We start from the raw sequence: 72,089 nt of genomic DNA, 5'->3' as shown, positions 1-72,089 counted from the left end.
TATAATTAAAACTTATAATACTTATAAGTACAATATAATTTAGAAACTTATAATATTATTATTATGACTTAAACTTATATGGGTACAACTAATAATAATTTAAGTGTTGTATATACACATATAACCGTGGAAGCTATAATCATACCGATAACGTATGGCTTATACAAATCTCACCGCTACTTACGGTCGTAAGGGAATGATGTCTAGGTTGCCATTATGGGAATTTGGTTGTGGATATCAAATGTCATGACTTAGTTTCTGATCAAGAGTCCTGGCCCCTGGTTACATCTGGTCATTCCTGACTTATTTGATAGCATCGAGGTTTGCATAAGTTGTGCAATATCTAAACTTGATTGTAGTGGACACCAACTTATTAAACAAACTTAATTAACTCATAATATTATTATGAACACTTAGTTATTTGAATGACCAAATTATTGACCAAAACTTATATCTCTAGGTTGAGATCTCGTTCATCTACTTGCTTTTACTTTTGTGGAATATCTTTGTCGTGCTATTTTAAGGTGAACTTCATAGCCCCACTTTTTAACTTTCTTTATATACTTATTTTGAACTTTTGGGGTGAGACACATGCTTGCTTTCAAACTGTTTTACGCTTAGACAAAAGTACCCGAAAACTGTTTAACTGTGCTGACATGCTTTGTTTCATGCTAAATCCCTGCCATGATATCGTTAATTGCTACTTTGAAACGCAAACTTAGTTATTGTGAGTAGTCCTATTGAGAGCAACGTCTTTAACCAGTTGACCGTTGGTCTTTGATTACATAATAATGATTAAACGACACTGACAGTTCAAGGTGTCATGGGGTAACTTTGTTTACTTCGATATCATAACTTCAGCACTACTTTTGATAACTAAATCTTGTGGTCTAAAACAATTATAAACCTATGTTGTTCACTCAACCATTTTTGGTTGACACTTTAAGCATGTTTTGTCTCAGGTGAAGCTTGCTAGAGATTGTTTGCTATTTGGACTTTGCTGCTTTTGGAGTCCGCATTTTTATATTCATATTATTGCATTAAAACATTTAAGTTTACATTTACATTAAGATTTACATTTGTAATGACTATTTAATTCCCCTGCTTTAAATACATTGGTTTTTAAATAAAAACGTCTCATTAGAGTCGTTCTCGCTTTACACTTGTGTTATGATATTGGTTAGTCACATATGACCCCCGGTCCTGTTTAGGGGATGTTACATTAAAAATCTAAGTTTTAACTTGCTAAGTGTAGGAAGAATATGTGATAAAGGATATAACATGACATTTACTAAAAAATTTCTCACACATAATAAAAGATGGTAAAAGTGTCATAAATGGAATTAGGAAGAAAGGTCTTTATACATGTAAATTAGATGATTTCAAACATGTAGATATTTGTCTCACATCTATACATGATACTACTACCTTGTGGCATAGGAGACTAGGGCATGCTAACATGAAACTAATTCATAACATATTTTCAAAAGACATAGTTAGAGACTTGCCTAAATTAAAATATGAAAGTCATTTTTGTGATGCAGGCAAAGTAGGAAAACAAGTACATGCAAGTCATAAACCTAAAAATTTTATCTCTACTAAAAGATGTCTAGAACTTTTGCACATGGATTTATTTGGGCCATCGGCTGTTCAAAGTTATGGAGGAAATTTTTATACTATAGTAATAGTAGATGATTTCTCTAGATATACATGGACACTATTCATAAAGCATAAGAATGAAGTGTGTGAAAGATTCATAATTTTTTCTACTAAAATACAAAATTTGCTTGGTTGTACTATAGTAACAATAAGAACGGATCATGGTAGAGAATTTGATAATGATGCTCAATTTGGATTCTTTTGTGATTTAAATGGTATTTCCCATAATTTCTCGGCTCCTCGCACACCTCAATCTAATGGGGTTGTTGAAAGGAAAAACCGAACTCTTCAAGAAATGAGTCGAACAATGCTTAATGAACAATCAATACCTCAAAAGTTTTGGAGTGAAGCCGTTGCTACCTACACCTATATTCAAAATAGAGTCTTAATTAGACCATCAATGGATAAAATACCTTATGAAGTCTTGAATGGTAGAAAACCAACCCTAAGTCATCTTAGAGTTTTCGGGTGCAAATGTTTTATCTTAAACAAAAAGGAATATCTTACAAAGCTTGAACCTAAAGCTTACGAGGGATTATTCTTAGGATATTCGTTAGAAAGTAAGGTATATAGGGTTCTAAATAAATACACCAATGTTATAGAGGAATCCCTAGACGTCACATTCAATGAAACTCCTCCTCCACCTAAGACTAAACCTTTAGAGGATGATGATGTGATAGAACAAGATGCTATAGAAATAATGCCAACACAAATTGAGTCCAATGACATAAATGAGAATGGATCTCATTTAAAACCAAGTAAAGATAACTTAGCATCCTCGATTGATCTTAAACATGTTAAGGATCATCCCATAGATCAAGTCATAGGAGATATCAATACTAGAACCACTAGGTCACAAGCATTCAACCTAATTACCAACTACGCCTTCATCTCTCAAATAGAACCCAAAAATATTAAGGAAGCCTTATTAGACGAAAGTTGGGTGGAAGCAATGCAAGAGGAATTAAATCAATTCCAAAGGAGCGATGTATGGGATTTGGTTCGTTTACCTAGTGAGAACAACATCATAGGTACCAAATGGGTGTATAGAAACAAACTAGATGAAGATGGCAATGTAGTTAGAAACAAAGCTAGACTAGTAGTACAAGGATATAGCCAACAAGAGGGAATTGATTATGATGAAACATTTGCTCTCGTCGCTAGGCTGGAATCAATAAGAATACTTCTTGCATATGCATGTGCCAATAACTTCAAACTTTATCAAATGAATGTTAAAAGAGCATATCTAAATGGTGTCATAAATAAAGAAGTATATGTGTCACAACCTCCGGGTTTGAAGATTTTGAAAAACCATATCATGTTTTTAAACTCAAAAAGGCTCTCTATGGACTTAAACAAGCTCCCAGAGCATGGTATGAAAGACTTAGAACCTTCTTAATAAATAATGGATATGAAATGGGAAAAATAGATAATACATTCTTTATCAAAAGGCATGAAAAGGATTTAGTCATAGTTCAAATATATGTTGATGATATTGTATTTGGATCTACTAACGAATCTCTTAGCAATGAGTTTTCTAAGTTAATGCATGATGAGTTTGAAATGAGCATGATGGGTGAACTCAAGTTCTTTCTCGGACTACAAATCAAGCAACTAGAAGATGGAACATTCATCAATCAACACAAGTACACTCATGAAATGATCAAAAAATTCGGAATGGAAAACTCAAAACCAATGGCGACTCCTATGGCAACAAATGTGAAACTTACTTTGGAAGGAGAAGGAGAACCATTCGATAGTACTAAATATATGGGAATGATTGGATCCCTTCTATATTTAACGGCAAGTCGGCCCGACATCATGTTTAGCGTGTGCTTATGTCCAAGATTTCAAGAAAATCCAAAGACATCGCACGTAGAGGCCGTTAAAAGGATCTTTATATACTTAAAGGGAACAATGCATCTTGGGTTATGGTATCCAAAGTTTACCGGGGTTGATATTATGTGCTTTGCGGATTCCGATCATGGTGGATCAATGATTGATAGAAAGAGCACAAGTGGAGTATGCGCGTTCGTGGGGCTTTGCTTAACGTCATGGTTCTCAAAGAAGCAAACGTCTGTTGCATTGTCTACCACCGAAGCCGAGTATGTGGCTATGGGAAGAGCATGCGCACAAGTATTGTGGATGAAGCAAACCTTCCTCGATTACGGTATCATCTCATCCAAAATACCCATATGTTGTGATAACAAAAGTGCTATAGACTTATCGAAAAATCAAATGTTACACTCTATGACTAAACACATAGACATTAGGCACCATTTTCTTTGTGACCACGTCCAAAATGGTAATATTGTGATAGATAAGGTAGAATCTGCGAAAAACATAGCTGACATATTCACTAAGCCCCTTAAAAAGGAAACCTTTAACTTGCTTAGGAATAGGTTGGGAATGATGGAACATACTCCGTAAAATTCTATTCTGATCACGCACGGTCGAATCACGGTCGACCATGTTGAGAGCCGCCTGATGTCTGGCGAATTTTTTGTCCTTTATGCCTTCTCTTTAATATCCAAACAACTTTTCCACCAACCACATCCCTTCGTTAAACCCCAACCACTGGATTTTCACATTTACTTTTGTCCTACCTTCAAATACTTTTCAAAAAGTGGTCCATATTCTTTCAATTCTCTTTAAGGTAAGCATCCAAAATCTTACTTTCAATTTTACTAGATTGATTATATTTTAGTCTTTCCAAACTAACAGGAACACTTGTTTCTTGCATGATTTTCTTAAAATATATGAGTAAAATTATTTTAGAAGGATTTTCTTATCAAATGAGTCATAATAGTGATTTCTTGCATAAAAAACTCATATATGTTTTAAATCTTTGAACTCACTCATGCACACACACACACACATATGTTTGAACAAATCATTATGATACTTGTGAATCTTATGACTAGTATCTACTCTTGACAAACATAAAGCAAAATGATGAAACTTGTCTAAATTTTCAAAAGAAAAATAGTACAATTTAATTTCAAATTCATAGTTTCAAAATGAGTCTAGACAAGGACTAATCTACACATGTTTAGCATATAGTTTTTCAAACTTATAAACTTGATTATTTTGCTAAAATTGTGGTTTTTCTAGGAAATGACCAACACGAGAAATCAACGTAATATGAACAATAGGCAACACATGGAGACTAGAACACTTCATGAGGAGCGTGTTGTTCATCATACCGAACTTTCCGAACTAACTCAACTTTTCACCCATAACAATTGCTTCTCGTTCCTTGATCTTGATGAAACCATTTATCCAACGTTAATTAGGGAATTCTATGCTAATGTTGATGTTTCAAATCCCGACCAAGTTGCATTTCGACTTTTCGATACACCTTACACTTGGTCTTTTGAACAATTCGCAACCGTTATGGCCATTCCTTTCAATGGACGTTCCTTCTATACTCCTCCAACCGATCTAAGATCACTTAACCCTACATTTCCGTTGCAACCCATCTTAGATCTCATCACCACTCCGGGAGTACAACGAAACTTCAACCGACGGCTTCGCATCCGAGATGACGAAATCCGCCATGATCTTCAACTCATTCTAAATGTCATTCGGAACAATGTCTATTGTCGGGAACCTACCGCTACTCACATTTTCGGAACCGAAGTTGTTGTCATGTGGTCTCTTCTTACTCATGAACCCATAAATCTAGCTTATCTCACTACTCAAAGAATGGGTTATCTTCGAGAACTAGGAACTCGCCCACTTCCGTATTCAAACCATCTTAATCGACTTTTCCGATTTGTTGATGCCATTAATGCCTCTCAAATTCCTCAACCCGTATCCACTATTATGCTAACTTATTGGGAAGCTCATTCGGTGATTATTCTCTCTTTTGACAATGAAAGTTCAACAATCTCCGATGCGTTTAGCACAAACGGCATTTATCCTTAAAAACAATTAATGTTGGTTAAGAATAATTTTAAGGGCGGGTAGATACAACACTTGTCCTAAGATTAAAACTTGTTATGTCTTAATTATTGTAATGCATTTACTATGCTTATTATGTTTGTTACTCCTTATATCTACTATTGGTTCGAGGGGGAGCCATTTTATTGATAAGCAGGAACAATTAATAAGTGTGTACGATTTAAGGGGGAGCATTACTCTAGGGCGCACTTAGTTCCAAGTGGGACTAACCTTTTTGATTCGACAAAACGGGGAGAAAGTGTATGGTAAGTGATGTTAACACTTATGTCGACTTACATAGTTAAAACACTTACTCATGTTTGTCATCATCAAAAAGGGGGAGAATGTTGGTTAAGATTCCAATCATAATATTCAAAAGTTAATCACTCGATTTTGATGATGACATAGTGGTTAATCATATATAAGTCGACATGAGTCCATGAGCCTAAACTATCTCTAGTACAAGACCAATGCATAAGTAAAAATGATATGCGGTTGAACCACGATCGATCGTGAAGCTGACCGTATGTGTCATGTACCAACGAATTCAAGTTTGTTTAAAACTGTCAATCTACGGCTACCATCACGGTTGACCGCAGTCCGACCGCAGTTTTCTCTGTTACCAAATTCATCCACTTTAAAATAGACCACTTTGAGGCATCTATAATTTATAAAACCTTTTTAAACACACTTATAATAGTTGTCCTTTTTGATCTCAAAAGAGTTTTGAACCAAAAGATGTTAATTTTTACTAATCACACCTAATGACATTTTAAGCTTGATTTAGACTAAAAAACTCAAAGTGTTATATCTCTTTATCCTAATACATAGTGTCATTTAAACATATTAATAATGGTCTTTAAATTCCCAATTAAAGAGTCACTCTCCCATTAGTTCTATGTATCATTATTTGTATGTAATTAGTTCGTCTAGTCAAATTGTAACAAGAATCATTATGTTAAAACTAGACTCAAAGTAGTTCATTAGAGTTGTAACAATGTTCCAAAGGGCAATATACTTCCATTAGCAAGATGACAAGCAATTAAGAAAGGTTGATGAAGTTTTTGGAAGATAATCGTTTGTCAAGAGACAAAATTCTGCAATTACCTCTTTAAGTAATCAATGACAAATGTTCAAAGCTTGAAGACTTTCTTCTTTTATGGACATGTCAACCTCTATGCTTATGTCTAAAACAAAAGGGGTAATAGGGATGATTTCAGAGATAATTGGCCTTTAGTTGCAGCTATTCAATAAGGGAAAATGACAATTTTCAAAGGACAAAAACGGCCATATGAATCAGATGTCAGAGGTACACGGTTGAACCACGGTCGACCGTGCAGCGAGCCGTGTAGCTTCCAGGAAGATTTCTCTTTCCTATAAAAGTCAAGCCTTGAAGCATTTGAAGACCACCTCTTGCACTCATATTTTCTCATACTTACTGATATCATTCTTATAATTAAATTGTAATCTTTTGGAGTGATTCTAGCAAGAGTACTTGTAAGCTTAAAGTTGTAAGTTTACTTGTAGACTATCTTCTTAAAGAGATATAGAGGATAGTTATGTTTTCACTAGGATAGTTCATTAGGATCTTGTGGTAAGAGCTATAGGTGTTTGTGAAGTCTTCAAAGGGACGTAAGAGTTCACAAGTTGCGGCTTATCGAAGTACTAGTGTTGTATCCGGACACTCCAACGAGTTTGGAGTATCATAGTGAAGAAAAATCTCAATTCGTAGAATTGAGGAGTGGATTAAGGAAGATTAGTTAACATCTTCCCGAACCACTATAAATCGTTGTGTTTGTTCTCTCTTCTCTTATCTTTTGATTATAATTTTACATATATTTATATTGTTAGTATTATTAGAGAACAAACATTTCAAGTCACACTATATCAAATTCAAGTTCAACAAAACGCTAAGAAAATTTTGAAAAATCTACTAAGTAACTATTCACCCCCCTCTAGTTACTCATAATTGGTATCAGAGCGGTTGCTCTAAACGTTTTGTCAAAAATTACTAAGTTGGAATTAAAACTAATTTTTGCAAATCTTAGAGTTTAAGATCATGGAAAAAAATTTGAGAACTTGAACTATAGTGAAGGATGCTCCATGCAAAGGCCTCCACTTCTTGAAAGTGAAGGATTTTGTTATTGGAAGCATCGATTTGAAACATATGTCCGCTCCAAGGATATAGATTATTGGAACATTATCACTAAGGGTGATTATGTTCCATTTAAGTTTGGTGAGATAAGAAAACTAAAATATACATACCCGAGGAAGAATGGACTAAGAAACACAAAATTGATGTAGGCAAAAACTATGAGGCTAAAATGACCATTTTTAATGCTTTGCCTAGGAAATAATATGAGAGAGTTTTTATGATGGGTAGTGCTAAAGAAATTTGGGATAGTATCATGGTTACTCATCATGGAAACCCGCAAGTCATAGAAAATAAAGTAGAATTGCTTATAACTAAATGTGAACAATTTGTTATTGAGGATTATGAAAAAATAGATAGTGCATATACTAGATTTAACAATATTTGTTCAAGTTTGAAAGCTCTAGGTACAATCTACACGGATAAGCAATATGTTCGAAAATTCTTGAGAGCCCTACCATCAAGATGGAGACCAAAGGTGACGGCAATTGACGAATCAAAGAATATGAAGAAGTAACTCTAGATGAACTCATTGGAAATCTCAAAGTACATGAGGTCATATTAGATAAAGATTAGGAGGTAGAAAAAGCCAAAAGAGAGAAGAACAAGTCAATCGCTCTAAAGGCTAAGATTCATGACGAATATGACATCGATGATGACGATGATGATATTCTAAATGATGATGAACAACTTGCATTCATTGTTCGTTCATTTAAGAAATTTTATCGAAGACCGGGTAATCATGTTCGTTCCCCAATGGAACAAAAGAAAACGTCATTTGATTCCAAGAAAAAGTTTGTATGAAAATGCTTTGGGTGCGGTGATCCAAGCCACTTGATAAGTGAATGTCCTAAGAGAAAGAATGAAAAGGCGTTTCTTGGAGGTGCATGGGATGATGAAGAAAACGACACACAAGAAGAAGGAAAGGAAACGTGTCTCATGGCCATTGACATTCCAAGTGATGACGACAAGGAATCGCAAGTTGGACAAACCGACAATGAGGTTTGTCTCAATGGTGTTGTACAAAATGAAGAATGGATTATTGATAGTGGATGTACAACACACATGACGGGCAACAAAGAGTTCTTTACAAAGTATACGGAGCACAATGGAGGTGATGTAATCTTTGGTGGCGATGTGAAAGGAAAAATCGTCGGTAAAGGTAACATTACTAATCAAAATATTACACTTGATAATGTGTTACACGTTAAATATAACGACCCTCACAATCTCGCTTCTATATCTATTTGTGTACAATACATTTTATGCTTTATGTGATATATATCTATACGTATATAATATAAAATGCTATATTATTGAAACAACCCAACCCGTATTCAACCGGATAAATTTTTTTTTATAGTAACGAACATTAACGTGCCATTGGAATGATATAAATCATTCTATACAACCCATTAAAACGTACAACAAGTTTAATGTTTACAAAAGGCACTAAGGCCATTAATCAAATGTAATACAAGTTCGACCCATTTGAAATGATAGTTTTAATCCAAACTACACCCGAGCATGGTTTGGGGATAAACTACCCAAAAGCATTATGTCATCTTTCAAAAGCTTTAACTAGCACGCATCACGCATCATGGGGATCTAATGCCCAATAACCCCTTTTCCTTTCTCCGTGTTCGCACCTTAAATGTAAACAACGAGAGGGTAAGCTAAAGCTTAGTGAGTGCAATAGTTATACATATACATACATAACCTACTTACTTGCAACCACTTACACAATATCGTATACAAACTTGTAACTCAAATAGCATGTCATCATATTCGTAATACTAACAAGTTGTACAATATCACAAACCCGCATTACAATATACTCAACACAATCTATATATATAATATGCTAAACAATTAACAAACCCCCATATGGTTAACCATAAACGCTATGGTGCTACCGGCTCGATGGTTCACACCATACGCATTTGAGTCATACTCTTTTTTAGTGCTACCGGCTCGTGGTTCACACTTTGTTTTATAGTGCTACCGGCTCGATGGTTCACACTTGATGCTACCGGCTCGATGGTTCACATCATGATTTTATAGTGCTACTAGCTCTTTGGTTCACACTTCGGCGCTACCGGCTCGATGGTTCATGCCTTATTTTATAGTGCTACCGGCTCGATGGTTCACACTTTGACACTTGTCACATACATGTTATGGCACTACCGGCTCGATGGTTCATACCATAACATTCACAAATAAATACGTCATATAGACATACATATAATTACTCCACTCACCTTATAGACTAGGCGATGAATAAACAACTCCGCAAGCTTCAAAGTGAAGTACCTAATACAATAAGTACAATTTCAATACACCAAACTAGTTGGACTTGACACCAACATTTATCACTTAAGCATTTAATGACCCATTTGCATTAAATGACCCATCTAACACTTAGACTCGCAAGTTGGTCAAACACGAACCCATTAGCAAGTCTTTCATCAATTTACAAGTGCATTAGTGACTACCAACACAATTTAACACTTACAATCTCGATTTACATGACCAAACCCTAGATTATAGCTATTAGGGTTTTCTTACATCAATATTATCCAAATTCACCCATTAAATTCCCATATGGGTCTTACAAGCCTCAAATGACCCAAACCCTAGCCATAAATTAACTAAAACTTAAAACATGGAGTTAAGACTTACCAACACTATCAAGTCGTAGCTATGAACGAGGAGAACAAATTTTCTATTTGCTCTAAAGATCGAATCACAAGTCTTCACCTTCGAATCTCACTTTTAATCTAAAAGGGTTCTGTGTTTTGGAAGAGAAATTAGAAAGAAAAGGGAAATGAAAATGAATTAAATGAGATAAGTGGTTGACATTTGAGCCACAAATCTGATCCAAACGCGAAAAGATGAAAATACCCTCAAATTAACCCTTTTTAAAACTGAATTCGGAGTCAGACTGGCCGGTCTGCCGCGGCGCGGCCCCATATCGTCGCGGCGCGACAATTAAAGGAAATCGGATCCTCTTTAGCCCGCCTCCTGACTTCTGATTTACGTGAGATACCGCGGCGCGGCCCACTCCATCGCGGCGCGGCGTTGTGCTGCAACTGACCATTTCGACTATTTTAAATAAACATTGATTTATTCGACTTGTACACCTCGTTCACGCTTCCTATATTCATTTGAACTTCGTCTTTAAGTCTCACATGACTTAACACTATCAGAACCCATGCATATACTTATACATGCATCCAATCTCAAACGTAATATATATAAATATATCTCGTATACATCAAGTTAACACTTTAAATCGTTTAATCACATAAACAAGCGAAATATAAACGTTCTAACGATTAAATAAGTACCTTAAGACACGTATGACGAAAATGGGATGTTACAATTATAATTAAATTGTAATCTTTTGGAGTGATTCTAGCAAGAGTACTTGTAAGCTTAAAGTTGTAAGTTTACTTGTAGACTATCTTCTTAAAGGATCTAGAGGATAGTTGTGTTTTCACTAGGATAGTTCATTAGGATCTTGTGGCAAGAGCTATAGGTGTTTGTGAAGTCTTCAAAGGGACGTAAGAGTTCACAAGTTGCGGCTTATCGAAGTACTAGTGTTGTATCCGGACACTCCACCGAGTTTGGAGTATCATAGTGAAGAAAAATTTCAATTCGTAGAATTGAGGAGTGGATTAAGGAAGATTAGTTAACATCTTCCCGAACCACTATAAATCGTTGTGTTTGTTCTCTCTTCTCTTATCTTTTGATTATAATTTTACATATATTTATATTGTTAGTATTATTAGAGAACAAACATTTCAAGTCACAATATATCAAGTTCAAGTTCAACAAAACGCTAAGAAAATTTTGAAAAATCGACTAAGTAACTATTCACCTCTCTTCTAGTTACTTACAAATATAAATATTTATATTAATAACAAGGATATATCAGTTTCGTAATATATGTGGGCCACAAATATATATGTTTTCTCGGTTCGATCCAGACTAACGGTCTTTTCGGGTTTGGCCCGGATCGAACCGAAACCCGAAATAATGAAGATATATGGACCAAGGACCGGACCAAATATTCTCAGTTATTTCTGTTTCGGTTCAGTTCCTCCTCGGTCTCGATTATTTTCGGTCCCACCCGGACCATGCACACCTGTAGACTGAACAATACTAAATACTTAACAAAAATACCATGAACAGGTAGCGGAAAAGCTAGAACTTGAGCTCTAAAATAACAATAAAGTTTACGGAGGTTTTCAGTTCGAATATAGTAACCAACAAAAATATCTCGTGGCCATGGAAGTTCATTTGTAAGGCTGTAATGACTTCAAACGATATGTAAAGCGAGTAGTCATCTTTTGATTTGTCAGCTCGCAAAGTAAGTCGAAAATCAGATAAAATACATATAAAATTTTATCACCTTTATACGGAGTATATTACTCCGTATATATTATCTGTATAAGGAACATAGGAGTATTGGTTTCATCTAGATATTTCTAAATACATATATCCATATTCGATATGTATAAAAATTAAAAATAAGTAAATACGAGTATATAAATAAAATATATATAGAAAGGCCAAGTTGTTGAACATACATGTTCCTTTAAATACAACACATTAGAATTTCATGTAGTCTTCACATTGCATTAATTTCATTTATACCTTATTGAACACAAATTAAATCAAACGTAAAATGATCCCAACCTCAAGAAACGAGCGTTTACAATCAGGCTTCCATCACTGGATATCAATACAACGCAACAACCTCAAAGAACTTCTTCACGCCCTCACGGTGGCTAACGGCGGCGACGTCGAACTATTCCGGCATCTCGCCGACAAAAACATCCAACACTTAATCGACCACCAGCAAATTAAATCCGGGTGCGACATCTACTCTTCGGTTTGGGGAACATCTTTGGAGAACTCTTTGTTTTGGATTGGTGGATTTAAGCCGTCGATTTATATCCGACTGGCTTCTTCGATTACCGGAATGGAACCGGAGATGTTGGTCGGATTGAAAAAGTTGAAAGTTGCTGATGGGGAGACAAGTGCGTGTGGGGTGGATACAGAGAAGTATAGTAGTACGCAACTAAAATTGATGAAAGATCTTAATGCTAATACTGTTTCCCGTGAAGCACAAATTTCTTCCAGGATGACTAATTTTCAGGCATGTTTTTATTTTTCTATATAATTTAAATTATTATTATCATTAATTATTATTATTATTATTATTATTATTATTATTATTATTATTATTATTATTATTTTGTGACGATAGTTTTTACGTTAAGTACATAGAAATTCTTATCTTAAAATATTAATTTTTTTTTTTCTAAAAGACAAAATAAATGACGCCTGACGTTAACCCAGTTACGATTCCTTCAATTATGGCTAAGACTGTTTCTAACCGTGGCGGTGACGTCAAAGGCTGTTTCCAACCCAGCGTCACTTTATCCTCGTCATCCCACATGGCAAGCTGTTTGACGCCCTTGACTCCCCTAACGCGGCATCAAAATTTGACGCCCGGGGCGTCAGTCGGAAATTTCACGGGTGTGTCACTTTTTTTTCAGCCAATCAGATTTTTTAAGTTTTTTTTACATTATTAATTAATATATTTTATACCCACCTACCAATATTATTTTACCACATCACCCATTCACAAATTTAACCTACAAATTTGACACTCCCCTTTATTTAACTTCAACTTTTGACCTTGCCACATCATCAAAAAGTACATCACTTGCCTTTGACGTCACCGTCACGGTTAGAAACAGTCTAATATACTTATTAGTAATAAAGGTTCATTTTTTTGACAATTCTATTATTTTTAATGCTTTAACATATGTATAAATTGACATGAGACCTATGGGTGTTAAAAATTGAAAATGTAAAAAAATACGGTGTCAAAAATATGATATGTGAAAGAATATGGTGTTAAAAAAAATTTATTAACTTTTTACACTTCTAACTATAAATGAGTTTTCATTTTTAGTAAAATCTTAAAAGTCAAAAACTTTGTGACATTTGTACATGTCAAAAACATGTGAAATTATTCACATTTTAAGGCGTTAAAATAATGTAGTGTTCAAAAATAAAATCTTTTTTGTAGTGATATTGGTTACTTATTTAATTTAAATTTAAAGTGATAGATTATCAAATTCTATCAAATTAGAAACTAACGATGACGACTATAGTTAGAAATATTGTCCTAGCTTTTACATAACCAATTTATCTTATCTTATATAGTTACTTTGATTAAATTTATAGGGTATTGTTTATTAGTATTATATATTATATGGGTGAGGACTAGAGGGAACTAAGGGTTGGACAGAACTCAGGAAACTCACAGACCGAAGTCAATTTGTGAATTGAGTCCAATGTATGTGTAGATTGACTTAATCTGTGTGCAGATTGAGCTCAATTTGTGTGTAGATTGACTCATTTATGTGCAGATTGTGCTCAATCTGTGTGCAGATTGAGTTCAATCTATGAGTTCTATAAGTTCTCTCACCCTTAAGGTATGAAAGCACTGAATTCTGAATCATTCAGCCTCATACCTCATTCAGAGGTCAGAAACAAAAGCACTGAATGCTGAATGGTTCAATATTCAGCACTGACGCATTCCATTAAGAGTCAAACAAAGTCTAGCTTTTTAGTTCATTCTCTTTTGGCTAAGTCGAATTTATTAGATGGCCTATAAAACCATAGGTACTAAAAATATATATATGAGGTTATGTAATTATATTTATATTTATATTTATATTTATATTTATATTTACTAGTGTCTTATAAAATTTTAATAGCACTATATAATAGTTATTCCTAGAAAGATAAAAAAAAAAAAAAAAAAATTAGTGACTTGACACCACTAAGTCTAGGTTTTTAGTTCATGTTTTATACCGCACATAACACTGTTTTTTTTACTCCATGCCAAGTATAGCAATTAGCAAATATTCTATGTATAACTAAGAACTTACAGGAAGGCGGCTGTATTGAGCCACGAATTGTGATAGCCAGCAACAACTCCAATCATGAGCTGGAATTAGCGTTGGCTGCTCATGGGGTCGAACTCAGTAGCATTGTGGTCGATGCTGATGAACTCAGGGTTACTGTATTGAAGGAGTTGATGCATATTCTCACACCGATTCAAGGGATTCGTCTTTTGATTGCATCATATAGACTTCATCTTTCCATTCATGAATGTGGCAGAAAATAGATCAATCAACACTTCATTTTTTGGCATATCTTGTAAACCGAAACTTGTTTACAAGTTTGGCAAGTGTACATATTTTGTTCGTATTAGGTGTGTTTTCATTTTCATTTTTTTTAAGATTAGATTAGGCTTGTTTGTTTCTTGTTTCTTCTTTTCTTCATATTGAGGTTTAAATAGATAGATTTACCGTCTTTTTGGATTTATAATGTCTCTTATGAACAAGTCTTTATACCTAATTATTGTAATTATTGTTTGTTTAATGTTAAACGTCTAAATATATACGGAGTAGTAAGTAAAATATATAGTAAGATCATTCACTACGCAAATTGATTTTGTTGTGGTGTTGTAGAAAGCATTTTTGAAGTGGGTTTGTTGTGGGATTGAGAGGACGCTCTGGTAAATGTTGTGTTTTGAGTGTTGTGAGTGATGTGATAAAATATAATTGGTATTGGATTAAAAAGTAAATAAAAAAATAAATTGCTGACCAATCATATCTCTCCTTCTGTGCTGTATGCATAGTGGATCGCCCCACCACATTACAACGAAGTAGAGCACAACGGTGCCATAATGGGCCGTTGTAATTGTTGTAACAAAACAACTACCTTCGTTGACAACGTAAGAAATGGTCTACAGAAAACGACACTTATAAATGACATAATCGATGACCTAACAAATAAAGTATTTTTAGTCAAAAACAAACGGGCCTTGATAAGTTTTATCCCTAACCCATTAGCTAACGAACCCATTAGCTAATGTCGATTTTACTGATCCATAGTATAATGTAATGGGTATAGTTAGTATACTTGTTTGTTGGTTGTCGGGAATGATTTGTTTGTTTTGTTGCGGTGACAGTCGATATTCTCCCGATTCTTCCGATTCGCTTGTTTATTTTTGTTTTCTTTAGTGCAATTTCTTGTTAGCGTGTGTACATATCCTATCTTGCTACTGCTAGTCAATTATGTGTTCTACCATGTTGGTAGGACCGTTGGTTAAAGTCGGGCCGCTTGTTTGACTAGATTTGATATTCCTTCTGTTCAAACTTTTTTTTTGGCGGAAAGGAAGGAAAACATTAAACAAGTAAACTTCATCAAAAAGATGAAAACAACTTGAAGCTAAGCACAACAATCATAGAGTTAAACTTTCAAGAAAAGACCAAAATGCCATACATATAAATTAACCTTACTAATGAGCACCTAAGGATTACAATCACATACATAATATGATGAGTAGAGCATAGCTTGTAGAAGATAGCCCATTGAAAAACCTTCATCTTAATAATCTTGATACTTCGAACGATGTAGGACGTACACGAGAATTATTGATTTGCATACCGGCTATTTGGGACGCATGACTATGTATGCGAAAGATCGTAATAAACATTGAATTCTTATTTCCAAAAAGTCGGTCACATCACTTGAGAATGAAAACATGCTCGTGAATTCTTGATATGAGCAGTAAAACGGACAGACAACAAAACCGAGCGAGTCGCAATATAAGCTTTTATACTTGTCTGCTATCTCAAACACAGTCATGGCAAAGATTCTTGAGCCGCCACAACATTAATTTGAAACCATGAGACCATGAATCTAACCATTTTGCCCCTCAGTTTGCACCCTAAGCTTCGGGTATTTCATGAGGCAAAACTCATGATAATTACTTGCGTTTTAGCTTGTCATTACCAACCAAAGCGTTCATCACATTATCAAATTTACCCAACATAACTTCCTGAGTTTTCTTAACATAATTTGAACCTACTTGCTTCTTGTTGTGAATCTTTTTAACCCCCTCATGAAATTATGTCACTAAAACACTCCGAAGATTCATATAAGAAGGATGAATCATAAATTTCATCGTTAAAGACCGAAGCTTTTGCGTTTTTCTTCTTGCAACAAGTTTCAGGCGGACTTACATTGAACTTGTTGATTTTCACATCTGTTTAATATTGCTATATTTTTTCCCAAACAAAAAAAGTTAGTATAGTTATCGCCTTTGTGTATTAACTAGTTTTAACCCTCAATACAGTCAACCCTAATACACTTCATAAATACTTAATTAATTGTACTAATTATCGAATTATGAGGGATACTCTGAAGTCTGATAACGACCTTAATACACATAGCAACTTAAGTTAAATGTACAAACACTTTCCTAGTTCATCAGTCACACTAGCACATAACTAATAAAACATTCAGAGCATATTTAAGCAGATAAAGATACATAAAAACTTACGTCGTGTTACAATCATTACCATGGTACATCAAGCAGTTCTTGGAACTTCGCCTCGTGCATCCTACTTTTCTGTTTCAAGCCATCTACAACGCCTTTCAACTTTCTAGAAGCCTCATTCAGTTCAATGAGCTTTTCCTTCACACTTTTTATCTCATCTTCAATTTGTTCCAATTTGTTCTTAGATTCCACATATTTTTCAATATCAACCCTATCTTCTGATTCAAAGACGAGTCTCGATAGTGCAAGTATCATATCACGTAAAAATTCAACTTTCATATCTAACTGGAAGAACGATTTAAGGGAATTATCCCACGCATCGAATTCTTCCTTAGATGTGGTGAACTTGCAATTCTTAATCTTGTTAGCAATGTTTACAGTTTCACCAATCATTCCTGCTACCAATTTGTGATTCCTGTTTTTAGAAACAGAATCGTGAAGAAGCTCCTTTTTGTATACGCATAGTTTGTAGTAGTCCAGTCTGACATCATCTGTAAGCTCGGAGTCAATGCACACCCCATTGACCATGACATGGAAGTCTTTAAAGTTTTCAAGTTCTTGAAATGAAGCTTCTGGTTTATTAGGTCTAGAACCTTCTAGAACTTCTGAACCAACTTCTTCACTGTCGTTTGATTGCTCCCTAGGGTGGATGGAAATGTGTGACGGTGTAGTTGTTTTGTGCTTCTTTTGAGCGGCATTTAACGGATCCGACTTACGACGCTTGGTTTTCTTTTTTGTAGAAGATGGTGTGTTCTTTTGTTGTGGGGGCGCCTCCAAATTCAAAAGATCAAGAGCACCGTCTACTAGGTTCAAATCATTCGCTCTAATTATATAAACCTACACATTAGAAATTTAAAGAGCTTAGTTTGTTGGGGTAGATCAATAAGTTTGGAAAGATAATCCATAAAATATTGCAATTAAACCAAGAACTTGATCGAACCTGAGTGAACTAAACCACTGGTCTAGATCTTTTATAATATTATCATAATTACCAGTTACCATTACCGGTACAAAAGGGGTATCGAATTACATTATAATCAACAACAACAACAACAACAATACCTAATCCCACAAAAGTGGGGTATGGGAGAGGTGGGTGTAGGCAATCATTCCTCGTACCCTAGATTAGAAGGAAGTCACTACTCCAGCGCGGGTATAGAACCCGCGCCTAAATAAGGTCGTCCCTCCCTCTACTCTAGAGCAAAAGAGATTGCTTTCAAACGGACCTCCGGCCAGAAGTGCTCATAAAAACGAAAAGATAGGGCAAAAGATACGTACCTGTAAGAGTTATGTGCTCCTAGCAAGAAGCAACCATACACAGTAACCAAAAAAGAGAACACATAAAGCAGTAATGCACAACAGTAGGGCAAATAGCATGGATCATACAGAGCACAAAACCATTAAAAATCAAGTAAACATACAGACAAACAAAATAAATACATATGTATATATACACACGCACCACACATGAGCATGGATAAAAAAAAAACTCATGCTTAAACATATATACATATAGATACATTCGTAGATTATATACTTAGGTACAGAAACAAGACAGACAAACATACATACACCAATACATGTTACATAGATACATAGGTACATATATAGGTAACCAACATATGCAGCGGTACATATATATAGTCTAAATACATATAAATAGATACAGGTGCATATATACTATGTGGAGGGTTATATATAGTGTAGCTATAGAATAACTAGTTATAGTTATATATGTAGTTGTATAATAAATGTATAATACACATTGAAAAAAAAAAAAAAAAAAAAAAAAAAAAACCTTACCCAATTATTCCAATTCTACTCCTCCACAGGCTCCTATCAGAAGTCATGTCCTCCGTCAGTAGAAGCTCTTTCATGTCCAGCTTCAATCTATCCTCCATCCTACGTCTAGGTCTACCCCTTCTCCTTACACCGCCAACGGCGAGGGTCTCGACTCTCCTAACCGGGGCTAAAAGTGGGCGCCTCCTAACATGCCCAAACCATCTAAGTCGTCCTTCCCTAAGTTTGTTGATGATGTTCCCAACTTCCAATTTCTCCCTAAAAACTCCATTTGGTATCATATCTAGCATGGTCTTACCACACGTCCATCTAAGCATTCTCATTTCTGCCACCTCCATTCTCCTCTCTTGGGCCTTCGTCATTGGCCAACACTCCGATCCGTACAACATGGCTGGTCTGATTGCCACCTTGAAGAATTTCCCTTTTAGCTTAAAGGGGACCTTCTTGTCGCACAACACCCCTTTCGCAGCCCTCCACTTCAACCATCCTACTTGTATACGATGCGTCACGTCCTCATCTATTCTTCCCGAATTGTGAAGCATCGAGCCTAAATATCTAAAGGACCCTTGCGGGGGTAAAATCTGATCCCCAATTCGGATATCCACTATATCGTCGTGTTCCTCTTCACTCGTCTTGAAATCGCATCTAAGGTACTCAGATTTAAGTCTGCTAATCCGTAGGCCATTTGATTCTAAGGCGATCCTCCATTGCTCAAGCCTTCTGTTAAGCTCATCCTGGGAATTCGAAACTAATACAATATCGTCGGCGAAAATCAGGCACCATGGGATGTTGTCTTGTATCCTATGAGTCAACTCATCTAGGATCAAAGCGAAAAGATAAGGGCTAAGTGCAGATCCCTGATGTAAACCTACCTCTACAGGGAAAAACTCTTGTGTTTCCTACCGTCGTACGTACACGAGTCTTCGCCCCCTCGTACATATCTCTAATAGATCTTATATATCTACTTGGGACACCCCTAACATTAAGAGTCTTCCAAATCAGCTCACGTGGGACACAATCATAAGCTTTTTCCAAGTCTAAGAACGCCATGTGTAGGTTCTTTTGTTTTTCCCTATACTTCTCCATAAGGCTTCTAACTATGTGAATCGCTTCCGTCGACGAGTGACCTGGCATGAAACCGAATTGGTTCTCTGAAACCTTTGTCTCGCGTCGGAGCCTCGTCTCCATCACTCTTTCCCAAAGCTTCATAGTATGACTAAGTAACTTTATGCCTCTATAGTTACTACATATTTGCGCATCTCCCTTGTTCTTGTAAATGGGAATAACCTCACTGAGTCTCCATTCCGTAGGCATATTTGCGCTTCTAAACGTCTTGTTGAAAAGGTTTGTCAACCATCTAACCCCATCGCCTCCTAGGCACTTCCACGCCTCAATCGGAATTTGGTCTGGTCCTACTGCTTTGTTTCCCCCATCTTTCGTAGGGCCAATCTAACTTCCTCCTGGTTAATCCTCGTGCAGGGACATGTATGGTTGTAAAAGTCCACCTGACCTTCAGGATTTTGAAGTAGTCCAACTAGTCTCCGACTTGGCCGCTTTATTCAGTCAAAGTTGTCGAAAGTCAAATATAACCGGTGAAAGTTGGATAGTTAAAATTCATATTTATTTGGTCAAAGGAAGTCAAATACATTCAAAGTCAAAGTTAGTCAACGTCCAACTAGTCTCTAACTTAGCCGATTAGTCCCTACAGGATCCCGATCGACTAGTCCCTCCCGATCGACTAGACTCTGACTGACGACATTTTACAACCTTGATCTATGACCGTTTTCGACCCTTTTCCTTGGGACACGAAGATGTGATGTATAAAGGTTTGAACCTAAGACCTCACACAAGAATATCAAGACGTCAACCACTAGGACATCTTGTGATGGTTAGTATCAATAAACATACAAGACTTCTTGTGAGGATATTCTTTCTAATAAGAGAAAGCATAGATCTTTTATGAGTTGGCCTAAACCACTTCTCGTTCAGTTGCTGAAATATTACTAGAATATCTTTGTTAAACTTCTTAGAATTTATTGCTACCGGTGGGGAAAAAATTGAATCAACGACATTGAGTGCAAGCTCTGATAAAGTTCCACAAAGAAACGCTACACTTACAATAAGTTTACATGAAGGTGCATACACGATAACGTAAAGAATAAGGTGAAATAATCACATTTCAAATTTATTTCTCTCTTCATATGATTCATACACTTGCCCTAAAAATGAAAAAAACACACTTATTTTTTAATACGACTCTTTGTAACCTTTTCATATGTGTAGCATCTATCTTTCTCCTCACTATAAAGAAATTTGGATTGGTTACGGAAAGAAACTATTTTTCATGAAGATTAAACACTGTAAACTCTATCCCTAGTACGGAGATTATATGGATAGCTGGAAGTCTCGTACCACAACTTAACCAAATAACCAGTTTGTAAATTGTATGAACAAGACAAACTATGCTACCACAAAACCAATGATCAACATATTGATCAGGTCAGGCTGATAATACTATTAGTATTTGGTGATTCGAAGTTCGGGTATGCATTTTTAATTACTGTCCACTTCAATTTGATGCTACTCGATGATGTATACAATCTTTCCAATTTTCAATAACTTTTTCACAGCCAATCAAGATTATTGCTCTTTGCATTTGTACAGTATGTTTTCACTTGCTTATCGTGAAATTATTTAATGCAATCATGCTGTAAGCCATAAAGCTAAATCAAATAATGATGTTCACACAGTTTCATATGAAAAGTGACAATTCAGGACTTCACATTTAAAATTTTAAAGTCATTCAAACTTTCAGATAATATATATGAACTCACATCTAAAAATCAGTTTTCGTGGTCGCCGATAATTTGTTACAATTAGGGTATATCTTGAATCGTGTGAAAAACTTTCGCAATTAAGTATTTTCACCCTATCAAGCCTCGGGTTACAGGAAATCCTAACTGGGATAAGACAAGACTTCAATTCGTTTCCAAGCAAGAAGAGATCGTATCAATATCAGAGTGTTTTTTGTTTTTCTGTGTATTCTTGGAATGAAAGCAAAACTAACAGTATGGAAAACCTGTTAAAATCAGGTAAACATGAAAGAGTGTATTTAAAGGTTACAACCCTTTGTTTTTGGCGGGAAAACACGTCAACTTAAGAGACATGACTTTTTGCGTGAATAACTGTTGGCAGACAACTTTCCAATATAACATATAGTGCCTAAAATTTTCAGGCGCAGGGCACTACCCCTTGGACCCCACAAGGGGGCACGGCCCCTTGACCCCGCTGTTTTAGCAGCAGTGCCTAGTCAAATCTTACGGGAGCGTACTCCGCTCTCTCCAAACCCGTTATAAAGTATAACTAGAAGACTCTTGCTTCAAGAATACCCCAATTACCTAAAATGATCGTTAGATGACACTAAAATCATAATTTTGACTAAAACTATTGATTTTCATGTTCATCGTAATCAAACGAAACAGCATAAAAAGAAAGAACTTTACCTTAAATTTGTACGATTCAACTAAATGAAAAACCAGAGCATCTCCTTCAGCCAAGTTGTGCCCAGCTGCAAACTTTTTCCATCCGCCACTAAGTCCACTTTTGTCAGCATTGTATCTAAGAAGATGAATACTATCATTTTCATCTTCAAGTACCATCTCACATTCTATTTTCGGTAAAAACGACTTGCCAAACCACTGTGGAAAGCCCTGCATCCAGAAACCACCAACAACTCAATACAGTTTCTATAATTAAAACGTATCACTGAATCCACACTGTTAAAAAGATAATAACTTTATACCATCCAATAACCAGGGTCAACATGTGCTCTTAGCATCAACTTTACACAGCTAGGCTTTTCGGTTCCTAAACTAGACTGAACCTGTGTAGCTCGAATCAACGCCGGCGAGAAATTAACAGAATTCTGTTTCTTTGAGCTGCATATTAACTAACACCATCAATCTCAACACTCTTTTATAAAAATAAAAATAAAACTATAAAAAAAAAAAAAAAAAAAAATACTACCAAAACTGACCTCGAACAGTCCCTTGTAGAATCGTCAACAACCTGTTAATCCGACAATTACACTCTATAAATTCCTTGATACATGTACAAAATACAGTCCCCAAAACAAAACCCTAATTTATAAAAATTCAATCTTTTTGCAATTAACTAAAAATTGAATGACGAAACTTACAGAACTGTTAAAATTAGAAGGTGAATTTGACCTCTCAACAACAAATGTAGAACCGCCATATCTCACCGGCCTCGATTTTCTGCGTTTGCCCTAATTACAAAACCATAGTTTATCAATCGATTATTCGACAACCAAATTGACATAAAATTAGAAACAATTGAACGTATAGATACGAAAAAGAAGAAAATAATCACCACTGAAGATAATACGCCGTTAGAATTAGGGCTAGGGTTAGGGGTTTCGGGTGTAGCCAATTGAGAGATGGTGAAATTGGCTTCTGGAGAACTGGATGTATGTTCGTGATGGATGAGACGATCATCGGAGTTTTGAATCGGTGAATTGGATTCTCCGGCCATCGGAGCTGCCGCACCGTAACAAAAAGTTTTGGGGAAATTTTACAAAAACCGGCGGTAAATTGGGGGAGTGAGGAAAAAAAGGAGTGAATTAGAAATGCTGATAAACTTTTGGTCGCCACGTGTCAGTTACTTTTGAGCTTCCCGTGTCAGTCACTTGTATTGGAGGACCAAGAGTTAAACTGCTTTAGTGATGACCATGTCTTTTGAGATTAACTGATGAAAAATTAAAGTAAAATCAAGTAATTTTTTTTATTTTTTTTTGGAAAAAAAACTGTGAATTAAATTAAAATCAACATTTCAGGAAACTGTGAAAAGTTGTAGCATACATCAGTATGCAGGGGGAAGAATAAAAAACTCTCCCGATGAACCCTCCAACAACTTCGCATCCCACCTTCTGGCCAACCTTTCCCAATTTCATCTCAATCCATCGTCAAACATTCACCCCTAAATTCAACATCAGTACCGTTTATATCGGGCGTCTTCCAATTTCCGCCACCCAATCAATCATTTCCAAAAATTGCAGTCGTTATGGTAATATATTAGGAATTTCATGGAGGCAGAACATAAGCTTTGCCTTTGTACGGTATGAAAGCAGGCAGCTGCAGCCATATACAGATTGAAAGAGAGCATTATGCTAGGAAGAAAAATCATAGTGGTGTTTGCTAAAAACGAACTTGTAATTAGGGGGACGAATCAACATTTGTCTTCATAGGTTCAGTCGAAAAGAAGCCAGGTGAATTGGCTTCATGATTACAATGATATTACTCCTAATCAATTCCTCACGGTCATGATCGTTGACAAAGTACCCATTTGCAACAAAAAAAAAATTGATGACTTGGTTGAGGAAAAGAGAAGTAGATGTGACTTCTATCTCCTTATGGGGATCGCAGAGGCGAAGCCAGCATTCTGAATCACTGGTGGCACAATATAATACTGAAATTTATCAAGTTATAAAAATTTAGCTAACAAACTATGGAGTATAATTTAATACAAAATAAATATGAAACTACATAAACACAAATGTATTTATGATATTTAGGACTTTGAGACATACAATTATAATTAACAATGAGTTAGAATGATAAATTTTGAATAAATTATGTTTTTATTTATGTTCGCGTGTTTAAAATCAATATCAATATCATGCTATAGGATAGAACTACGAACGCATGAACAATATATTAGTCATATACGATATACATTGCCAAGTTTTATTTGTCGAGTATGAATAACATATTATTTAATCTTAATGTCACAGGAAATTTAGTGACTTTCATTATTCTAGATTTTTATTCTTAAAATTAAACTAATTATATAAAGATTTGTTGAAAACTGTATAAAATATATCTGTTTTGAAACAGAATTTTCTTAAGTTGTACGTAGAGTATTATATAGTGCAGGGACTTTTGGGTAATGATGGAAATAAAATAAGGTTAATGTAAAATAATAAACAAATTCTAAGGGTTTGTGTAGAAAGAGAAACAAATTCTAAGGGGTTTGTGTAGAAAGAGACAAAAAATTAAAATCACCACCTATCAAATTTCTTTTCAGTTCATCTTCCTCACTAAACTGTCACCATTAAACCTTGAATTATGGTGGCACTAGTCAAAATTTTATGGTAGCACTACTCAAAATTCTGAAAATTTTACACTACCCGGGCTAGTTGACTGGTGGCCCGTGCCACCGGTATTACATGTGTGGCTCCGCCACTGGGGGATCGTACGGTGCCATTGTTCATTGTAAGGATTCGAGTTGTTTCCAGAAAGCTAATCACGGTCCCACTCTGGACGACGACAAGTTTTTAATAGTTCATCCTATGGAACAAAAAAAAAATAAGTTTTCAAGATTTCTTTGCTTAAAGATAAAAGGACTCCCTTTTAATCGTAGTTGCAAGGATAATATAACGATTGTAGCTAAAATCATTGGTGAGGTTATTTTCACCCCTCAAGATCGCATTCATTCTATCAATCCGAATCTTTATTTGTGTTTTTAGAAGTCACTGATCCTAAACCTATTGCGAGGCACGTCAATACGCAGTTGGCAAATTCTATTTCAGGTCAAGTTTGGGTGGAGGTGTATACTAGACACCCTGCCATTGATTTATTGTGTTTAGATGACCAGATTTTAGAGTCACACAACAAATCTATTGTTAAAAATATATAAGGCCCATCCTTTGATTCTGGTGAAGAAATTGAACAGGTCCCGTCACCGGAAACTCATCTGGAGGAGGGAGAGATTTTAATTGAGGGGGAAAATATAATTTCAAATTCCACTAACCAAGATGACCCATTACCCCGTGTTGAAAGTCAAAATTGTGCAGAGAAACAAAATGAAGCTGGGGTGGTGTATGTGTCATTAGGTGAAACAACTCAAAAAAAAAGTTTACCACAATGATGTTTACAACGCTATCATTGGACAATTACACCACTTTAGAGATAACATTGACAATGAACCAACGGGCAATGTGTTGAATATAGACAAGGAGATTTTGCAATCAGATTTAAGCTACCTAGATGTTGCAAAGTGCACAGGCAAGATTATTACACCAACCAAATCCCCTGTACCATCTACACCTATTAGTAAAAGCCACACTCCTGTCCAAAAAGTGGTCCCACCAACACCTCCTACCCTCCCTGTTATCTCACCTAAAGCTCAAGTTAATACCATTCCTGCTAATCTTTCCATTAACGATCAAATTCCTTTAGATCATGTGGACTGTAGTGGTATAGATTGTAGAGCTTCTTGTGCCATAACTCGTAAAAATATCCAAAAAGACAAGGAGTTAAACAAAAACACTCCTGCTTCCTCACTCCCAAAAAGCCCAGTTAAACTGAATAAAGCGAGAGCTAAGAAAAGAGCTTTAAACGATGAAATCGTTGACTCTTCAGGTTTGTACGAGATTGAGGGCGAATTAGATTCCGAAGAAGTTGATAATGATTCCATTAATGTAAACCTTCACAAAGAAGGCAACAAATATGTGGCGTCCAAAAAAGAACAAAATAAGATAGACTTTCGTTTATTTGGAGAGCTCATGAGTGGGATTGAAGGTGAAGGTTTAAAAGCTTTTAAAAAGAAAGCATGAGGGTGGCGTCGTGGAACACTCGAGGACTCGAAAGCAAGTCTCGTGCAATCAAAATTGGTACAATGGCCAATTTTTCCAAACTACAATTCATAGCAATCCAAGAAACATAAGTTAAAGTCGTGTCTCAACCAATCTTGAACGAAATTTGGAGACATTCGATTTTTCAAAGCGTACAAGTAAGCTCGAATGGTAGATCCAGGGCTTACTTTCTATTTGGAAAAAAGAATATTTTACCCTTATCGATCATTGGAAGAATCCAAATTGGCTAACATGTAACACCGTACTTTTTTTTTATAACATGGCGGAGGTCTTATTTACAAAACATGCCCTTACGTACAAACATAAATATATTTATTACAACTTCATTCATAAATACATTATTATCAAAAACCAGTGTTAAGTTCATATTCTATTTAATATAGACAACATCAGAGTTCTAGACTTGTCGAACACAACCCAACACGCACATCTTCTCCCATGTCCACAACAGCAAAAGACCTACAACCTGCAAGGGGGAAGTTGGAGGGGTTAGCACGAATGCTAAGTGAATGGACTAATCTAACAGCTAAAGCACATATGTACAATCACTAGAACATGCATCATCAAATTAGGCAGACAGTTAATCAAATAACTACTAAAACATACGGAAACAGAGCAATCTACCATTAGCATACAACATAAAAAGCAATACAAATACAATATCATAAAATAGCCAACAATCAACTAAAAAAAATTTGATCTAACATCAATTAACATATACATTCGGGTGCGTGCGAAACAAGATATACACGTTAAAACCTCATCTTCTGACCCCAAAAAAGTTTGATCTAGCTTCTTAAAACCTTATCATTGGAAAGTAGACCTCAAGACGATTCCAACGATAGTTTATTCATCTAAAACGGAGTTACGGTTTGAAAGTTATGCCCTTTTCAATTTTGCCAAAATCTGACAAGTACTCAACCGCGTGGTTGAGCCCTCAACCATACGGTTGAGCCCTCAAATGCGTGATCAACTGCGTGGTTGAGCTGTCAAAAGTGTGGGAGATGTTAGAACATTCCAACTCGCTGTTTTCTCGTTTTTTGACCCCAAATCATGATTTTTGCTCAATCTGATCATGAAACCACTTCAAAAACATTATATAACAACTATAGAACATAAATCTAACATCAATTAACATATACAAACACTTTTCATCAAGATTAAGCATCAAAATCATACTTTTTACTCAAGAACATAAAAATCCCAATTTTTAACAATCAAAGCATGGATTCAACAAGACAAACCTGAGATGATGCTCACAATGATGCTAGAAATCAGTCTCTAAAGTCTCTTAATCCAATTTCAAGTTTAGATCAATTAGGGTTTCAAGAGTGAAGGAGTTAGGTACGGGATGTGTGTGTGGATATTTCTAGAAAATGAAGGAAATAAGCTGAATACATACACTTTAATGTGTTATAATCTCATACTCCACATCACACGGGTATTTACCAGTTATCTAGAATCTCACGCACCTCGTTAGGCGGACCTAACGGAGTCTAAATTAAATAAACAAACATGTTCTGTGACCTTTGTCACGAACTGGTCTCAACCAAACAGTCAAATGACTATAAATATTCATCCAATTAAATAACAATATAAGTGCACACGAGGCAAAATGATCATTTCATCTAGGCCCAATTATCGGGTGTTACAAATCTACCCCCCTTAAAGAGATTCCTGTGACGACCCGGAAATTTCCGACCAAATTTAAACTTAAATCTTTATATGATTTCGACACGATAAGCAAAGTCTATTAAACTAAATCTCAAGAAGTTTGAACTGTTTCATATAATCAATTGACCTTCGACCATTACCGACGATTCACGAACACTTAGTTGCAAACAAATATATATAGATACATAAATAAGTGTGTACATATATAAGTGTATATAAGTGTATATATATATATATATATATATATATATATATATATATATATATATATATATATATATATATATATATATATATATATATATATATATATATATATATATATAAACAAAAGTATATATAATAATAATTTGAAATAATAAAATACAACTTAAACAATTAAAAATTTAAAATGTAAACTAATGAACAGAAAAATTAAGTTGTTATGAATCTATATATTTTTGAAATCTATATATAAGTAATGGTGTATATATATATATATATATATATATATATATATATATATATATATATATATATATATATATAATAAAATAGATATATAAATTATAAATATTCATATTAGATAAAATATATTATGTAACATATATATTACACACCTATTAAATACTACAACAACTTAATTACAAGTTTAAAATAAAATTATTATACTAATACTTCCATTATTATTATTAACATTAATATTTATATCACTACTTATTAAATTATTATTTCAATATGTATTATATAGATATGAAGGTTAATACAAGTAAAGTGTTATGAATTACTTATATTATTATTACGATAATCATCATTATCATTATAAAAAATACAAATTATTATTATGAATAATATTATAATTATCATTTTTATAGTTAAAAACAATGTTATTATTATTATCATTAATATTATGATCATTATTATTATTCCTATTATTATTATTAATGTTATATTGACTAGTAATATTACTATCCTTATTTTTATTAAGATTTACAGTATTTTTTTTATTTATTATTTTTATTATTCCCAATAATAATTAATATTATCATTTATATATTTATAATTACTAATTAATAATATTATCTATAAATAATTAATCGTACAATTAAATTCCAGGATTAGTTGCAACTCATTTTCAACTGTGTCTGATTTGTACTTCCTGTCTTTGATTGTAGAAATTAAGGCACAATAGAACGAATCTGTATCAATCACTATCCCGTTCGATTTTTTTTATTTAATTTTTTTTTCATTATTTTGTTCCTGTCTAACCTTTGTCGACTACAATATGATTCAAGTAGTAATGTATTCATTCGACTTCCCTTTCACTGCCAATATCAATTACAATTCCTTTTAACTTCCATAAATTGAGAAAATTAAAAAAAAAAAAAAAAAGGAAACTGAGAAAATAAGCTCGACACCGTTCTTGAGTATTTTAGTCAAAATTCGAATTCGAGCTTTATTTTAAAATCTATCAACGCAGAATTATTAGGAATGATCTGTTTATACTTTCTGTAAGTTTTCAAATCCCAATTTCTTTTCTTGATTTCAAATTCTCGAGTCAAACTTTAAATTCAAAAAAGTCAACTAACGTTCTTCAATCAAATTCATGTTATATGTTACGAATCAATTTAAATTGATGATACATAACGTTTATATGAATGATATACAAACTATTTTATGTTGTAACTATTGTCCAAAAAGATTTAGAATTCGAAAATCATTATATTTTTTTTAAAAACAAAACCGCTACAGCAGTTGCTGTTCGTGGTCTTTTTTTCCCTTATTTTATTTTATATTTTTATTCTAGCATTTATTAATTTAAAATAGCAATTACAAACGTTTATGTATTGTTATGCAACCCTAAAACAAATTCGTATGTTGATTGAGTTGATCCTGGTTGACCAGTTAGTGTAGAGAAGTGGAAGGAGGAGTCAGGAAAGATTGCAGGTTAAATCATTATAAGTTAGCAATAACTCAGAAAACAGAAATGCTTTAGTGGTCTGGGTGTTTGCTGTGTAAACGTGAGGTCTCAAGTTCGAGACCTGCTGGTGGCATTTTTTTTATCCTATCACTTTGAGGTATTTTTTTTTTCATTGTTAAGTTATTATTATTGTTATTATTATTATTCATTTACTATAAATATTACAAGTATTATAATTATTAGTATTATTATGATTATCACTAATATGTATTATGATTATTATTATTATTATTATTATTATTATTATTATTATTATTATTATTATTATTATTATTATTATGTGTAGGAGTATTATTATTATTATCATTATCATTATTATTAATGACATAAGTATTAAAATTAATATTATTATTATCATTAAAATGATTATTAGTATAGTTATCACTAAACATATTATCGATTGGAGTAAAATGTTTATTTTTATAGTTAATATTATTATTAGTACTAGTAGTATTATTATCATCGACACGATTTTTCATATACATTATTTTATCATCATTATTATTAAAAGTATTATTTTTATCATGATTATTAAGATTATATTTTTACTTAAAATTTACATTTTTATTTTTATTATTACTTTGAGTATTATCATTATCACTATCGTATTTTACTACAAATAAAGTGATAAATGATATTATCAGAAATTAATATTTTCAGCATCATTATTAAATTTAATTATTTACTATTTTGGTATTATCATTAATTTAACAAATAAATGATATTTGTATATAAGTATATTCAATAAGCATAACTTAACTATATTAATATTTATATATATGAAATCAATAATAAAACCTATAAAACATTAAATATAGCAATTACATCATTTATAATAATATATAAATTGGTTCGATTGCGGTTATATGTGTTAATATATATACAAATAATATAGGTTCGTGAATCCGAGGCCAACTCTGCATTGTTCAGTTCCGTCGTATGAATATTTTTACTAGAAAATATCGTATAGTGAGTTTCATTTGCCCCCTTTTAAATGCTTTTGCAATATATATTTTTGGGACTGGGAATACATGCACTGTTTTATAACTGTTTTACGAAATAGACACAAGTAATTGAAACTACATTCTATGGTTGAATTGTTATACAGGATATCGCCCTTGTTGAACTTGGTAGCCTAAGAATTGGTGTTTATTATAATTGCCACCAATTGACGCGAATCCTAAAGATAGATCTATGGGCATTGACATGCCCCAGTCAGAGAATTTGAACTGCTTTAGTACTTCGATATTTATATATGGGGATATTCTAGATGCATTTTGTTAATGTCGGTTACCAGGTGTTCAATCCATACGAATGAATTTTTAAAGACTTGCGAGTGTATGCTTATTAAATAAATGAAATCTTGTGGTCTATTAAAATGATGAAAATGATCGATTATGATAAACTTATGAACTCACCAACCTTTTGGTTGACACTTTAAAGCATGTTTATTCTCAGATATGAAAGAAATCTTCCGCTGTGCATTTGCTCATTTTAGAGATATTACTTGGAGTCATTCATGACATATTTAAAAGACGTTGCATTCGAGTCGTTGAGTTCATCAAGATTATTATTAAGACAAATATAGTTGGATATATTATGAAATGGTATGTATGTCGTCAACTTTCGATGAAATGAAAGTTTGTCTTTTAAAAAGGAATGCAATGTTTGTAAAATGTATCATATAGAGGTCAAGTACCTCGCGATGTAACCAAATGTAATGTATTCGTCCAGATGGATTAGGACGGGTCGCTACAGGTGGTATCAGAGCTGTGGTCTTAGCGAACCGGGTCTTGCATTAGTGTGTCTAACTGATAGTTGTTTAGATACATTAGTGAGTCTTGACTTCGACCGTGTCTGCATGTCAAAAGTTTTGCTTATCATTTTGTGTCAAAAATTACCTGCTTATCATTCTTAGTCTAGACACATCTTATTGCATTGATTGCATGAATAGTGTATAGACAAAATTCATATCTTAGCGTATCTATTACTGTTACCTTTGCCTGAAAACTTCCGTAGATTCCTCCGTAACTTAAGAATTTAAGTCTACAAATCATGAACACAAGTATGATGATAAAGTTTATGAACTTTAAATCTTATAACATTTAAGTGTAGAAACATAAACTAATAAGTTTAGATTCTTGTTCTTGGTTCTTCATCAAACAAAGATGGAAGTAACCAAGATTACATGAAGATACAAGTTATAGAACTTGATCTTTAACAACAACAAACAACAATAACTACAAACTAGTAAAATGATGATGAATGGTGGTGGTTTTAAGGAAGAAAAAGAATGAAGAAATAAGGTTGTTACTTACAAAGTTTTGAGAGCAAAAGAAAGTGTGTAAGTATGTATGTGTAAATGTGAGATAATACTTGCAAATAAGTAACCAAAAAAAGTTTGAACTCTCCCTCCCACCCATAGTTTGGCCGACAGTTTTAGGGTGCTCAAAGGGGTAAGTCAAGCTTCAACTTTCATGCATGGGGGAATGGTGTAAGCTTAGAATGGTATTAAAGATAGATGTATGGGAAAGAGTTCTAGCATGCTTGTAAGATTTGTCTCCTAATTAGCTTAATTAACCTTGCTTTTCCTTAATGATTCATTAGCTTAAAAGATGGGCTTACTAGTCCATTAAGTGTGTAGGGTGGGCTTCCAAGTCCATATAATAAAAGCCCAAGTCCAAGTAACCAACAAATAAATAAAAAGCCCAAGTAATTAACTACTTACACTAGTTAATTAAAAATGATTAATAATAATTAATCATGAACGTAAATAATACTCGAAATATTATTCGTGTAAAGTACGTGTGTCACAAAGACAAGTCGGGACATGTAAAGTCAAATACGGTAACAAATAAATGTATAAAAACACATTTATTAAAACGCAAGTATTAATAATAAATATTATTAATAAAAGTTGGAAAATGCAGGGTCGTTACATAAGTCTTCCACACGCGACGAATGCGTGATTCTGACTTATACTAATCATACAACATCAATGAGCCCAACCTGATCAGAAGCAAGGTTGATCTCTCCCGACCTGATCAGAAGCAAGGTCGGTCCAATAAACGCGTGAGGCCATAGTCAACAACACACAACAACATAGGTTCGAAGCATAGAAACTAGGCCAACGGTCTAGGTCATGTCACTATATGCCTTAACAGCTAGATTAACCCACTCACCGAATACCACCACGAGAAGAACTCAGAGGTCTTATATTTCTGAGTCTTCACTTCTCCTAATCACCTGAAAACATCATAAACAAAGTCAGTATAGTGTTCTAATCAATAATATAATCGATTCATACTATAAACTAGATCATGTTATCATATATTCATCATATTATAAGTCTACAATAGAAATTCATTCAATATCGACATTCGGGTGCGTGCGAAACAAGACATACACGTTAAAATCTCATCTTCTGACTAAAATAAAGTTTTATCTAGCTTCTTAAAACCTTATCATTGGAAAGTAGACCTCAATACAATTCCAACGATAGTTCATTCATTGAAAACGGAGTTACGATTTGAAAGTTATGCCCTTTTGCAATTTTGCCAAAAGCTGACAAGTGCTCAACCGCGTGGTTGAGCCCTCTACCGTACGGTTGAGCCTTCAACCGCGTGCTCAACCACGTGGTTGAGCTGTCAAAAGTGTGGGAGCTGTTAGAACATTCCAACTCGCTGTTTTCGCATTTTTTGACCCCAAATCATGATTTTTGCTCAATCTGATCATGAAACCACTTCAAAAACATCATATAACAACTGTAGAACATAAATTTAACATCAATTAGCATATACAAACACTTTTCATCAAGATTAAGAATCAAAATCATACTTTTTACTCAAGAAAATAAAAATCTCAATTTCTAACAATCAAAGCATGGATTCAACAAGACAAACCTGAGATGATGCTCACAATGATGCTAGAAATCAGTCTCTAAAGTCTCTTAATCCAATTTCAAGTTTAGATCAATTAGGGTTTCAAGAGTGAAGGAGTTAGGTACGGGATGTGTGTGTGGATATTTCTAGAAAATGAAGGAAATAAGCTGAATACATACACTTAATGTGTTATAATCTCATACTCCACATCACACGGGTATTTACCAGTTATCTAGAATCTCACGCACCTCGTTAGGTGGACCTAATGGAGTCTAAATTAAATAAACAAACCTGTTCTGTGACCTTTGTCACGAACTGGTCTCAACCAAACAGTCAAATGACTATAAATATTCAACCAATTAAATAACAATATAAATCCACACGAGGCAAAATGGTCATTTCATCTAGGCCTAATTATCGGGTGTTACATAACTACTTTGCTAGAGTACCACCCCTTGAAATCTTTCATATTTATTGTCAACGTGTACGCCCCTCAATTTGAGAATGAAAAATTAGCGTTATGGAATCTTCTAAGACAGGTAGTAGTGGCTTGGTCCGATCCTATTTGTATCATGGTCGATTTTAACTCCACATGTTCTCCGGAAGAAAGATATAGGGAAATAAACGACCCAGTCAATATGAGTAATTTCAAGGATTTTATTTCCTCTTCCGGTTTATTCGATCAAGACTTATCCAACGGCGAATTCACTTAGGAGGGTCCGCGAGGTAAAAAATCCCGCATCGATCGAGTTCTTCTCAATTTAGAATGGATTGATCTCTTGTAAAACTCTTACTTAATAACCGGGGACCCTATGTTTTCGAACCATAAACCCATTATTTGGGGGAAACAACTTATTTCATGGGGTCCAAAGCCTTTTCGTTTCTATAATTTTTGGTTCGAGAAAAAAGGTTTTGTTGAATTATGCAAGCTTAAGTGGGAGTTGTACATGATTCATGGGTGGGATGCTTTTACTATTGTCAAGAAGTTAAGATCTTTAGAAGCAGATCTTAGGGAATAGCATTTGCAAGAGGAGAAAAATTCTAGAAAAGATCTTGTATTGTGCGAAAATGTAATTACAAGACTAACGGGATCATATACTGTTAGAGATTTATCTCCAATCGAAGTTAACTTGCTTGCTGATTTCAAACTGAAAAGAAGAGAATTAATGAAACAAGAAGAAGCTAAACGCATGATCCATTTAAGGGTTAAGTAGTTAAAACATGGCGACAAATACACTCGTTTCTTCCACATGGTGTCTAGGATCCGAGCTCACTCTTCCAATATTACGGGATTATTTATTAACGATGTATGGGAAGATAATCTAACCGTTGTAAAAGCTCATGTGTTAGATAAATTCCAACAATTATTCGATCAACATGAGCCTAATCCTTCAAGTATTAATTGGGCCGAACTTAACTTAAATAAGCTACTGGTTTAACGGGGTCCAAAATTTAGATGGGCTCTTCTCTGTACAAGAAATAAAGGAGGTGATTGATAGCTTCGACGGGGATAAAGCACCGAGTCCGGATGATTTTTCTCTTACGTTTTTCAAAAAATGTTGGTCTTTTCTCGAAGAAGACATCACGCTCATGTTCTCTCAATTTCATGCTAATGCCACTTTCCCAAGAGGTTTTAATTCTTCTTTTATAGTTTTAATCCCTAAGTCGAATGCCTCACAAAAAATTGAAGAAATAAGACCAATTTGCCTTATAAATGCTCCTTACAAGATCATTGCCAAAGTGCTTGCCAATAGATTGAAGTTGGTGATTCCTTACATTATTAGCAAAAATCAACACGGTTTCGTCCCGTCTCGACTCCTCACGGATGGGGTGATGGTACTCCACGAACTAATTCATGCAGTTAATAAAAGTAAAAAATCGGCTTTATTTTTGAAGATCGATTTTTTAAAAGCTTATGATAGTGTATCCCATGAATTCTTACTCCAAGTAATGGCACAAATGGGTTTCGGGCCTAAGTATATCAAGTGGATTATGACTTGCATAAGTGGGGTTAAGTTTTCGATTTTATTAAATGGCTCTCCAACTGAAGAAGGGATAATGAAAAGGGGATTGAGGCAAGGAGATCCACTTTCCTCTTTTTTGTTTATTATGGTGACGGAAGTACTAAGCTAAAATTGATTGTGCTTGAGCTTAAACCTTCAAATGAACCTTAACCTCTTGCTAAATGACGAAATTAGGGTGAAAACCTAGATAAAACTGATGCTCTCTCATGAAAACCATATCTTTTTCCTTTTATACTTGTAATTTTCAGTACCCAAAATAGCGTAGGTGCCCCACACCTACTTAATGGTGCGCCACACCATATAACGTGGGACATGTGGGCCGCACTTGAAGGTGGTGCGTCATACCTTATAACATGTCAATCTTCCTTCATGTTCTGATGTGAAATCCTAACATTCCTTTTATATGGTGCCCGCACCGGGGTTTGGTGCACCGAACCTTATAACTGCACTTTCCGAATTTTCATTTTCTCACTTGAAATTGCACATTTGCAATTGCCTTGCGCTTTCAACCATGCCCTGCACTTTGGTTCACTAATTTGGCTAGATTTTGGTCAATTTTGCACCAACATGAGTTTTTAGCCTTGAACCAACACAATTGCACAAATGTCCATCTTTCGAACTCATCAAACCTCAAAAACGAGTGAAATGAGGGAGATATTGTGAGGTGAAACATGTGTAAATCGAGCAATATCAAAACCCCCACACTTAAGCCTTGTTTGTCCTCAAGCAAACAAAAAACAAACAAGCAATGGAGGTATGCCTCTAGAAAATAATAGCATGCCAAGATCAAAAACAAAGTGCAAGAATCGAACATTAAGAGTTACCTCCATGATTATGCAACTTTGAAGGCTCAGATGATCTCCAGAAACTTGTGCTCACCCAAGAATCAAGCATCAACCTCTTCTTCTTCTTTCAATACTTCCAAAACTCAAGCTCAATGATCTTCAACAATATTCATCAACTCCAATGGGCAATAGTGGCAATCCTTGACAATTTCTTCAATCTAAACCTCAAAAGCAATCACCACTTCTCCTAACCAAAACTTCATTTCTTCAAACTCACAACTACACACAAACAACCAAACACTTAGCTCAAAATACCCCAAGTTGCTAGACGGATGAAACTCAAGAGGTGGTGTGCTAAGCCACTTGATGCCTTCACGAATGATGGCAATACACAACTTTAATCTTCACAAAAATCCTCAACAAACCATCTTAATTCAATCCTAACTACCCAACTCCACATCTCAATAATCCACAAATCAATTAAATATAAAAATTGCTCCCTAGTAAGGTTTTAAATCAACAATATCCGCAAGATTTCACATTTAAGATTTAAACAAATCAAGAATTGAAAATTTTAGTGCAAACCTTTCTAGGAGCATTCTTCAAACCACAAAATTTCAAACTTCACCTCCACCATCTAACTCTCCTCAATAACAAGTCAAGGATCGCCCAAATTGCTTCACTTCAGTGTTTCGAACGCCAATTTCATGAGTTACCCACAAAAAAGGTTTGACCTTAGGGAAAATAAGGCCTTTAGAAAACCGTTTTACTTTTTAGAACGGGAAAACAAGTCGAGTTTTTACATAAGACGAGTTTTTCGTAATTTTATGGTTTTTAAAGCTTTTTGCATCCTAAGCCATCCCGGTTTTGGGACAACCGCACGGATAGCTATTGTACCCGTATATCAAATAAGTGAACTACCTCCCGGTTCCAAGGCGATGGAACAATAAGTATCTTGGGTTCAAAAAGGCTATGTGCATACAAGCCATCCCGGTGGTGGGACGACCGCACGGGTAATTGCTCTCCCCGTAGACAAACTATCTGTTATCGATAGCGATGGGAAAGCATCTACCTTGGGTAAGTGTTTAGGGTGCCATCCACGGTCAACTTGGTAGTAGTTAATGACACGGGGGAAATGACCAACCCTTACTAGTCTCCGCTGTTTTAGGATCTAGATTAGAAGGCCACAAGGGATTGGATTTACCCTACCAATCATATCGGGGCAAAAGTTCATGAATTTCATTGTTTCTCTCTCAATGGTACCATCACATCATGAAAGGATTCAAGTATGAAATGACATGGATTAGAGAGGTCCCATACCATGTAGAACGCGCTCGAGAAGTCTTGACTTCCTATAATGGGTGGACTCGATTCAACCGGAAGTTTCAAAGTTTGAAACTTTGACCACTTGACTACTTCCAACACATCAAGCTTTTATGCTTATTTTAAGAAAAGGTAGGAAGTAGGTACTTCCTTTTCGTTAATTGAAAGAAATTGGTGCCATAGCTTTTGGCTATGGCGTGTGTTGTCTAAGTAACACTAGCACGAAGCCATTGCTCTTCATCAAGAAGATAGCACTTTATGAAGCTCGGGGGATCCTCTTCCCACGGTATGATACATTAGTGTGACACATCGTGAAATAATGTATCAACCAATGTCAATATGAAATGGTGTGGATTAGGAAGTCTCTCACACCAAGTAAAACGAAATTCGGAAGACTTTACTTCCTTAGAGGATGGACTTGACTCATCCGAAAGTGCTAAAGCTTGAAACTTTATGCACTTGGGTTTTTGAAACACCATGGAAGACTTTACTTCCATGCACAACTTGATTCTCCTCAAAATTGTTTACATTAAGCACTTGAATCTCTTAAAAGCGGAAGACTTTACTTCCATTTAAACTTGCAACAACAAAGGACGACTTTACTTCCTTAAGTATAAAACAAAAGGGAAGACTTTCCCAAAAATTCAAGTTTTATTACCATTTAGTATTTAATGATTTGTGATATTGTAATGGTAAAAACTTGTTCCAAAAATTTTCAACAACTTGCATTAGTTAAGTTTTAGAGTGTGCGACTTTTTCAAATTTTAGACGTTTGGCCCGAAAAATATTTTCTTCCTCCCCCCCCCAACACTTGAATCCATGTAATGTCCCTAATACATGTATTAATCAAAAATGGAAATAATTTGAAGGGACAAATAGAAGAAATGAGAAGAGAATAGAATTGGGACCGGTTCTTCATAACAATTGTCTTCGTTGTCATATACATCGAAAAGTGTCGCCAATTATTGCAAGTTGATGAGCTTGATGCCTGAACTTAATGTCAGGCTTGGATCAATCATCAACAATATCCTACCACTAAGAACCACAAACAAGGCAAAATGCCACAAATAACCACAATAATATCCACAAGCAAATATCATACCAACAAACATAAGTGTCGAATTATTACAATCATCCAAAGTTAAGATTGTCTCAAATCGCCTAAATTACCAAATAAGATGCCAACAAACTGCATCTTCACAAATTTAATTTCCACAAACAAACATCCACAAACCAACAAATATTTAACAAAGTTTCACAATCCAAACACAAACAACCACATGCCATAAAAATGTTTAAACACAAACATACCACAAATATTATTAATGTTTTGGAATAAGAAGTGCCATAATTACCACCATCTAAATGGGCCACCGCCCGAACTTCATCCTTGGCTTTGTTGGCTTTATCTCCTTGACCTTTCTTGCTCCTCTTGAGCATGCCTCATTATTTCAAATTCTTGAACTTCCATCGCTTGCCTCAAAGCTTCTTTTGGGTCAAATAGGGGTGGGTGTGGGGAGAATGGTTGGCGACGGTTGTAGGGTTAGTAATGGAGCTCGGGTGGCCAAGTGGCGTTTGGTCATCATGGGACAAATGCATAACATGGGATTGTCATGCTTGACGCAACTCCATCCCCGCGAGACAGTATTGTGTTTCATCATGTTGTATTTGGCTTTGCAAGTTCATATTACCGAATTGTTCTACAAACCACTCTTCAGACAACCCATCAGGCCCGGAACTACTCGCCCTACTAGAACTTGCACCATGTGTTGGTGCAGAGTGACCATAGCCTACATTCACATTATCCCCCCAAATACGCTCCATTTCCTCCTCCTCATTAACCTCGGCCCTTTGTTCTTGCCGATACCACTTAACGTATGACTCATTTTCCCTCAACAAAATGTGACCACCCTTGTAGTCAACATAGGAAAATTGGCTCATTGGTAATTTCTCAAGGCCACTAAAATTGATATTCAAAAATTTCGCTATCCGAGTAACAAACCCCCTACACTTGGATTATCCGCCTTTGTACCATCATCATCATAAAGATAATTTGCAACGATATTTGGTACATGCACATGTCTATGTCGATCAATTCGATCGACCAACCAAATGTCAAGGACGGGCATTTTTTCATTGCTATTCTTTCGGTAATTGACCGTATTCGCAATGAAAAGGTCAATGACCCAGAGTTTGTGGGTCTTAAGGGTTATATCAACTTCCTTTCCCGGCCTATCTCCCACCTCACTCATGCGGTGCCATGCGGATCGAAGTTGAGCCTCATTTGGCAAAAATTGCTCACAACCATTCAAATATTCCTCAAGCTCACTAGCTTCCTCAAACTCCACATAAATAGCTACTGGCTTACAAAAATTCCAAACGCTTAAGTGGTGAAAGTGCCCCCCCCAATTGAAACCAAAGATATTCAGGACTCTCAACATCAGTAATCCTCGGGTTAAACCTAAGGGTCACTAAGAATTCACGAGTCAAGACCGGGTAGATAAGCTCATTGAGCGTGAACAATGGTTCCCAAGGGGAAAGGACCTTACTACCGTGATTAACTTGAAAAGCCCTCGACATCTCGTTATACAAACCGGCTTGACGGAGGGGTTCCCACTATATATACTTAGCTACATGAACATCATTTTCAATCTAAAGTTCCATGTTCTTCCTAAGGGCAGGGTTCATGATCGGTGTCGAAGGGCTGGTCAAAAATGAACCTAATTACTCTACTTTAGATAGGGCAAGCAGGATTCGTTCCACGGAAAATAGTGGTTAAAAGCAAGCAATTCTTAGGAGTTGGTTTGTTGTGATTAACTAAGATTAACTAAAATAACGACTAGTTTAACAAATACTAAGCAAAACGCAAACTTTGAATGATCAAAGACTTCGAGCATAAACAATAAGCTAAATGAAAAGGTTGTAAACAGTTGGATTAAAGCCTTTATTCCTTTACAATCCCAATTATGCATGCACTAGTCTAACAAGTCTTTATGCTATCAAATTATCAACTAAACCTCATAGACAAGATTTCTTCAGTTTTACGATATATGATTATCTTGGGCACAAACATTGTTACCTACACACGTTGTCTTTATTCCTATACTAAATTATCACTAGGTTGGATTAAGCACAATATGTCAAATAAAAATCACTTGTCTTGCAACAATCAATAAACTTAAACTTGCATTAATTGATAATTCAAAAGATTCAGTGAAATCATAACCAAAAGACATAAGGATTACAAAATCAAGAATCACATAAATACATGAAGAACTAAGCATACAATAATTGTTCATGCAACAAATAAAGTAAAAGAGACTAGCCACTCATGTTGGTGATGATAAACATGATGATTTGATGAAGAATCTTGAATAGCTTGGCTTGAATCCTTGAACTTGGAATGATTGTGATGATATTTTTGGTGTTTTTAGCTCTCAAAATTGATGGGAATGATAAATAATTCGTAGCCTAGGGTTTAGTATTTATAGGTACCATGTATCTTGCTCTCAAAGTAACATTTCCACCAAAATCGGGCTCAATTTGCGGCCGAACCCCAAAAAGAAACCATAAAAAGGCGCCACTTTTGGTGCTGACTAGAACTCGACCCCAAGCCAGCCACAATTTGCCCCCGACAACCTCAAATTGCGGCTGGGCCTCTTTTTTTCTTTTTTTCTCTCGTTTAAACCCCATTTTTTCGCATACTCGATTTTAAATGCCATTTTACGCATCTTTTTGAACCAACTTCTTTTCTCACCTGTAAAACACGAAATCTTATCAAAGTATTTTGTTTTTCACTTAAATGTAACCACTTTTACGCTATCTAAGTATAAACGATAGTGTCAAATAATGAGCGATCAAACCCCCCACACTTGGCTTTTCCTTGTCCTCAAGCAAATCCGTTTTTAACTACAAGACAACAACACCTAGGTGATCTTCTTTTTACCATTCAACAACTTTTCGCAAAACAGTTTTAACTATTAATTAAGATGCAACAACAATTTTGGTTCAATCACTCAGTACCTCAAATGATCTTCCACCTACAATACATCAAAACCACAAGCTTTTTCTCATAGCATATGTCCTTATCTTACTAATTCCCACGCTATGCATAACATTATAAACCTCAATCATTTCCCAAATCAACAAATTGATCAACACTTAAAACAAATTTAAGCATATATTCCTCACAACTTTCTCATGATCCATGCTTAATCTTTTAAAAAATGAATACAAATGTACATAGGAAGTATGTCAAAAAAAACACAAAGTGGGTTAAATTACATCCGGTTAGGTTTATCGGATTAGTCATGATTCGGATAAAAATTGGCGTAAAGTAGTTACGAACTTCAAACCAATCAAACTTTATAAAGTTTAGAAATTTTAATGTGATCCTCATTCGTACAAAGATAAATTCAATTTAAATCAGAATGTCAATTATAACTAGAATCATGCAAATGTTTATGTTTTTATCCTCCTTAACTTCATAACTAGATAAACTCATATCCTTGTCTACATTAGTATTAAGTGCATAAAGGTTCGTTAAAAACGATTAGTTTCAATTAGACCAATGAACCTCCTAAGTCTAGTTAGAAATACCTTATACCACAAGCCAGGTGAAACAGATATTGTTAACAGTGCCCATTTATGTAAGGTATCACATACAAAGTATGTTCATATTTATGAGGTAATTTGAAGTCTTTACTTTGATTTTGACTTTACACTTCAATGAGAACGAATTCTATGCCTCAGTGGTCCATGCTTTATAAGGCACTCGTTTCACAATTTTTGGCATACTCTTTTTCTACTCTCTTTTTTCATCAATTTTTCCTATGCCTCAGTGGTCCATGCTTTTTAGGGCACTCGTTTCACAATTTTTTGGCATACTTTTTTTTTCCCGAATTCGTCTCTTTCAACTGCCTTCTCTTTTCTTTATCTGAAGCGCACAAGATGTGATATTTTTGGAACTTTTATGATGTAACTGTGAATGTATGGTGATTATGACAATGATTTATGTATTTATAAGATGTAGGTGATGGGTGTTAGGTGTGGTAAATATCGTTGTCATAGCTTGTAATATAAAGACCTCCGTTCGACCTTTGCCTAGGAAAGAGTAAACTCTACAAGGGTTGCACCAGTGACAATTATTATGGTTATGCACTTATGTACCAATGAGTAAATTGTGGAATCCAAAGTGGAACCTAGGAAACCACTCTGAGTCGAACTAGTCAAAAAGCCACAAACACTATAACATGATAGCCAGTTATAATTGAAATTCTAATTTAAACCAATTATGTCTGAGAAAAAATGAGTTGTGTTGTCACCTGATGTTACTAAGTCTAAACAGGATAAAGTAAGATTAAATTCGACATTAATAACCAAAAATAAAAGGTAGGAATGGGAAATTGGTTCTTCTTTGGTTTTCATTCTAAAAGCTCAGGCTGCTAATGGTAACTAGTTGATTCTAGTACACAATTGTGTAATAACGACCTGGATGGACTGGCTTTCAAAATGGTGTAAAATAAAAATGGTTAAAAATCTTAATGTGTTTCTTTATCATTCATGTTACCTAGAAACAACAATGGGATCTCATTTTCATCATTTCTTTTCTCCATGAGCATACATATTCTTAAAGTTTTCCGGTCGCGGTCAATAAGGTCAAATGCATCTAGTAAATCACCTAACACTATCATTCCTCACCGGCCAAGTCCAAAAACTCCAAGTTAATTCTTAATCTCTATGGGTAATCTCATGGGTCAACATCTCAATTATAGCCTTAAAATTAAACATTTGACCACCTAGGCAGTTAAAAATCATTTATTTCATTAAACCTTTCAACAACAATCATTTTCAAGCTAGCCAAAAGTGCAAATATCCTTCCTCCCCCCACACTTAAGTCATGCTACGTCCTCGTATGCATGTTAAAATAATTTTAGACACAAGTGAGGAAATTAAACAAAGAGAAGAAGAAAAAGAACAATATTACCCTGGGATAAAATCAACTTCCTTAACAACCTTAATAAGCACACGAACTTCCCAACATTTCATCACATAACATGTTTCCTTCCATCCAACTTTATTCTTACAAAACAAAAACAACAAGAAAACATAAAATCTAACTAGCCCACTTTCGTAGGGAACACGATTGCACTTAGCATGTGCAAGAAGCCTTTAAACCACCAGATTCCCTCGGGTGGATGAGTTTTGTCTCGTGAGGGCTTGCAGCGAACATACCCACAAAGTACATTTACCCTAATACTTAAATAGAAAGAAAAAGAAAATAAAGAAAAGAAAAGATAAAGTGTACATACGATTTATTACAAACGGAGCACCGGACCTGAATTTAATCAGCGAGGCTCATCTCATCCTATGATCAGGACCAAGCACACTCTCAAACATGCTCCTCGATAATGCCGACATATCAAACATATTCTTGAAATGTCCCGTTCATATCGATTATAAACGTTTCATATTAACTGATTTCCTTGCGAGGTATTGACCTCTATATGAGACGTTTTTCAAAGACTGCATTCGATTTTTAAAACAAACCATAACCTTTATTTTATCGATAAAGGTTTAAAATATTATGACGTTTATCAAACAATGATAATCTAAAACATAGCGTTTTCACATGACCATTACATAATGGTTTACAATAATATTGCACAACAAAATAAATCTTCAAATGCAGTTTTAAACAATATTATACAAGCATGCAGACTCCAATCTTGTCTTTATTTAGTATGCAACAGTGGAAGCTCTTAATAATCACCTGAGAATAAACATGCTTTAAACGTCAATAAAAATGTTGGTGAGTTATAGGTTTAACCTATATATTTATCAATTCGTAATAATAGACCACAAGATTTTCAATTTCCATTTCTTAATAACATGCAAACTGTATAAAAATCATTCATATGATGAACACCTGGTAATCGACCTTAACAGGATGCATATAGAATATCCTCATCATTCCGGGACTCTCATCGGACATGATAAATCGAAGTACTAAAGCATCCGTAACTCGGATGAGGCTTGTTGGGCCCAATAGATCTATCTTTAGGATTCTCGTCAATTGGTGACAATTATAATAAACACCAATTCTTAGGCTACCAAGCTAAAAAGGGGCATATTCGGTTCGATAATTCAACATAGAATATAATTTCGATCACTTGTGTCTATTTTGTAAAACATTTATAAAACTGCATGTATTCTCATCCCAAAATAATAGATTTTAAAAGTGGGACTATAACTCACTTTCACAGGTTTCCTTCGTCGGAAAAACAACACTTGACCACGGGTCGATTCACGAACCTATAACAAATATGTACATATATATCAAAGTATGATCGAAATATATTCACAATATTTTTTATTACGTTTTAATGATTTAAGTTTGTTAAGTTAACAGTCCAACGTTAATAATCTACAACTAGTTCTCCACAGTTAGATGTACAGAAATAAATCAATATATATTATCTCGAATCAATCCACGACCCAGTGTATACAAGTCTCAGGCTAGATCACAACTCTAAGTATATATATTATTTTAGAATCAACCTCAACCCTGTATAGCTAATTCAAGCATTACTACATATAGAGTGTCTAGGGTTGTTCCGAAATATATATATATATATATATATATATATATATATATATAGATGGGTCGATATGATATGTCAAAACATTGTATACGTGTCTATGGTATCCCAAGATTACATAATATATGTTAGAATACATGTATAATACAATATAAGTTAGTTAAGTTATGATTTGTATAGATTTTTTACAAATTTCACGTAGCTACAACAAGCAAAATTATCCGATCTTGTTTTACCCATAACTTCTTCGTTTTAAATCCGTTTTGAGCGATTCAAGTTGCTATGGTTTCATAATGAACTAAAATTTATGAAACTAAACAGAAAAAATATCAGTTTATATTCAGAAATATAGGTTACAAGTCAATTTTGTAAGAGGTAGTCATTTCAGTCGAAAGAACGACGTCTTGATGACCATTTTGAAAAACATAATTCCACTTTGAGTTTAACCATGATTTTTGGATATAGTTTCAATGTTCATAAGAAAAATCATTTTCCCAGAAGAAAAACTTTTAAATCAAAGTTTATCATAGTTTTTAATTATCTAACCCAAAACAGCCCGCTATTTTACTACGACGGCGTATGTCCGGTTTTACGGTGTTCATTGTGTTTCGAGGTTTTAAATCATTAAGTTAGCATATCATATAGATATAGAACATGTATTAAGTTGATTTTAAAAGTTAAGTTAGAAGGATTAACTTTGTTTGCGAACAAGTTTAGAATTAACTAAACTATGTTCTAGTGATTACATGTTCAAATCTTCGAATAAGATAGTTATATATTTATGAATCGAATGATGTTATGAACATCATTACTACCTTAAGTTTAGTAGGTAAACCTACTGGAAATGATCAAAAATAAACTTGAGCTTCAAAGGATCTTCGATGGCTTGGAAGTTCTTGAAGTAGAATCATGACACGAAAACAAGTTCAAGTAAGATTTTCTACTCGAATTAAGATAGTTATAGTTATAGAAATTGAATCAAAGTTTGAATATGAGTATTACCTTGAATTAGAATGATAACCTATTGTAAATAACACAAAGGTTTCTTGATCTTAGATGATTACTTGGAATGGATTAGAAAGCTTGGAAGTAGACTTGCAAACTTGAAAGTATTCTTGATTTTATGAAACTAGAACTTATAGAATTTATGAAAAACACTTAGAACTTGAAGATAGAACTTGAGAGAGATCAATTATATGAAGAAAATTGAAGAATGAAGGTGTTTGTATGTGTTTTATGTCGTGATATATGGATTAGATATAAAGGATGTGTAAGTTTGTTTTCTTGTAAATAAGTCATGAATGATTAACAATATTTTTGTAATCTTGCTAAATAATTCATTCTAGATTACAAATAATGGTTACCACATGTTTGATGACTCATTAAGGGCTGCTAAGAGCTGATCATTGAAGTGTATATGCCAATAGTATGTACATCTAGGAGCTGTGTATTGTACGAGTAAGAATACGGGTGCACACGAGTAGAATTGTTGATGAAAATGAATGAGAATGTAAATGTAAGGATTTTTGTTAAGTAGAAGTACTTTGATATGTGTCATGAAGTCTTTAAAAAGTGTACTAATACATCTTAATATACTACATGTATATACATTTTAACTGAATCGTTAAGTCATCGTTAGTCGTTACATGTAAGTGTTGTTTTGAAACCTTTAAGTTAACGATCTCATTTAATGTTGTTAACCCAATGTTTATTATATCTAATGAGATGTTAAATTATTACATTATCATGCTATTATGATGTATGAATATATCTTAATGTGATATATACATTAAAATGTCGTTACAACGATAATCATAACATATATGACTCGTTTCGAAATTCTTAAGTTAGTAGTCTTGTTTTACATATGTAGTTCATTGTTAACATACTTAATGATATATACAATTATCATTTTATCATATTAAATATAGTGTAACAATATCTTAATATGATACATATGTATTTAGTAAGACGTTGTTATAACGATAATCGTTATATATACCGTTTCGAGTTTCTTAATTCAACAGTTTCATTCTCATGTATATATCTCATTGTTAATATACTTAATGAGATACTTACTTATCATAATTTCATGTTAACTATATATATATCATCATGTAGTTTTTTTCAAGTTTTAATGTTCTTGAATCGCCGGTCAACCTGGGTGGTCAATTGTCTACATGAAACACATTTCAAATAATCAAGTCTTAACAAGTTTGATTGCTTAACATGTTGTCATAATTTCATTTAATATATATAAGCATGGAAAAGTTCGGGTCACTACAATTCTTCCTTCCTTCCTTCCTTCCTTCCTCCCTAGCTCGCTCCATATGCTCGGGTAATTGTTTCGGTTGTTGGAAAAACAATGGTGGAGGGATACACGGTGCGGGTGGCTCAACATATTCCTCATCTTTGGGAAGAGATGATGCATAGTTCATATAATCAACGGGTTCATAATACGGGGTAACTGTGCGATTATTTATTACTTCATCATATTGTCGTCGACGGTTATCCCGGATATAATATTGTTGCCTATAATACTCCGTCAAGTAAAGTTGAGCCCGGGCGGTCTCAAGAGCTTTAGCATTATTATCCTCCACTCGATCCAATCTCTCCTCCTTTATCATAACATACCGCATCCTTCCCCTACTCGTACCTTCTTCATTTGGATCATAATCCTCATCACCAAAATCCTCTGCCCTTCTAATACCTTCCTCAATACACTCATTCGTATCCATCAAACGTGCTTCCTCTTCATCCGAACCAAGAACATAATTATCCTCTAAACCATGCACATGTATTTCCTCATTCTCTCTATCCTCTATCGAATACACTTGACCTTGACGTTTAAAAGTCAACCCACTAACCTTATCTTTTATCCCATATAACTTTGCCTCAAACGGAGTTGTATTAGCCGGAACTCCTCCCTTTTTAAACAAAAAGTACGACAAAAGTCGCGCATATGGAATAATAGATCTAGTCTTTACCAAACCCCGACACTCCCAAATCCAATACATCATTAACAACCTCAAAGATGGCACAATGGAATTGGTGACCATTGCATATAACAACGAAATCTCATAAATTCTGACCTCGGTCAAATTACTTCTCCGTGGAAAAATATTACTAGTGATCACTTGCAACAAAAGCTTCGGCACTATCTTCAACCTTTTTCGTTCTAAAGTAAATCTATGAATTAGCGCATTATCCGGAACATGAAACAACTGTCGGATCATCACTTCATACATATCCGCCGGTGGTTCAAACAATTGTTGTTTGGACGGATAGTGTTGACAATGAATATTATCTATTATATGTGGCATGCGGTTTTAGTTAGTGTTGATGTAATAGTTAGCTTACTTATTAATGTATTTTAGCTAGTTTACCATGGTAAATGTAACTTACCATGTCAAGTTACCACTTGGAGGTTGCTAGTATAAAAGCAACCTCCCACACCCATTTGTAACGAGTTGAGTTATAACACATTTCACCACTTTGCAAGTATCTCTCTCAACCTTATCATCATAATACTTGTTCTTAACATCTTAACCCACTTACACTAACAAAACCGATTGACCTAAGCAAGACTTGGGGCTAATAATTGGTATCAGAGCAGGTCTAAGCTCCTTGCATAGAAGGTCCGTTGCTTGAAGGTCTCCATCTCGTTTTTGAAGTGTCTATGTTTGATTTTGGTTTAGGTACCTTATAATCCAACTCCGAGTTTTTGTTCGTTTAAATTTATATAACTTGTTGTATGTTTATCTAACCTCTAAAACTAGAAAATTTCATTAATACATACACATATGTGCTCACTGTTGCTTAATCTTGTTGTATACAAAAGTAAAGTTGAACTTGTGTGTTTGAAATAGTATCACTCTTAAGCTTAAACTGCTACATGTTAAATTTCACATTTTGATCATTTTGTTCATATACATGCTGAAATTGACTTGAATTTTAGCTTGTGAAAAAGTTAAACTGTTAGGATTTCTTGTTCTAGTGCATAAAACTGCTGTAGAATACATTGAAATTAGATTTTTGGACTCGAAAGGTGTGTTTCCATCGAAAATAACCTGTCGAAAACCTCTGCTGTTATGTTCGAAATATAGCTTTTGTGCAATTTGGTATCTGAAAACTTAACTTTGTGCCAGAAAACTGTGATATTCATGCTCGAAAATTTGACTTGTGCCTAATTTTGCTTGCTCGAAAATTAAAGATTGACTTGTTTTTGGCTCCAAAACTTTATCCATCAGAAAAAATCCACCGAAAAACACAATATATTTTGGATATCCATAAAAGTACAAAAGTACAAAGTGTTGTGTAAGAATTGTGTAAGGTGCATGTGATTTGTCAGAAAAGTTATAAAGCAAGTGAACAAAAGTCAAAACTTATCCTTAAAATATTTTGAAAAAAGGTTCGGTCAGTAATTGGTGCTCGAAATATTTGATAACTCTGCTCGAAAAGTCAGTATAATTAGAGTCTTACTCGAAAAGTTGACTGACGAGTTCTCGAAAACTTGGTCAAAACCTTACTGATCGAAAACCTTGACTTAGAACCTTTCTGTGTTTAACCTGCTCGAAAACTTGGCCAAAAACATAGTGCTCGAAAACTAGTGCTCGAAATCTTAGTGCATGAAAAACCCAGTGCTCGAAAACCTAGTTATACAGTGCTCGAAAACGTAGTTAAACTCTGCTCGAAAAAAAAACTTGCTCGAAAAAAATAAAATAAAAATTTTGCTCAAAAACCTTTTGCAGCAAAACTTCCGCTCGAAAACCACCTGCCTGAAAATCTAGTAAAACCAACAAAAAAAAGGCGGGAAAACGTGAGTAAAATTTAAATTTTTCCTTAGATTTAAAAGATCATTTTTACGCGAGATTTAAATTTTCACGACAAAAAATTTTTCAGCCTCAGAAACCATCGAAAACGCCCGATTTTGAACGAAATCTACCAGAAAATTTCGAAAAAACTCAAAATTTTTCCTCAACCCCTCGGTCACATAATAGCTCATATCTCAAAAGTTTACGTCATAAATTTTTGTCAGAAAATTTTGGAGGGAAAACCAAAACGTGCACTTAACTAATACTTAACGGACACTTAACGGAAAGTTAACAAAAACCAATTAAACCTCATTTTCAAAATTTGATTCATGTGAATCATATTTTGAAGGGGAGAAAAGTGATATTTCTTCAGTTTATTTGTCGTTTTGTGGTTTGCTCGTAAACTTTGTCTGTCCTGACCCCCTTGTTGAACACCCGTCCTGTTAACATGACAAATCGTGATGATCACGTGTCCTCTAATATTGAGGAAGAGGTACAATTATACACTGATATTAGTCATGAATATTACAATTCTATGCATAATAATTCTGTGCTTATATCTGATGTATTGCGAACTTGTCCTGATACAATTGCATGTAGCTTTGCTTGTCATACCCCACTCACACCTGTCCAAATGAAACTACCCATCATATCTGAATCTGTGCCTTTTAATGACAAATGTGTGTTTCTTATACTACCTGATATGTATTTAGATAACTTTGCCAAGGTGAATAGAGACCTCAAATCATTTGCTAGTCAAATTAGTGAACTAAAAAATGAGAACTCTAGGTTGAAATCAGAATTGGAAATAACAGTGTCAAATCATACTTATTTGAAAGTAAAACAAGATCTAGCTGACAAAGTAACTGAATTAAGTGAGCTAGAAAGTAGTGTGAAACCCCTACGGATAGAAATGACAGATTTTAAACTGAGGAATGCAGTTCTCACAGAAAAAGTTAACAACGCTGAAAAAGAACCTGAAGAAGCTCAATCATTCTAATATACTTTTCCTAGAGACTGTAGAACAGAAAACTAGAAAGCCTTTGAATGACCTGGCCGAGAAGACTTCTGATTGCTCTAAGTTAGTTACAGAAAACTTAAACTTAAAAACCCAACTAAGTTTATTTGAAGAGAAACTTTACAAAACTGACCAAGCAAAAGTAGTCTTAGATGGTCACATTTCTAAACAAGCTCTGTTCATGAATCAACCCAAAAACTCCTACCAAAAACACCAGGGGTTAGGGTTTGAAAATCCTCAAATACAGTCCAAGATCTCCAAAGCCGAACCTAGTTTATATGATGGTAGATACATTAAGATAGGTTTGCTAGAGAGACTCACTTTTGCCAATGAAAGTGAGATTGAGGAGAGAATAGCCAATCGATCAACAAATATGAAACGTGAGGTGTTGTTAATTTATGACAAATTAAATGCAATTTACATGAGAAAAGATGGCTCATATTGTAACACCCCTCTCGATTTATTCAATGATTTTGAAAGTTTGAATGCTCAAAATAGTCCTAAAAAGCGTATAATCTATTTACCAACCTTGGTTTTAGAAAGATACATCATCAGTCTGGAGGACGAACTTGATAAAAACAAAATCAAATATTTTGACAACGAACTCAAATTTTAAATGATCATTAAGGCTTTACAACACCAAATCTCTGTCATTGAATCCCAAAATAACAAACTGGTCTCTAATGCTCATAACTTGAAACTCAAATTGCAAATCAATTTGTTAATTTTTGTGAATTGATTTCAAAGAACATTGAATCACGGGGCTCAAACCCAAGATCCATGAATGACTCCATCAATTGTGAAGGTATGGCACATGAACTCAAAGTCTTTAGTGATTCTCTTTTGTCCAAGTTTGACATTGTTGAACGTAGGTTAGAATCATCTAGGTCCAAATCTCTAGATCACTTCCTAGAATCTCAACCTAAGATTCCAGAAGTTAAGGTAGAACCACAACCCGAGAAAGAACCTCTAATGACCCGTCCTAATCCATCTGGATGAATACATTACATTTGGTTACATCGCGAGGTACTTGACCTCTATATAATACATTTTACAAACATTGCATTCGTTTTTGAAAGACAAACTTTCATTACATCGAAAGTTGACAGCATGCATACCATTCATAATATATCCAATTATAATTGACTTAATAATAATTTTGATGAACTCAACGACTCGAATGCAACGTCTTTTGAAATTTGTCATGAATGACTCCAAGTAGTATCTCTAAAATGAGCAAATTCACAGCGGAAGATTTCTTTCATACCTGAGAATAAACATACTTTAAAGTGTCAACTAAAAGGTTGGTGAGTTCATTAGTTTATCGTAATCAATCATTTCCATAATTTTAATAGACCACAAGATTTCCTTTATTCAATAATCATACACTCGCAAGTGTTTAAAAATCATTCATATGGATTGAACACCTGGTAACCGACATTAACATAATGTATATAGAATATCCCCAAAACAGAAATCCATCTGTATTAATAACTCGAAGTACTAAAGCATACCATTTTTCAGTATGGGGGGAGTTAGTGCGCTTAGATCTACCTTTAGGATTCGCGTCAATTAGGGTGTCTGTTCCCTAATTCTTAGGTTACCAAGCTAAAAGGGGTGACATTCGATTCGATAATTCAACCATAGAATGTAATTTTGATTACTTGTGTCTATTTCATAAAGCATTTATAAAAGCAGCGCATGTATTCTCAGTTCCAAAAATATATTGCAAAAGTATTTAAAAGGGGAGCAAATGAAACTCACAATATTGTATTTTGTAGTAAAAATACATATGACGAAACTGAACAACGCAGGGTTGGCCTTGGATTCACGAACCTATATCATTTGTATGTTTATTAATATACATAGTTGTAATCGAACAATTATATATATAAATCTATTAGTTATATCATTTTTATATTAATAATATATATTTTATATATTTATTCTGTATATAAAAACATTAAATTTTGTTAGGTTATATGTATTAAATATATTTTTATATATAAATATATTATTTATTTGTTAAAACAGTACTTTAGTAATACTAAGATAATATTTGAAATATTTATAACTTTATTAATACGAATATAACAAATCTCATAATAATGATTGTATCAGTAGTTTTTAATGAAATGGATAATTTAATAATAATGATACTGAAAATATTAATTTTTGATATTAATACTTAATTTTCAAAAATAATAATAATTATAATGATATCTATTTTGTTAATTATGGTAATGAGTTTATTTATAACCATTCTAATAATCATATTAACAATAATAATGATATTATTACTTATACCTTTGTTGATAATACAATAATAATACTAGCAATTTGTAAAATGATACTAATAATAATGTTTATAATAATAATTTGTATTATGTTCATAATAATGATAATAATAATAATAATAATGATCATAATTATAATAATAATAATAATACATATATTAATATTGGTAATGGTAGTAACAATAATACTAAGTAATGATAATAATATTACTAATAATAACAATTATAACAATAATAATTAATACTAGCAATAATAATAACAATCATAATAATAATAATAATAATAATAATAATAATAATAATAATAATAATAATAATAATAATAATAATAATAATAATAATAAATAAGGAGATAATAACTACCTCAATAAGCCTTTTCAAAAAAGAATGGCAGCTACAAGACTCGAACCTGAGACCTCTAGCTATCCCGACAACAACCAAGACCATTACCCCATATCAATTTATCTAGAATTCTATACCAAGAATTATATATAACCTGTTTTATTTTATTTCCCTTTTTCCTCCACTGCTTCTTCCTCTAAATCCACTAAGGATCGAATCCAGTTTAATATCTATCCAATATGTTAATTTATGATTTATAACTGATACAGAAGTGGCTAGTAAGTGATTAGGTTAATTAAAACAAAAAAAAATTAAAGAAGAAGAACTAAATCAGTTCCTGATGACCACGAATGAACCCAATATTCAATTTCAAATTTTAGGGTGTTTTAGACTACGATCCCAACATGAAAAAGGTTGCATTTATCTTCTAGAAACTTTCTGAACCATCAATTTGACTTGAAACTCAAAAACGAATTCGGATTTTTTTGAAGAACAAGACGTTTGACTTTTGACAAATAACATTGACTCCAAAATTCACACTCAATAGGAGGAATTGGAAGCTTAGCTTTTGCATATAGTTTGAGTATCATAATCCTAACAAGACTGCATTTATCATTTTTGAAATTCGTTAAAAAGTCGTGCTGTTTGAAAATTGATACAAGAACAGGGTACACGACCTGTTCTTTATTTTTTCTGATTTAAATTCGTTGAGATAAAAGGTGTAAAGGGTTTTTAGGATTGATAAATGATATTGTAAAGTCAATTGGATTCCCTAACACTGAATGTGATCGAGTCTTATAGCATTTAAGGGTCGACAAGAAATATTCTTCCAGTACAGAAATATTAAAAAAATATATAAAGGGAGAAACCGATAGCTAACTGATTTTGTTTGATTCCTGTGATGAAAATCCTGATTTGTACGAATTGAATCAATCTTCTACAGATAGGAAAGTGATGTGAAACAGATTACATATGATTGAATCTGATTTTATAATTTTATATATGTAATTAATATTAGTAATATATTAATAATAATAATAATTCTATTAATAATAATAAATAATAATAATACAAATAATATTAATAATTATATTAGTAATAATAATGATAATAAGTAATAATGATGATAATTATTATAAAAGTGTTAATAATAATATTTTTAATGATAATAATAATGATTTGTATTATTTATAATGATACTTATAATAATAATAATTTTAATGATAATGGTAATTATAAAATAATAATAATATTAATCATAATTTTTACTACTAATTATATTAATAATGTTATTAATAATGATAACAATAATATTAGTAATAATAATATTATAACAAATTAAATATATCAAATTTTGTATCTATATATTCATAATACTGATATTAGTATTAATATTAATATTAATATTTATTTTAATAATGATAATGAAAGTAATAATAACATAATAATTATATTCTAACTTGCCATTAAATATTTTAATATTACCATTTATTAATCATGTAATATCTAATAATTATATAATAACATATATTGAATACTCAATATCTATACATTTTAATTGAAGGGTGATTGCGGCTATAGCCAGGAAAAATTAAACATGTAATCATTAATTATGTAAAGAAATTATATATTTATATATTTGTATAGAAATTAGGTTGATACAATAATTTAACTTCTAAAATTCTTATATATATAATTATTTATATTTACTTATTTATATATACCTATCTATTTACAAATAATGGTTCGTGAATCATTGGGCACAGTCAAAGGGTAATTGTTTACGTGAATATAATTCTAAAATTTTCGAGACTCAACATTACAGACATTGCTTATCGTGTCGCGATCATATAAAGATCAAGTTTAAATTTGATCGGAAATTTTCGGGTCGTCACAGTACCTACCCGTTAAAGAAATTTCGTCCCGAAATTTGGTTGGGATGGTCATGGCTGACAATAAGTATGTTTTCATGACGAATAAGAGTTGATAAATAGAATTTTATTATGGTTGAGTAATATGGATAGGATAATTCGATTACTCGGAGAGTACAAGTGAAGCTATCACAAAAAAGTGAAATGAGTAATGCAGGTTTGTCTTAACCGACGATGTAGTCACTGTTGATTTCCAGGATTCAAGGAATTAAAGAAAATCTTCGAAATCTATAAGATCTGATTCTTCGGGATTTAAGGGAATTAGGATCTCTTTAAGCAAATGCGGTCATCTGTCTCGATTGTTACGTCTGATTTTTCCTTTACAAATTAAACTCTTCCGTTCTATTATTCTCACCATTCCTATACTTTCTTTCTTAGTTCATACATCTAAAAGATTGTGAAAATGCTTAATCCCGTTCTAATCCTTGATATTTTCCTAATTATCATTTCTGTCATCCTTCTTTTCAATCTTTCACCAGAAAAATCTATTTACTTCTACTATTACCTTGGGGTGATACTATTCTTAATTCTACTGTGTCTTTATATTGCTATTCGTATTAATATCCACGGTTTGTAACCTCCGTGTTGTTATTGGGCTTTATATTTTCTCTTATATTTTGGAGCTCTTTGCCTTTTTATTCTCTTCTCGAACTCTAGTAAAGCGAGTACTGGTCCAGAATTCGTAAGTATGGAGTTTCGAATGAACTTAATGTTCTAAACAAGAAAGAATATAATAGCACGATTTGATTTGTCAAATTACCAGAATCCAAGAGAAAAGATAGAACTATCAAGAAAATATGTTCTTGATTTGTTCATAGATTAGATAGAATGTAAGAGTTGTGTAATATGGTACATGATGACGTTATGATCTGTGAATCATCATGTTTCATTAGAAACTCAGCATGACTTACTGTAATATAATCACGTTGATCAAGTGTCATTATATTATACTAACTCATGCTTCAGTTCCCAACACTACTTCAATATCATTCATATTTTGAAATCAAAGGTTTTCAGAATATAGAAACTAAACAGTTTCCTTTATGATGTAATACAGATAGCGCAAATAGATAATTGATTGCAGATAAGAATAGTTATGAAGATATCTTCAGAAATATCGAGGATATTTATATTGAAAGATTCGATGATATCTTAGAATTTCTAATATCGATGGATGATGATGAATATTTGTCCGTAAAAGTTTAGAGTCAGGAGCAAGGTATTCGCTAAAGATTTCATCAGAATCAGAATCATCAGGATTCTTTATGTACAAGTTTAGTCCTTGTGATTTGTTCACAACCTTCTTTATAGTTTGCTCAATTCATTTTCCAGTTCTAACATTTATGAGCTTTGCCAACATAAAATTCTTTATCATCAACTTTTGGCTGTTAAGGTCGTTTACAGTTTTTGCTGCTTCATTCAGTTTTTTCAACATTTAGAGTATTGATTCGTAGACTGAGTGCTTTTCAGAGTTTCAGAATGGAAGATCATAATTCTATGAGATAAAGGTTATATGTATACATATATCGGTTGATGTGGAAACACTGCTAGATTCAAAATACTGGTTGCTAATTTCGGGTAGTTGGTATGGTCATTCTCGTTATAAGATGCGGATGAGTATATGATAGGGTTTCGATAAATATAATGATTTTTTGGAAAGTCAAAGATCAACGAAGTTGTTGATAAGTTTACTGCTAATGTGTTGGGATATAAACGGTTCCCCGGTAACGATGACGATCGGCAAACTTATATTTCAAGATTATAATAAGGCTAATCCGAATAAAAATTCGAAGTTGATTTGCTGAAGCTGTGACATAATTGGCTAATTTGGAGAGGGATTGTAAAGTTATTTTCGGTAATTAATAACGCCAATGAATCACGGGTTTGTGTTAGACTTCTACTTAGGTCCCGAGTGTTTTCAGGTGCATAACTATATGCATAAATCTTTCCTTCCATAGATGAAGTGCGGTTGGTTCATCCTCTCGATTGAGGTGTTTTCAAAAATCATGAAAGGTTTGAACGCAGATTGTAATCGTCAGGATACAAATGAGGTTTAAGATGAAATCAAGTGACAAACTTGAAGAATTGTTTAGTTTCATATGTTATAATCAATATTCTAATTCATTTTTAATTGTCCACAGTTAGTAATTCAATAATTCATATATAATATTCGAATTAATTAATACGTATCGTGACCCATTGTATACATGTCTCAGACTCGATCATAACTCAAAGTATATATATTATTTGAGAATCAACCTCAACCCTGTATAGCTAACTCGATCATTACTGCATATAGAGTGTCTATGGTTATTCCAAATAATATATATAGATGCGTCGATATGATATGTCAAAACCTTGTATACGTGTCCCGATATTTAAAGTGCGTAAAATAAATAACAGAAATTAAATGACGATAAATAAAATTGCGAGAATATAAATTGCGATAAATAACATGTAATAAGGAATTAACAGTTAGCTAGGAACAGTTAGCTAGGATTTTGTTAGCGTGGATTCTTAACAAAATTTCTCATAGTTAATTTGTTTGTTTCTAACAAAATTTTTTTTGTCCAATGTTTTCTTCATTATTCCACTTGTTGGATTCTGGTAATTCCAAATCCAAATATGAAATTGAATGAAAATGATTACTCTTCGGTGAATGGATTCGTATATCTGTGGATGTAAGTAGGATAGTAAATGACTGTTGAATTAGATTCGAAGAATGTACAGTGTAATTCATTAATATTAAATCTAAATATTCCTCGGGTATTACCTACCCGTTAAAATTTTTTACCATTAACAGTTTGTACGAAAGAATTTTTAATTACAATCTTTATAAAAATATACTTACATATATATTTTCTTCAGATGTAATACAGATTTAATGAGTTAATATGATATTACTCTCATTTGATTTACCGTTAGAACAAGATTATATAATCTCCAAAACATTAGAGATTACATAATCGCCATGTTGAACGAAAATAAATGATGTAGGACGTCATGTAGAATGAAGATTATGCTAGAGGTATAGATTGTGACGTCGAGACATGTGATGCGGATGTTGTTGTTGGTGGTACTACTGGTGTTGGTGGTGTTGCTGAAGCTGGTACGTTTTGCACCATATTTTCCAAGACTACAACTCGGGCGCGAAGCTCGTTGACTTCTTCTATTATTCCGGGATGATTGTCGGTCGGAACGAGGGGATGAATAAGGTTTAGAATTGTGGATAGAATATAATCGTGTCGAGATACTCTGGAAATGAGAGAGAAAATGGTGTTTCGAACATGTTTGCCGGTAAGTGCTTCAGGTTCTTCACCAAGAGGTGAATTTGGTTGGTGGAAGGGATCGCCTTCTTCTCGTCTCCATCGGTTAAGTTGACTAAGAACCCATCCCCAATTCATCCAGAATTGAAGATGACTAGTTGGTTGATCCATTTCGTTTACACCGCTTTCGGAGTTTAGGTGAATATCCATGTCGGAATAGCTTTCGGAATAACTATCAGAATAGCTATCGGAATCTGAGGGACTCGAACTGGTTGAGGGATTTATCTCGTATGACTAGATGAAGGATTTTCGATAAGAAATAGATTATAGGATGTAGATTAGTACCCTGCAATACATAATTTACATATGCATATATAATACTAAAATCCCATAAGTTACGGAGGAATCTACGGAAGCTGTTAGACAAAGGTAACAATAACAGATACGCTAAGATATGAATTTATCTATACACTGTCTATACAGTAGAGGCAGTAAGACGTGTCTAGACTTTAAGGATGATAAGCAAATAATTTTTGACACGAAATGATAAGCAAAACTTTTGACATGCAGATACGGTCGAAGTCCAGACCCACTAATGCATCTAAACAACTATCAGTTAGACACACTAATGCAAGACCTGGTTCACTAAGACCACCACTCTGATACCATAACTAATGACCCGTCCTAATCCATCTGGACGAATACATTACATTTGGTTACATCGCGAGGTACTTGACCTTTATATGATACATTTTACAAACATTGCATTCGTTTGTGAAAGACAAACTTTCATTACATCAAAAGTTGACAGCACGCATGCCATTTCATAATATATCCAATTATAATTGACTTAATAATAATCTTGATGAACTCAACGACTCGAATGCAACGTCTTTTGAAATATGTCATGAATGACTCCAAGTAGTATCTCTAAAATGAGCAAATGCACAGCGGAAGATTTCTTTCATACCTGAGAATAAACATGCTTTAAAGTGTCAACCAAAAAGTTGGTGAGTTAATTAGTTTATCGTAATCAATCATTTCCATAATTTAAATAGACCACAAGATTTCTTTTATTCAATAATCATACACTCGCAAGTGTTTAAAAATCATTCATATGGATTGAACACCTGGTAATCGATATTAACATAATGTATATAGAATATCCTCAAAACAGAAATCCATCTGTATTAATAACTCGAAGTACTAAAGCATACCATTTTCCAGTATGGGGGGAGTTAGTGCCCGTAGATCTACCTTTAGGATTCGCGTCAATTAGGGTGTCTGTTCCCTAATTCTTAGGTTATCAAGCTAAAAGGGGTGATATTCGATTCGATAATCCAACCATAGAATGTAGTTTCGATTACTTGTGTCTATTTCGTAAAGCATTTATAAAAGCAGCGCATGTATTCTCAGTCCCAAAAATATATTGCAAAAGCATTTAAAAAGGGAGCAAATGAAACTCACAATATTGTATTTTGTAGTAAAAATACATATGATGAAACTAAACAATGCAGGATTGGCCTTAGATTCACGAACCTATATCATTTGTATGTTTATTAATATACATAGTTGTAATCGAACAATTATATATATAAATTTATTAGTTATATCATTTTATATTAATAATATATATGTATTAAATATATTTTTATATATAAATATATTATTTGTTTGTTAAAACAGTACTTTAGTAATACTAAGATAATATTTGAAATATTTATAACTTTATTAATACGAATATAACAAATCTCATAATAATGATTGTATCAGTAGTTTTTAATGAAATGGATAATTTAATAATAATGATACTGAAAATATTAATTTTTGATATTAATACTTAATTCTTAATAATAATAATAATTATAATGATATCTATTATGTTAATTATGGTAATGAGTTTATTTATAACCATTCTAATAATCATATTAATAATAATAATGATATTATTACTTATACCTTTGTTGATAATACAATAATAATACTAACAATTTGTAAAATGATACTAATAATAATGTTTATAATAATAATTTGTATTATGTTCATAATAATGATAATAATAATAATAATGATCATAATTATAATTATAATAATAATAATACATATATTAATATTGGTAATGGTAGTAACAATAATACTAAGTAATGATAATAATATTAGTAATAATAACAATTATAACAATAAAAATTAATACTAGCAATAATAATAACAATCATAATAATAATAATAATAATAATAATAAATAATAATAATAATAATAATAATAATAATAATAATAATAATAATAATAATAATAATAATAATAATAATAATAATAATAAATAAGGAGATAATAACTACCTCAATAAGCCTTTTCTAAAAAGAATGGCAGCTACAATGTAGAGACCCGTCCTAATCCATCCGGACGAAGTCCATATCGATTACAAACGATTCACAACAGTTGATGTCATAACCCGTCCTTAACCGTAAGAACGTGTTAGATAACGTATGATTTCATTGCGAGGTATTGACCTCTATATGCGACATTTTTAAAAGAAAAACTGCATATATTATACATTACAAACCATGATTCTTATTTTTGATACAAGCTTTGGACGAAATAAAGATGATTATCGTTTAGCGATAATCTTCGACTTACAAACTTTACAAATGATGATAACAACACGATTTCTAGCATATTTTACAACACAAGTTCTTGGATATGCAGTCTTATTTTTGACACAAATATGCGTACGCAAGATCCTGCTCAAATTCAACATAATGCAGCGGAAACTTCTAATTATCACCTGAGAATAAACATGTTTAAAACGTCAACATAAAGTTGGTGAGATATAGGTTTAGTGCCGGCAGCAATATATATATAGACCACAAGATTTCGTATATAAACAGTTTAATAAAAATATTCTAAGTGGTTGAGCACTTGGTAACCATACTTAACAATTAATCACGTCGCATATTCCCTTTAATATGAAATCTTACTACACTGTACCAAGTGTAGTCACGAAACGAAGTACTGTGCAACCGTTGAATACTGGTCGTCCAGTCCGGCTGGGGTTGTCAAGCCCGATAGATCTATCAACAGGATTCGCGTTTACAATACCGCTGTAAATATTAGTTACCAAGCTACAGGGAAGTATGCCAGTGGTACAACTCAACGTAGAATATATTTTTCAGTTACTTGTGTCCATAACGTAAAACATAAAATACATGTATTCTCATCCCGAAATATTTAGAGTTTAAAAGTGGGACTATATACTCACTTTCGTCTTGAAGATATATATATTTTGACTTGGTCTCTCGGTTGATATCACGAACCTATCCATATATAATATATCAATACCTTTTCTTTTTAAACAACGTCACATATATATTCTTGTTATACTTTTAATACTTTTTATAATTCCTTAGTCCGTAGTTAGCAGTTCGTTGTTAGTAATTCAATTTTAATGGTTCATATTTAGATGTTTAATAAACCCCCAACGAAATAAATAAAACCCCCAACGTATATGTATTGGTCGAGATTAATCTTGACCCACGGTACCGGTGTTGTCAAATGACGTGTTGCGTACATAAAGTACCGGTGTTGTCAAATGACGTGTTGCGTACAATCATGGGATCTTATGATTAATCTTCTCGTGTTGTTTACGGGTGATCCTGAACCATATAAAATTGAATTATAAGTACATATATATAAAATATCATGTTAACTTAAAAAGATGTGATTTATTTTAATTTTCTCCAATTAATCCCGAAGTTAAACTAGTCTTGGATAGCCAATTTTGTTTCGGTCATAGTTTCTTCGTTACAACTCCGTTTTCGTTGATTCAACTTGCCATCTCCTTGGATCGAGTTCCTCTTTAAGACTATGAACTGTAAATATCTTAGTTTGTATTCAAAATCACACGGCATAGGTGAAACTTTAGTGAAACTTATGAAGTTAAACCTTTTCCTTTATGTAGGCAACCTTAAATGATTATTTTTCTAAAAATACTTATACTTTGAATTAAATCATGAAATTTTTATGTGTTATCATATTCATAGTAAAAATCATTTTTCCAGAAAATAAACCTCCAATTCAATGTTTAAGATGGTTTTTAATTATCCAACCCAAAACAGCCCCCGGTTGCACTCCGACGTCGTAAAAACAGTTTTTAAGGTGTTCTTTGAAAAACCAAGTTATACCTTATTAAATTAGCATATTTTTAAGTTATATTACAGGTCTTGAAGTATTTTAAAAGTTAAGTTATAAGGATCTATTTAGTTTGCAAACAAGTTTGAAAACATTCAAACTATGTTCTTGTTGTTAAAATTTTATACCACAAAATAAGATAGCTATATATATATGAATCGAATAAGGTTATGAACATAGTTACTACCTCAAGTTCCTTGGACAAGTTTGCTGTAAAAGAGGAGTAAAAAGCTAGAACCAAAAGGGTGATGGAATTGAATGAAAGATTGGAAGTAAGTTTGTGTTCTTGGAAGGATTTCTTGAAGTGTTTTTGTAAGGTTTTCTTATGAGGTTTAAGTGTTGTTTTTGAAGCTAAATGATGGGGAAAATGCTTGGAGATGATCAAGTATGAAGTTAAGAGTATTTTGAGAGAGAAATGGAAGTGTAAGTATGAGAAAATGGGGTGAAGAAATGGTGTGCATGCATAAAAACATTTTTAGGTTATAAAGGAAAAAAAAGATACCTAACTTTGTTTTCTTGCTAAATAATTCATGCTACTTGACAAATGGTTGGTTCCACATGTTTCTTAATCATTTAAGGCTGCTAAGGAGCAGATTTTTATTGGTATATACCAATAGTAAATACATCTAGAAGCTGCGTATGATACGGGTACATATACCCTAGGTATACGTATAGAAATCTTTGAGAAAACGGAACGAGGATTCAAATATAGCTATCTTTTGTAAATATACTTATATTGTTTTATGTATTTAAGTCTTTAAAAGTGATTAAATACATTACTTATACGATATATGTATAAACATTATAGGTCATAAGTATTTAAGTCAAATAACATTGCGTATGGTTATCGTTTTGAAAACTTAAGTTAGTAGTTTCAAAATATACATATAACTTATTGTTATTAATACAAAATGAGATATTAAAACATTCTTAGATCATGTTAAATATGTATATATACATATATATACACAAACGTATAATTATCATATGTTATATAGTTCGTGATATCATCGGTCAAACTAGACGGTCAAACGTTGTGTAAAACTCTTTTCAAAAACATAAATCTCAACAATTTGGATTGCTTATCATGTTGGTAAGGTTTAATTTATGTAAATATTAATCTTACAAGTATAGAATGATCGAAAAAGTGCGGGTCGTTACATTACCTCCCCGTTAAATAAATTTCGTCCCGAAATTTTAAAATTGTACCTATTTTGCGTCATCGAGAAACAAGTGTGGATACTTTTGTTTCATCTGATCCTCCCGTTCCCACGTAAACTCGGGACCTCTTCGAGTATTCCAACGAACCTTAACGATCGGTATGTTGCTCTGCTTGAGCTGTTTAACTTCACGGTCCATGATTTCGATTGGTTCTTCGACGAATTGTAGTTTCTCGTCGACATGGATTTCTTCAAGAGGAATGGTGAGGTCTTCCTTTGCAAGACACTTCTTAAGGTTCGAGACGTGAAAGGTATTATGTACTCCGGCGAGTTGTTGCGGTAACTCGAGTCGATAAGCTACCGGTCCAATGCGTTCGATGATCTTGAACGGGCCTACATACCTTGGGTTTAGTTTACCCCTTTTTCCAAAACGTATTACACCTTTCCAAGGTGACACCTTTAACATAACCATGTCACCGATCTGAAACTCTAATGGTTTCCTTCGAACATCGGCGTAGCTCTTTTGGCGACTACGGGCTGTTTTCAATCTCTCCTTGATTTGTACTATCTTCTCAGTCGTTTCGTGTATGATCTCGGGACCAGTTAATTGTCGATCTCCTACTTCATTCCAACAAATAGGAGATCTACACTTCCTTCCGTACAATGCTTCGAATGGCGCAGCTTTAATGCTCGCATGATAACTATTATTATACGAGAATTCTGCTAATGGTAGATATTTATCCCATCCGTTTCCAAAATCGATCACACATGCCCTGAGCATGTCTTCAAGAGTCTGAATCGTTCTTTCACTCTGCCCGTCGGTTTGCGGATGATACGCGGTACTCATATCCAAACGAGTTCCTAGGGCCTCCTGTAGTGATTGCCAGAACTTTGATGTAAATCTACTATCACGATCGGATATAATGGAAATAGGTATTCCATGCCTTGAAACAACTTCCTTTATATACAATCGTAATAGTTTCTCTATTCTATCCGTTTCCTTTATAGGCAAGAAGTGTGCAGACTTGGTGAGACGATCAACAATCACCCAAATGGTGTCGTATCCCCAGGCAGTCTTTGGTAACTTCGTGATGAAATCCATGGTAATACCATCCCATTTCCATTCTGGGATTTCTGGTTGTTGAAGTAACCCTGACGGCTTCTGGTGTTCAGCTTTGACTTTGGAACAAGTTAAACATTCCCCAACATATGTTGCAACGTCTGTCTTTAAATTAGGCCACCAATAATGTGTCTTAAGATCTTGGTACATCTTTCCAACTCCAGGATGTATCGAGTATCTTGTCTTATGTGCCTCATTTAATATCAACTTCCTTAATCCACCCAACTTCGGTACCCAAATACGATTTGCAAAATATCGAATTCCATCTTCCCGCATAACGAGTTGCTTCTCATACTTCTTCATTATTTCATTTCCTATATTTTCTTTAGTAAGTGCTTCTCGTTGAACTTCTTTGATTTGTGAGTTGAGATTCATGCGAATTTTTATGTTCATCGCTCGTACTCGAATTGGTTCTCGTTCCTTTCTGCTTAAAGCATCGGCCACCACGTTCGCCTTCCCGGGATGATAACGAATTTCACAATCATAGTCGTTTATTAACTCGACCCACCTACGTTGTCTCATGTTCAGCTGTTTCTGATCAAAAATATGTTGAAGGCTTTTATGATCAGTAAACACAGTGCATTTAACCCCATACAAGTAGTGTCTCCATATCTTTAATGCAAACACAACTGCTCCCAGTTCTAGATCATGCGTCGTATAATTTCGCTCATGAATCTTCAATTGTCGGGATGCGTATGCAATAACTTTCTTTCGTTGCATAAGAACGCAACCAAAACCTTGTCGCGAAGCGTCACAATATATTTCAAAATCATCGTTCCCTTCTGGTAACGATAAAATAGGCGCCGTAGTTAACTTCTTCTTTAGTAATTGAAATGCACTCTCCTGCTCAGAAGTCCATTCATATTTCTTCCCTTTTTGCGTTAACGCTGTCAACGGCTTAGCTATTCGGGAAAAATCTTGAATAAACCTTCTATAATAACCTGCTAAACCCAAAAATTGACGTATCTGCGTTGGTGTCTTAGGAGTCTCCCATTTTTCAATGGCTTCAATTTTTGCTGGATCAACCTGAATTCCTTTGCTACTAACAACGTGGCCAAGAAATTGCACTTCTTTCAACCATAAAGCACATTTAGAAAATTTAGCATATAGCTGTTCTTTTCTCAACAACTCTAATATCAACCTTAAATGCTGCTCATGCTCTTGCTCACTCTTGGAATAGATAAGAATATCATCAATGAAAACGATAACAAACTTATCTAAATATGGACTACAAACTCGATTCATGAGGTCCATGAATACAGCTGGCGCATTTGTCAACCCAAACGGCATGACCAAAAATTCGTAATGACCATAACGTGTCCGAAAAGCAGTTTTCGGAATATCTTCTTCTTTGACACGTAATTGATGATAGCCCGATCTTAGGTCAATTTTCGAGTACACACATGATCCTTGGAGTTGATCAAATAAGTCGTCAATTCTCGGTAGTGGATACCGATTCTTGATAGTTAACTTATTTAATTCACGATAATCTATACACATTCGGAAAGATCCGTCTTTCTTCTTGACGAATAAAATTGGAGCTCCCCACGGTGAAGTACTTGGTCGTATGAATCCACGATCCAGTAATTCTTTTAACTGACTCTGAAGTTCTTTTAACTCGGACGGTGCAAGTCTATATGGATCACGGGCAACCGGTGCAGCTCCTGGTACAAGATCTATTTGAAATTCTACAGATCTAAATGGAGGTAATCCCGGCAACTCTTCCGGAAATACTTCAGGAAAATCTCTTGCCACAGGCACGTCATTGATGCACTTCTCTTTTTCTTTCTTTTCGAATTTATTAACATGTGCTAAGATAGCATAGCACCCTTTCTTCAAGCACTTTTGAGCTTTCAAATAACTAATGAGTTTTAGCTTTGAGTTACCCTTCTCTCCATAAATCATTACTGGCGTTTTATTCTTACGAGGAATGCGAATTGCCTTCTTGGCGCACACAACTTCAGCTCCTATTTTGGACATCCAGTCCATGCCGACTATTACATCAAAACTTCCTAATTCTACGGGTATCAAATCAATCTTAAATGTTTCTCCGGCTAAATTTATTTTACAATCACGGCAAATTTTATCGGCTTTAATTAGTTTACCATTAGCTAACTCAATCATGTACTTAGCATCTAGAGGTAATGATGAACAATTCAATTTAGCGTGAAAGTCTCTACACACGTAACTTCTATCAGCACCAGTATCAAATATAATAGATGCGGATAAGTTATTAATGGTAAACGTACCCGTAACAAGCTCCGGGTCTTCACATGCCTCTCTAGCATTAATAACAAATGCTCTCCCACGTGCAGGTCCGATATTCTTCTCTGGATTCGGGCACTGGCTCTTGTAGTGACCTTGTTTTCCACACCCAAAACAAGTAATGGTAGCCAAAGCAGTTCTATTTGCATTGGTGGCAAGAGTCTTGGTACCATTTGTATTTGTAATGAGAGCCCTACAATCTTCAGCAAGATGACCCTTTCGATTACATTTGTTGCATACCACATTACAGTAACCAGAGTGATGTTTGTGGCATCGGTTGCATAAAGGATTTTGTCCTTTATAACCAAAGCTTAAACCACTACCCGCACCTTGCGTGTTTTCTTGTTTCTTAAAAGATTGTTGTTGGTTACCTCGATCATAATTTCCATTCCACTTTCTTTTGTTACCTGATACCTTCACATCAGTATTGGATACTTTCTTATCCATGATGACCTGATCCATTAGCTCGTTTGCCATGGTTATAGCTTCATGAATTGTCTTAGGTTTCGATGCTGTAACATTTGCCTTGACCTTTTTGGGCAAACCATCTTTGTACATTTCAATCTTCCGTTCTTCAGTTGGAACCAATTCAGGACAAAGCAAAACTAATTCCATGAATCGCTGATTGTAGTTGGTGATTTCAGTACCAATAACCTTCAGACTTCGTAACTCATCTTCCAACTTCCTAACCTCGTTCCTTGGACAATATTCGTTGATTAACATTGTTTTGAATTCTTCCCACGGAGTATCATAAGCTACATCTCCTCCTATAGCCTTCACATAATTTTTCCACCACGTGAGTGCACTATCTTGTAAAGTGCACGATGCATACTTGGTCATGTCCTTTTCAACACAACCACTGATTTTAAACACAGTCTCCATCTTTTCTATCCACCGGGTTAAACCGATTGGTCCTTCTGTTCCACTGAATGATGAGGGCTTGCAAGCTTGAAAAGTTTTGTAAGTGCACCCCATACGAGGATTTGGGTTAACTGCAGCACCTCTTGCAGCCTCGACCCATAACATTCTGTCGTTCACTCACTGATTGATGAGTTCCTGGATTTCTTGTTCCGTCATTCGGTTCAATCGCGCCATATTCTTCTATAAGAATGAAAAGAAAATAATTATTCACATGGAATATTATAGATGTAGTGTATATTTACAGTACATTATAGCTTATTAATAATATGAACCAGGTATTATTATAAAAGCCTTTTCTTCTTATTAGCGTTTTATAATTATATCTAGGGTAGTACCTACCCGTTAATGTCCATACTTAATAGCTTAGTACAGAATCAATTACTACCATCTAAATAATACTTAACCATGGAAAATTATTGCATTTCACACTTCACTATTTTACATATGCTTATCTTACATCGAACATTAAGCAAACCACACTAATAATATTATACAAAACATTATATGATCCCATGGTTTAATACGGCAGCGCATCGTTTGGTCTATTTTCTAGGACGTTTAGGTTCAAAGAATCGCTTAACGCTTATCCTGGCTGTCTGCCTATATTTTGGCTGTGGGACTGAAGAACTGGATGCTGGGATAGAACGAATAGGAATAGCGGGAATAGGGGTGGTAGTGTCTAGTGGAGTTGGTGCCACATCATCCTTACTAAACTCGGGATTTGAATTTTCTAATTCATTAGCCTTTCGTTTCTTTCCTAGTTCGAACTCGTCTTTTGTAATTTCCTGTATTTCTTCCTCGGGTTCACTTTCCTCCTCGGGTTCACTTTCCTCCTCGGGTTCACTTTCCTCCTCGGGTTCACTTTCCGGGTTCTCTATAGTCGGTTCATCCGGAATTTGTGAGTCTTCCCCAAAGATATTATTTTCGTCATCAGATAGGTTAATGACTGGAACACCATCTGAAGATTCTGGTTCGGAGTCGCTGAACGTGATGACAAGTTTTGAGCCCGACATCTATCACACAACAACTAACCCATTAGTACTACATAATATTTACATATAAATTTTAACCAACAATGATAAGCAATGGTTTTTAAATCAGACCCGGTCAAAGTCCAGACTTACTAATGTATCCTAACGACTTATCAGTTAGACACACTAATGCAAACCTGGTTCGCTAAGACCACCGCTCTGATACCACATGTCATAACCCGTCCTTAACCGTAAGAACGTGTTAGATAACGTATGATTTCATTGCGAGGTATTGACCTCTATATGCGACATTTTTAAAAGAAAAACTGCATATATTATACATTACAAACCATGATTCTTATTTTTGATACAAGCTTTGGACGAAATAAAGATGATTATCGTTTAGCGATAATCTTCGACTTACAAACTTTACAAATGATGATAACAACACGATTTCTAGCATATTTTACAACACAAGTTCTTGGATACGCAGTCTTATTTTTGACACAAATATGCGTACGCAAGATCCTGCTCAAATTCAACATAATGCAGCGGAAACTTCTAATTATCACCTGAGAATAAACATGTTTAAAACGTCAACATAAAGTTGGTGAGATATAGGTTTAGTGCCGGCAGCAATATATATATAGACCACAAGATTTCGTATATAAACAGTTTAATAAAAATATTCTAAGTGGTTGAGCACTTGGTAACCATACTTAACAATTAATCACGTCGCATATTCCCTTTAATATGAAATCTTACTACACTGTACCAAGTGTAGTCACGAAACGAAGTACTGTGCAACCGTTGAATACTGGTCGTCCAGTCCGGCTGGGGTTGTCAAGCCCGATAGATCTATCAATAGGATTCGCGTTTACAATACCGCTGTAAATATTAGTTACCAAGCTACAGGGAAGTATGCCAGTGGTACAACTCAACGTAGAATATATTTTTCAGTTACTTGTGTCCATAACGTAAAACATAAAATACATGTATTCTCATCCCGAAATATTTAGAGTTTAAAAGTGGGACTATATACTCACTTTCGTCTTGAAGATATATATATTTTGACTTGGTCTCCCGGTTGATATCACGAACCTATCCATATATAATATATCAATACCTTTTCTTTTTAAACAACGTCACATATATATTCTTGTTATACTTTTAATACTTTTTATAATTCCTTAGTCCGTAGTTAGCAGTTCGTTGTTAGTAATTCAATTTTAATGGTTCATATTTAGATGTTTAATAAACCCCCAACGAAATAAATAAAACCCCAACGTATATGTATTGGTCGAGATTAATCTTGACCCACGGTACCGGTGTTGTCAAATGACGTGTTGCGTACATAAAGTACCGGTGTTGTCAAATGACGTGTTGCGTACAATCATGGGATCTTATGATTAATCTTCTCGTGTTGTTTACGGGTGATCCTGAACCATATAAAATTGAATTATAAGTACATATATATAAAATATCATGTTAACTTAAAAAGATGTGATTTATTTTAATTTTCTCCAATTAATCCCGAAGTTAAACTAGTCTTGGATAGCCAATTTTGTTTCGGTCATAGTTTCTTCGTTACAACTCCGTTTTCGTTGATTCAACTTGCCATCTCCTTGGATCGAGTTCCTCTTTAAGACTATGAACTGTAAATATCTTAGTTTGTATTCAAAATCACACGGCATAGGTGAAACTTTAGTGAAACTTATGAAGTTAAACCTTTTCCTTTATGTAGGCAACCTTAAATGATTATTTTTCTAAAAATACTTATACTTTGAATTAAATCATGAAATTTTTATGTGTTATCATATTCATAGTAAAAATCATTTTTCCAGAAAATAAACCTCCAATTCAATGTTTAAGATGGT

General features: G+C 33.9%; 2 protein-coding genes across 2 annotated transcripts; one reads left to right on the top strand and one right to left on the bottom strand.

The window, feature by feature from the left end:
- Positions 1-12,364: 12,364 nt before the first annotated feature.
- Positions 12,365-15,198, top strand: LOC139847744 (protein DOG1-like 3). The gene is made up of 2 exons (XM_071837466.1): positions 12,365-12,923; positions 14,736-15,198. Exons 1-2 carry the CDS (start codon positions 12,450-12,452, stop codon positions 14,970-14,972), a joined length of 711 nt encoding a protein of 236 aa, XP_071693567.1. The 5' UTR covers positions 12,365-12,449; the 3' UTR covers positions 14,973-15,198.
- Positions 15,199-16,991: 1,793 nt separating this feature from the next.
- Positions 16,992-23,624, bottom strand: LOC139847172 (B3 domain-containing protein Os01g0234100-like). The gene is made up of 6 exons (XM_071836790.1): positions 23,388-23,624; positions 23,194-23,283; positions 23,032-23,063; positions 22,798-22,933; positions 22,499-22,705; positions 16,992-18,032 (listed from the first exon to the last, which is right to left on the bottom strand). The coding sequence occupies exons 1-6, from the start codon at positions 23,547-23,549 to the stop codon at positions 17,214-17,216; spliced, it is 1,446 nt and encodes a 481-aa protein (XP_071692891.1). The 5' UTR covers positions 23,550-23,624; the 3' UTR covers positions 16,992-17,213.
- Between the last annotated feature and the right edge of the window lie 48,465 nt (positions 23,625-72,089).

Source organism: Rutidosis leptorrhynchoides, chromosome 5, assembly GCF_046630445.1.
Source record: "Rutidosis leptorrhynchoides isolate AG116_Rl617_1_P2 chromosome 5, CSIRO_AGI_Rlap_v1, whole genome shotgun sequence".
Lineage (NCBI taxonomy): Eukaryota > Viridiplantae > Streptophyta > Magnoliopsida > Asterales > Asteraceae > Rutidosis > Rutidosis leptorrhynchoides.
This window is presented reverse-complemented; position numbering and strand designations above follow the sequence as displayed.

Bases quoted from the DNA above. Each gene is read 5' to 3' on its own strand.
- LOC139847744 (XM_071837466.1), top strand. From the start codon at position 12,450: ATGATCCCAACCTCAAGAAACGAGCGTTTACAATCAGGCTTCCATCAC. The intron at 12,924-14,735 runs GCATGTTTTTAT...AAGAACTTACAG, and splicing joins CCAGGATGACTAATTTTCAG to GAAGGCGGCTGTATTGAGCC.
- LOC139847172 (XM_071836790.1), bottom strand. From the start codon at position 23,549: ATGGCCGGAGAATCCAATTCACCGATTCAAAACTCCGATGATCGTCTC. The intron at 23,064-23,193 runs GTAAGTTTCGTC...TCGGATTAACAG, and splicing joins CTTCTAATTTTAACAGTTCT to GTTGTTGACGATTCTACAAG. The intron at 22,706-22,797 runs GTATAAAGTTAT...TTCTGGATGCAG, and splicing joins TTGACCCTGGTTATTGGATG to GGCTTTCCACAGTGGTTTGG.